Here is a 71,923-nt window from a genome sequence, read left to right as displayed (position 1 = left end):
TGCACAGACTCTGCAGGCCTTTCCTTGGAGGCTCGGTTGCTCTCCTGCTCATGAGAGATTAGACCTCTCTGGAAGTTACCCTGGTAAACAAGTTTAAGTTAGAAGGGATAAGAGAGGTTCTAAGACTCAAATACATTGCAGAACAGAAGGGAAGTTGTGGCCCCAGTACACACACATAGTGGCCAACAACCGAAATGTCACTGTGTTACTTGGGGATAAGGGAATGGCCTTGTAGGCAGAGCTACTCCAGACAGAATCAAGAGATCTTCTTGTTTCGTTCTCTCCTAGAAGGGCAACTGGCACGAAGCAAGTGCTCATTAAGTGTTGGTTGGGTGAACAAGGACAGCCCATCTCCACTCCTGGGCCTGTCTTGGCACCATATTGGCTCCAGCTGGAGTGGGAGGCAGGGAGCTGAGGGAGCCCCCCATTTGTGCTCAAGTCAAGAGGTGTGGGCTGACCTGCATAGGAGCTCCTTTGAGAGCAAAGTGCTGTGACGCATTCTTGGGGATTTCTATCACTTTGGCAGGAAGGCCACCTTCTCTGGGGGTCTCTGAGCACCCCCTGGAGAGCATCAGGCCAAGTGGGGAATGCCCTGGCTCCTCACCCAAGCTGGTGCCAAGCTGGGGATCACTGGAAGCTGGTGGAACCAAAGCCTCTTCATTCCCTTTGTGATACGAAACTGAACACATAGACTTACTGGAAGCTTGCAGATTGCTGGCGAGAGCCCCTGCCTGCCTGTAACTGGGCTACTTCTCTTCTGGTCGAGGTGACATCTGTCAAGCAGAGCACCAGCGTGTGCTCAGTACGCCAGGCCAGACTGACAAAGCCCTTGATCTTGGCACCCGTTCATCTGACCATTGTCACTGTGCTCCTCTCTGTCTCCTCATATCAAGTGGCACAGCCCTGGATTTCAAGGGAGCAGCTGAAGGCAACAAGGAGCAGGAAAGAGAGAATTTCACATGCAGAGGCTGGCAGTAAGCCTGGAAAGGAGGATCTCTACAGGAAGGCAGCAAGAGGGGTGAGCTGGGGGTATGTATGAGGGAGGGGTGTCTGCTCATTTGTGTGTGTGTGCATTCCCGCAGATGGGCGTATCTGTGTGCGTGTGTGTGTGCGCACGCATGTGCCTGGTGTCTGTACATAGAAACCTGGCAGAGGCCTGGTGTTAAAAGATAAACTAAGGCATATTAAAAATTTTAAGAGTTTACGTGAACAAAATCAATTCAAACCAGGCAGTGCCGAACCAGAGGTGCTAAGGAACACCCCAGTGACAGAGCTAGGGGCAAGACTTTTATAGGGAAGAACTGGAAGCAATGCAAGGAAATTATCTGATTGGCCATAGCCCAAGTGGTTGCCTTCTTTGGGAAAGTCTAGTTATTGGTGATTGGGTTTCCTTAGGTTTCAATTCTTTAACCTTGAGGCATTCATAGGCTGGTTTTGGTTTGCAGATGTAAGCTATGAAGGCATTGGAACCACCTCAGGCTGATGACTTCTGTGTTTAATTAATTTAACATCGGCACTTCTGTGTTCCCCAGTTAGGGCCAGGTGTGAAGGTAAAGAATGTGACCATATGCCTGTGTGTATGCATAGGTCGCTGTCACCAAGGGGTGACACCCAGCCTGACGTGGGCACTGACCAATCAGAATGCACACTGTCAGTAACATGCAGCACTGGAGTCCAGGGGAGGCCCGCAGGTCCCCTGGAAGGAGCTACAATGACTGGGGTGGGGTTGGGGGGCATGTGGGGAGCTTGGGCAGTGGCTGTATACCAACTGGTTCAGATGTATTTCAATATTATAATAACTGGTATAGCTTTCCTTGTGCTAATGGGAAGACCATCAGTTCTGCTGTTGCCAAAAATCAAGTTGGGTGAGGAAGTAGGGAAATATGTTCTGGGGACCATGAGCTCGATTTTTATTTAAGGGAGTGACAAGATCAGATTTCCATATTAGAAAGGACACTTTGTTGGCTCTAGATAAGTTACTTCATGCCCTTGGAAAATTGGGATGACCATGGCCATACCTACCTTTGGTAAGGTTGGTGTAAAGATGAAATGAGATCCCATTCCTACAGTGTACCCAGCACAGAGGACTGGTGTCATCAGTGTTATTATAAAAATGACATAGTATATGTTACCAGGTATGGTTTTGGAGATCACAGAGATCTGGATTGAAACCCACTTTGCTGTTGATAACTTGTGTAAGTGAAGCTACTCAGCCTCTCTGAATCTCAGTTTCCCCCATCTGTGGTCCCCACAATGACCACAGTATGTTACAATGGGCTTGTTCTAATTATTGACAACGCCCTGCACAGTCAGTAACTATAGATGAGTCCTGTTATTATTATTCCGAGGAGGATGATGACGGTCAGTGAAGGGACCCCTCCGCAGTCCATCAGAACCCGAAGGCCTTTAGGAATCACCTGGTTCAACCGTTTCGTTATACAGATGGGCCTGTTGTGGCCTGGAGAAGAGTGACATGTGACTGACCTCAGGCCTCCCTGGGGGCAGCAGCCTGAGGAGCCAACCGAGGCATCAGGCCAGTGGGCCTCCGGCTGGAACAGCCTTCTTCACTTTGCTGAGCTCCAAAGTCGCCCTTCGGACTTTGTGAGACATTGAACAGCATATACACCGTTCATCACTTTCGATATATGTGCATTGTTGCTCTCATTCTCCACATACCCCCCTGGAGCCCAGCTCCTGGTGACTTTGAGGAGAGCGGAGAAGAGGGGATGGTACTGCTGGGCTCCTTCCGTGCTGGGAGCAGCGGTGGCCTGGCTGGTGTGTGCCGGTCTGTCGGCTGCACTGGCCCCATCACCTGCAAAACCTCCTCTCCCCATTATGACACCTGTGTAGATGCTGCTTTTAAGTTAGTGGCAGAGGAAGAAACTCAGGCAACACAAGGCCTCCCGTACCCTGGGTACTGAATATTCCAGAAATTTATTGCTACTTTCAGGGGTTAGTGATGGAGGTAGAGATGGTGGCCCATGAGGTGTTGAGCTGATTCTCAAGAAAGCAATTTTCTGAAATCAGATCATCAGATAATAAAAGTAGCAAGTCCGTATATGGATTTCATTGTGTCAGACACTACTCTGAGCCATTGACACGGATGAATGTCTATCATTTTCACTAGGACTCTCCGAGGAAGGTACTATTATCATCCCCATTTTACATATGAGGAATGGAGATACAGTGTCCTCAAAAAGGCCAGGAAGGAGCTGGAATGAGATCCAGGTGGCTAGGCCCGGGAGTCTGCTTTCTCCGTGTCCTTTGTTGGAAGATGGGACTGAAGGACAAAGCCTCTTCTTTCCCCTGGGGGAGATCTGGGCTGAATGCTGGGAAACTGTAAACCTGGACATTTCTCCCAGGAAAGAGGGAAGGCCTGAGCTGTACGGCGTGGCTGGGCCACTCTGAAAGGCACTTGCTCTGCATTCCACGGTGGCCCTGTACAGTTGCTGGGAGAGCCTCTGGGGAGCATCATTAATCATGGTGTGGCCTCTTATGGGGATCGGCTACACCTCATCCAGCCTCTCCCTTCTCACTTGCTAAGTTCTCACTGAGAAACCGACCACGGCTTTCCTTTGGTGGGTAGGCTCCTGGCCTTCTTTAAGGTGTGTAGTTGGGACCAATTCTGCCCCAAAGTTGATCTACAAGGTCTTGGTCTTGCCACCACCCCCCCCCCACTTCCACCAAGAACCTGGGGCCCAGCAGTGGGCTACAGAGGGAACCAGGTCTGTGAAACTCAGGCCAGGTCACACAGTCAGGAGAAGAGAGGGCTAATGGCTCCGAGGACAGGTAGGGCCCTATAGATTGAAGGACTGGGGTCAGAGAAGACTTTCCAGAGGAAGGGGATAGATAAGGTGTGGCATGTCACTGGGAAAGGGGAAGGGAGGGGTGCTGCTGGCAAAGCTCTGGGGGCCACATTTGCTGAGCCCTTTCCCTCATGTGCCAGGAGGGCTGAACCCCACCCCCTGGCACAGGCTTATGTCTTCCTCTCTTGTCCTCAGTTCACCCTGGCTTCTCTGTGTCCCCCATGGAGCAGGGCCCCAAAGAACATGGTAGGGACTTGAAGGAACAAGAGCACTAGAGACAAGTCACCAGCCGGCTCCCTACCCTGGCCTTAGTGTCCCAGCAGCGCACCTGGAGCAGAAGGCCGGCCAGCCTGGAGAGCTTCAGGAGGCCTTCACTTGGCCTTAGGTGTGAACCTCCTCAGTCCGCACAGTCTCTGGATCGGTGTCTGGGGGAAGCGGGCCTGCCCTGGAGATGCTGCTTCACCCTCAGGAACCCTGCCCGCAGCCTAGGGGCCTGCTCTGAGGTCCCTTCCCTCCCACAGCTTACCAGCACCAGGCAGGAGGGCGGAGATGCAGGGAAGTGGCGTGGGCAGGTCTCAGCCCTGACCTGCACTGACCTCAGAGCAAACACACCGCATGTCCTGGGAGCCAGGCCATGGAAGTAAGAAGGCCTCTCCCTTTTCCCCAAGGAAAGACCACAGAACATTCAGTGTGCTGTCTGTCCCCTTCCTCTTCAGGGCCTGGGAGTCTCTGGGGGAGGGGCGCCATCAGGATTCGCATCTCCTGAGGGATTTTCGGTTTGATTTTCTATCTGAGGGCTGCTGGGAAAGATGGTGAGGAGTTCCCGTCCCAGTGGACGAGGGGCTCCTTCCTTCCTGGCCCTGGAGGGAGAAGGCCTGAGTCCAACCTCACTGTCCTGCCCGAGCCAGGCTGGTGGGAGGGAGCTGCTAGGTTCTCAGGGGTCCTCGGGCTTGAATTGTAACCTCTCCTGGGGCTGTTTTATATTCTCACCTCCAGGTTTTATTTTGCATAGAACCGCTCACATTGTACTTTAGCCCTTAATTCAACAGCTATAGAAAATATGCTCTTTTTACTTTTTTCATCTTTTGGACCTGGGATCATGTCGGTGCCAATTTCCTTTAAAATAATTCATTACCTGCAGGCCATTGGCGTGAAATCCCAGCGGTAGCCCCCGCCGACCCTCTCTCTGTAATTCCAAGGCCTCCCCTCGCTCACCCTCCCCTCGGGGAGCCTTGGCCTCTGTGTTTATACACTAATGTTTTTTCTCACACATTCATTGTGTGGCTTTCCTTAATTTGGTGTCCCAGCGGGCGCCAGCGGGAGGCCACTCAAACATTATGTCAGTGATCTCAGAATTGAACCCCAGGGCTTTCTTCTGCCAGCGGCCTGAGCAGATGTGTGGCACACTTTATTAACTCAAGTACCCACGAGTTGAAAATTTCATTAGTTTGAGGGGAGGGCTAAGTCCCATCCAGAGACCTGGTCTGGACAGATTCTTTGTGTCAACCTGACCCCTAGCAAAACGGATTATTGTTCTAAGTGAGACAAGTGACCTAATGTTCTGCCTGTTACGCACACATGGTCTGTAACCTTTTAAAATATGAGTGTGGGAAAACAGCGCATTCTGCCACATCCCTGACCGCGAATTCCTGACAGGTGGCAGCTAGGCTCTTAGCAACGCACAAGGAGCCTGGAATTATCCAGGGGCCACAGTGGTTCCCTTAGGCCAGGTATGGGCCAGGTCAGGAGACTGCCGGCTGGGGGAAAGAGCCCTGGGAGGCAGAGCCTCGGCCTCCGGTGCTACCCGGCGACAAGCCAGGGCACAGCCTTCGCCTGCTGGTGAGCTGGGAAGGGTGTAGAAGCAGCCCACCTCCCAGGCCCCCACAGCACTTGTCCTAGGCTGTCCAGCAGCACTGGGGCTGTGGGAAGTGGGGGGACGCTTTGCCATGGAATCCTGGAGACTAATGTGGAAACACTGGTTTGTTTGTTACAAAAAGAGAGTTACCAAGGCTCCATGATGAATGTTGGGTGCAGCCCCATCCCTGCTGAGAACACTCTGTACAAACCCACCTGGTCACCTGGTCCCCCTCCTCTCCTGCTGTTCTAAGTGGCTTCACGTTCTGCCGTGGTCTATAACCTTTCAAAACATGGGTGAAGGAGAACAGCACCTTCTGCCACATCCCTAACCACAAGTTTTGTCCTGTGGCAGCTGGGCTCTGTGGGGAGAAGAAAGGACATGCTCAGCTGGGTTCAGTGACCTCCTGTGGCCTCCCCTGCAAGGCCCCAAGCTGGGGCCTGGGGAGGAGAGACAGGTGCTCTGATCGTGGCCTTGGTGCATAGGGGACGAGAGGGTGCATGGATCACCGGGTTGGCCTGGGAGGTACCGTCTCCAGGCAGCGTGTGACTGGACGAGAAAAGCGGTTATAACCAAGGGACTTGGGTAGGACCAGCAGGGGAGAAGGACCTGAGTAACGCTTTAACAGACCAGAGGAATGGGCTAAGGAGGGTTCTGAGTAGGAAGGGGACAAGGCATGGGTCTTGACTGGAATTTTGGGGGAACGAAGGGGTGGCTATGATGGTCCACAGAGTATTTGTTCCGGACCATGCTTGGGGCTCAGACACAGCACAGTTCATTCTTGGGCTGAGAGAGATTTCCACTTAGGTCTCCAGTGGGGCCTGTCATGGAGATGCGGATTGGAGGATCCAGCTCCTAGGAATGGCCCAAGAACCAAGGACTCAGCCCCCAGGCCTCGCCGCAGCTCTCCCCAGAGTCTCTGTGACCTGGCCTCCCAGAGAGCTGAGGAGAGGGCTGCCCTGGCCCCTACCTTCTGACAGACACAAAGCAGAGCTGGTTGTAAAAACTTAATTAAATGAAATATTTTAACAAGAAATTCCAAGAACAGAATGCCCTGCTCGTAAGCAAGCCCTCACAGAAATAAAAGTTGACAGGAAGTGTGTGTTCTGTCTGACAAGACAAAGTTTCTGCAAGAATCAAGATGGTGCAGAGAGCTGGCCTCAGCTGGACTGACAAGTGAGTCAGGCTGGTTCGTGCAGTCAGAGCCCAGGAGGGGAAAGGTCACTGCTCCAGGACAGTGTGGACTCCTCATCATCCTTCATCCAGTCAGCACACCTTCATTGAACATCTATCCTGTGACAGGCGGTGTGCAAGCCTGAGTGTGCAATGCTGTCATCAGTGCATTGGATGTTTCTGTGCTCCTGTGAGAGGGATATGACAAGATGAAGAACGGGAGTCTCAGGGAGGTGATGTGACTTCCTAGCCTTAGGTCAGAGCTGGGACTAGAACCTGGTCCTCTTGATTCCCACGTCCAGGCTTTTCTCAACCCAACTTGCCATTTCCACCACAATGGAGTTGCTGGCTGGCCAGAAGCAGGGCCACCTCTAGGGCTGGGGGATGCCAACCTTGGGGGAACACAACAAAATTCTGTCCTCAAAGTGGGCTGGGGGGTGCAAAGGGAACTTCATCCCCACTCTGAGGAGAGGACCTGCAGATCAGAGTGACCCAGGCGGGTGCCACTGAGGTGCCGTGGCATGACCAGGCTGGGTCAGGCACAGAGGGAACATCAGATCTGACAGGAACAGTGGGCTTCCACTGTGGGCAGACAGAGGATCAAGGCAAGGGCTATCTGGTCTTGGAAGCCTTCCTGGAGCAGGTGGGGCTTGAGAAGACCTTGACTATTTCCACAGAGGGTCAGGGAGGGTGTTCCAGTCACGGGGAAGGGAGTGAAAAATGCCTGGAGGTGGGGGGCGAAGCGTGATGTGTAGCCAAGGGGGCAAGGAGCCAAGGAGCCTTCATTGGAGGTGAGAGCGGACCAGCTGACTGACTCTGCAAGGAAACCTTGCTCTCATGGGCCTGTCAGTGATGATGAGGCGACGGGAAGCATCTCCTGTTCCTCCGTCAGTCTAGGGCCTCTGTGCGGACAATCAATGCACAAGTAACTTGCTTATTTTTCTTGATTAATTATTTCCTGGACTAGAAGTATTTCTAACAACAGAACCAAAATCCTTCTTGCTACGAAGGTGGGTTTACTGCATACAGTCTTCTAGTGGCCTCAGTAGGACCTGGCTTGATACCAAGCTGACTGAAGCACACTCCATAAAAAACCTGAAATCTGCAAGGAAGATTTCATTTTAGGTACAATGGTTCACAGGATAAGAAGAAACTGCTTTATAAGAATATTTCCCACCAGGTTCTTGTACATTATAAATTTCAAATTCTTCGATTTATCAAAGGGAATGCCCAAATTTTATTAAACCTAGTAAATGTGTATGTAAGCTGAGGCAGGGCTGTGATTGGCTCAGCAATCACTTACAACCTAAGTGACTCTTAGATTAGAAAATTGCCTGCGTAACTGAACATAATAATAAAAGAAAGAAAATTGCCTGCAAATTCTATCCCCTACCCTCTCCAACCTGTTTCCTTCCTTTAGGCCCAGAAAGGGAACAGGCAAAGAATGTGCTGTCAGGAACTCAAATCCATAGGACCCATCTCTTAGAACAAAACCAAAGACTTTATTAATTTCCCCCGAGCAAGTCTCTCATCTTGACCTCTTAGGAGAAGGCAAGTACATGTGGGCCTCTCTTTACCAATCTACCTTGTCCCAGGAAAAATGTGTGCAGAGTTTTAGATCAATAGATTCTTTTAAAAACATGATAGGATGAGTCATTGCCCTGTTTTATTTGTGAAAGATGAAAAAAAGTATTTTTAAGCTGGCTGCATGCAGTTGGAGCCTGTGGCCTAAAAGGAAGGCAAAATGTTTCCTAGTAAGAAGACTGCTTGCTTTTTCTTAAATGAAAATAGGTCAATGGACCTGTTGGTTATAAAACATGAGCCCCCCCACCCCCTCCCTAGACTATGGAAGAATCAAATTGTTCCTCACTCCACAATGACAAGAGTCTTCCTCTGTTGGGTGGGGCAGACAGGGTTTGGGGACCTGGGGAAAGTCAAACAGGGGACACACAGAGAGACAGACCTAGATAGACAGGAGCAGTTGGCTCACAGGACATTCATGGGTTAGGGAGCCTCAGGAAGGCATATGGGATGGAGCTCAACTGGTTTATTCAGATATCAAAGAGGAGGAAGATCTTGAAGGCTGGATAATGTGGACACATCCAGGCAACCAACACTTGGTTACAGAGTGAGCTTTAGGCTTGCATTCTGTGTAGGGAGGACTTGCTTAGAATAGGCAGGCGCTCTGTGGTCATATTCAGCACACAGGCTGTCAGTATTGGGATGAGCATAAGGATAGAGACTCCGAGAGGAACATAAGGACAGGTCTCTAATTTGCAGAGGCAGTCAGGTCAGCAAAAGAGATGAGCAGGAGCCAGGCCTCCTGACAGCCTTGAAGGATCTTCTGAGTAGAGACGTCTGCAGGAACTGCCAACTGCTCCCCTGGATGATGGAGGCCTGGGAGGCTTGATGTCCACTGGGTTTCTGAGGACTTGGTGAGAGGTCAGGAAGGAGGAGGCCAGTTCTTGGGGGGACGGGGGCAGTTCCAGGACTGGGAGCAGTTGTAGAGGAAACAACAGGGGAGTTTTGCCTCCCCACTACCCCGAGCAGCCACTGGCAGCTCAACCTTCTTGGAAGACCTGGATGGTCTCCCTTCGAAGCAGCAAAGTCAACCTCATGGATCCTCAGCTTCTTCCTCCTACCATCCAAATGCTTTTGGGAGAGGAAAGCCTTGAAGTACCACTTCGGTGAAATGGTTAGTCAGTCAACAAACAGCACATGCCAGTGTTCAGTGAGTGGTTTGACAGGACTTCATAGAAGGGAATGATTGTTTCAGTGAACTCAGTGAACCCCCAAGAAGGGCTGGAGCCATCATCTCCCCAGCCATAGGATAAAACTTAGAAGAAAACTGACAAGGCCCTAGCTGAAGCCCATTGCACATGGCCTGGTTGACTTCAGGATTTGGTCTGGGGCAGCAACATAGATCCACAAGAAATAAGAGACCAGTGCAAGCACATGGCCTGGGTGTGCTCCGGAGTTGATTGGAGAAGGCTTTGAGGACTAAGAGATATTGTTTGCTGGACTTTGAAGGATTTCCCTAATGAGGATAAAAGAGAGCCAATCTTGGAGATAAGAAAATACAGATAGTGTGGGGAGTCCCAGACGAATTCAGTGCATCTGGAATGTATTACTGTGGAGTTCCCATTTTGGAGATGAAGAAACTGGGGGTCAGAAAGGTAAAGTGACTCTCCCAGGACCCTCTAGCTAGTCTCCTTTTCTTTCTCCCTGTCCCCATGGTCCCCGGGGGCCCCAGGTCCCTGTTAGTGATCTTCATTTGGGTCCTTTCCTGACTGAGGGCCACCCCTGGCCTCCCCCAGCTGTGCCCTGAATGCCTAGGAGAGTGCCTGGCCCAGAGAAGGGGCTTAATAAATAGCTACTGAAGATATGAGATGATTTTCTCTTGAAAAGTGGGTCTGTCCATCCAAAAATCCCAGGTTGATGCCATGAAGGGGAAAGGGAAACACAAAATAAATTAAGTGCTTAATAAGGACCGGGCACTTAAAGGTTTGTCTTTTCCAACTTTTGTTTTACGTAAATAATTAACAACATAGTTAAATTAATTCCTAACATAATAAACACCCCAAAACTCAACAGCCAGCACAAGAATAAGAACATGGCATAATTGACATCTACCACAATGTCCTCACACATTGGGATGGATAATTGTAGGTGTCAGCTTGACCGGGCCAAGGCATGCCCAGATATCTGGATAAGCATTGTTTCTGGGTGTGGCGAGGGTTTTCCAAAAGAGATTAGCACTGGAATCAGCAGGCTGAGTAAAGTAGATGACTCTCCCCAGTAAGAATTGGCACCATCCAATCTGTTGAGGTCTGAATAAAACAAGGAAGGCTGAATTTGCTCCCTTTGCTTGAGCTGGGACATCTGTCTTCTCCCTCCCATCCCTTGGATGTCAGTGCTCCTGGTTCTTAGGCCTTTGGACTCTGACTAGGACTAATATCATCAGCCCCTGGATTCTCAGGCCTTCCAACTTGGACATCACCAGCTGGATAAAACCAGCTTTCCTGGTTTTCCAACTTGCAGAGGGCAGATTCTGGGTCTTCTTCTTCTTTTTTTAATAAAAAAATTTTTTTTTAAAGATTTTATTTATTTGACAGAGATAGAGACAGCCAGCGAGAGAGGGAACATAAGCAGGGAGAGTGGGAGAGGAAGAAGCAGGCTCATAGCGGAGGAGCCTGATGTGGGGCTCAATCCCATAACACCGGGATCATGCCCTGAGCCGAAGGCAGACGCTTAACGACTGCGCCACCCAGGCGCCCCTTAATAAAAATTTTTTATTATGTTAATGTTAGTCACCATACAGTACATCCCAAGTTTTTGATGTAAAGTTCCATGATTCATTACTTGCGTGTAACACCCAGTGCACCATGCAATACATGCCCTCCTTAATACCCATCACTGGCCTATCCCTATCCCCCCTCCCCCTCCCCTCTAAAGCCTTCAGTTTGTTTCCCAGAGTCCACAGTCTCTCATGGTTCATTCCCCCTTCTTTTTACCCCCTTCCTTCTTTCCTTTCTTCTCCTACCAATCTTTCTACTTCTTATGTTCCATAAATGAGTGAAACCATATGATAATTGTCTTTCTCTGCTTGACTTATTTCGCTTAGCATTATCTCCTCCAGTCCCGTCCATGTTGCTGCAAATGTTGTGAAATCATTCTTTTTGATGGCTGAGTAATATTCCATTGTATATATGGACCGCATCTTCTTAATCCAGTCATCTGTTGAAGGGCATCTTGGCTCCTTCCACAATTTGGCTATTGTGGACAATGCTGCTATGAACATTGGGGTGCATATGGTCCTTCTCTTCACTACGTCTGTATCTTTGGGGTAAATACCCAGTAGTGCAATTGCTGGATCATAGGGTAGCTCAATTTTTAACTTTTTAAGGGACCGCCACACTGTTTTCCAAAGTGGCTGTACCAGCTTGCATTCCCACCAACAGTGTAAGAGGGATCCCCTTTCTCCATATCCTCTCCAACATTTGTTGTTTTCTGCCTTGTCAATTTTTGCCATTTTAACTGGCGTAAGGTGGTATCTCAATGTGGTTTTGATTTGAATTTCCCTGATGGCTAATGATTTTGAGCTCATTCTATGAGGCCAGTATTACATTGATCCCCAAACCACGGAAAGACCCCATCAAAAAGGAGAATTACAGACTGATATCCCTGATGAATATGGATGCCAAAATTCTCAACAAGATCCTAGCTAATAGGATCCAACAGTAATTAAAAGGATTATCCATCATGACCAAGTGGGATTCATCCCTGGGATGCAAGGGTGGTTCAACATTGGCAAATCGATCAGTGTGATAGATCATATCAACAAGAAGAGTCAAGAACCATATGATCCTCTCAACTGATGCAGAAAAAGCATTTGACAAAATACAGCATCCTTTCCTGATTAAAACACTTCAGAGTGTAGGGATAGAGGGTACATTCCTCAATTTCATAAAAACCATCTATGAAAAGCCTACAGCGAATATCATTCTCAATGGGGAAAAGCTGGAAGCCTTTCCCTTAAGATCAGGAACATGACGAGGATGCCCACTCTCACCATTATTATTCAACATAGTACTAGAAGTCCTTGCAACAGCAATTGGACAACAAAAAGGGATCAAAGGTATCCAAATCGGCAAAGAAGAAGTTAAACTGTCTCTATTCGCAGATGACATGATACTCTATATGGAAAACCCAAAAGACTGCACCACCAAACTTCTAGAAGTTATAGAGCAATTCAGTAATGTGGCGGGATACAAAATCAATGCTCAGAAATCAGTTGCATTTCTATACACGAAAAATGAGGCTAAAGGAAGAGAAATTAGGGAATCCATTCCATTTACAATAGCACCAAAAATCATACATTATCTCGGAATTAACTTAACCAGAGACGTAAAGGACCTATATTCTAGAAACTACAAATCACTCTTGAAAGACATTGAAGAAGACACAAAAAGACGGAAAAATATTCCATGCTCATGGATCAGAAGCATTAACATAGTTAAAATGTCTATGCTACCTAGAGCAATCTACACTTTCAATGCCATCCTGATCAAAATACCAACGTCATTTTTCAAAGAACTGGAACAAACAGTCCTTAAATTTGTGTGGAACTGGAAAAGTCCCCGAATCGCCAAGGAAGTGTTGAAAAGGAAAAACAAAGCTGGAGGCATCACATTGCTGGATTTTAAGCTATACTACAAAGCTGTGATCACAAAGACAGCATGGTACTGGCACAAAAACAGACACATAGACCAATGGAACAGAATAGAGAACCCAGAAATGGACCCTCGGCTCTTTGGGCAACTAATCTTTGATAAAGCAGGAAAAAACATCCGGTGGAAAAAAGACAGTCTCTTCAATAAATGGTGCTGGGAAAATTGGACAGCTACCTGCAAAAGAATGAAACTTGACCACTCTCTCACACCATACACAAAGATAAACTCCAAATGGATGAAAGACCTCGATGTGAGACAGGAATCCATCAAAATCCTAGAGGAGGACATAGGCTGTAACATCTTTGACATCGGCCACAGCAACTTTTTTCATGACACAGCTCCAAAAGCAAGAGAAACAAAAGAAAAAATGAACTTGTGGTACTTCATCAAGATAAAAGCTTCTGCACAGCCAAGGAAACTGTCAAAAAAACACTAAGAGGCAACCCACAGAATGGGAGAAGATATTTGCAAATGACACTACAGATAAGAGACTGGTATCCAAGATCTACAAAGAACTTCTCAAACTCAATACACATGAAACAAATAATCAAATCAAAAAATGGGCAGAAGATATGAACAGACACTTTTCCAATGAAGACATACAAATGGCTAACAGACACATGAAAAAAGATTCTAGGTCTTCTTATCCTCCATTTCTTAGCCAATTCCTATAAAAAAAAATCTCTCATATCTTACTGGTTCTATTTTCCTGCAGTACTCTGACTAATATGCCCATCCTTTCCCCTGCCTGTCTCCACCAGGTAGAACCTATCCTGACTCTTGAATTTATCATTCCTTGTCTTGAAAACTATAATTCTAGAAAACAAATTGTTTGGCTTTAGTTGATTTTAACTTTGTCAAAAGTGTATTGTGCTGTGTTTAATCTTACCTTTTCACTCCATATTATATCCGTGAAATCCCTTTACATAGTTGTGTATAATTATAACTACATATCATTCATTTTTACTTCTGTCAATATGACACTATTAATTTATCCAGTCTTCATGTGCCAAGCACTTGATATACATTCCCTCATTTAATTTATTTGAGAGAGAACGAACATGAGGTGGGGGAGGGGCAGAGGCAGAGGGAGAAGCAGACTCCCCACTGAGCAGGGAGCCTGATGTGGAACTCGATCCCAGGACCCTGAGATCATGACCTGAATATCATCATAACCGAATAAGCCACCCAGGTGCCCCTACATTCTCTCATTTAATCTTCATTACAACCCTATGAATAAGAGGAAATCACTTTCTACTACTCTCAGAGTGGCTCAAACTGTCCTTTCATGATTCCCATTTTAAAGGCGAAACTAGAAAAAACGAGTAACTTTCCTGAGGTTACAGAACCCACCCACAGTGAAGCCTGAATTTGGCCCCAATGCTTAGGCATTCTTATGAAAAGAGACGAGCACAGGCTGCCCCAGGGTTCTCTGCTTCAGTGAAGTAGGGCAACAGGCAGAACCCTGTCCTATTCTTACTGTGAGTTGTTTTCTTACTGTGAGTTTCTATGATCTTCTAGTACATTCTGCAATTCCAGAAGTGCTCTAATGACCACAGGTCCCGTCAAGCTAGCCCAGCCCCGCTATAAGGCACCTGGAGCTGTCCTGGTGCCCCCTGCTCTATAGGGACCCACATGCCAGCCTGAGGCTAACCTTTCATGTCTGCAGAGAAGGGGTGGTGTGCTCTTGAGGAACTAGGGGGAGTTGGTGGAGCTGGGTTGTTTACCGATTACCCTTCCCTCAGGCTACTCTCTCGAGTCTCAACTCTGACGCTGCTCTGTGTAGCTTAGAGCTCATGCTGTGCAGCCACGGCTCTACCCATAGCTTAAAAACAAGGGTGGGGACCCAAATCTACAGCTCAGGGACCAGACCACCTCCCAGGCCTGCGTTATCCCTCTCACCTGAACCTGGGCTTCAGTGGTGCCAGCCGAAGGCGTAAAATTGACACAGAGGTCAGAGCTTAGTACCTGGTATCCCGGGCATCACTGACCTGCAGCACTGCTCAGACCTGAAGAGGGCATGACCTAGTTTGTGTAAGAGGAGAAGGCAGGGTCCTTTCCTCACAGAACCATGTGCACCTACCCCACTAACTTTTATGAGGAATTGGAATGTTATTTGTTGGTGACCACCCAACCATCGCACCAACAAATGGAGTGCTCCGAAGGGATTTGTGGCTGACCTCTTAATGTGAAACAGCAAGACAAGGAGATGAGCTAAGAGGTAGGGTCTGTTTCTGCACATTTATCTCTGGTTATTAGACACTTTTAGAGGGAACATCTGTTTGGCCACTCCGGCTCCCATATTGCAGCCCCTATTCGAGGGCCAGCTTGGCCCTTCTCTGACTGAATAGGGACTAAGTCATAAATTAGAGCCAGAAGGGGGGACCTAGAATAAGAAGTCAGAGCAGGCTTTGCTCATCTCGCCAGTAAAGGGCCATTGGGCTCCTCAACTAACCAGCCTTCAAGTGAAAAGCAAAGAAAATGGAGTTTGCTCTAAATGCACCTGGTGGTGCCCACTCCCAGTGAACTCATTTATTACAAGGTTTATTCTGGGAACAGCACCTCTACTCCAAGCAGGAACCGGAAGTACAACTAAAGCACAAAGCCTGATCATGCTTCCAAAGTCCAGGGACCTGGGCTGGGCCCCATTGTTTCATTTCTTCTTTGATTTGAAACGCTGGCCAATACTTTACAGAAAGAATATCTGTGTTTATAGATTTTCCATGTCACCTCATGGTATGTTTTTAAAAGCTGTATATGTTGGCTCACTCTCAAGATAATACCTAATTAATTGTACAAAAAAAAACCACCTCTTTGTTTTCTTGTTAAGTTTCTACAGATACTTACAAGGTCATAAAATTAATGCAATATTAGTTAAAATTCTCTTTTGTCTCTATTCCTTTGAATACTATCTTTCTAGCCCACATCTCCACCCTAATAGCCTGCTAGTAATTTCTGCTTAGACACACCACTTCAACTTGAAAGTCACCATAGTCCTTTTCCAGCTGTGATAGCCTATGAATCCATGCCTTACATTCATAGTCTGCCCCCCAACACATTCCTCCTGTTTCTATGGATCCCCATAGCTCTCGAGGTTATACAGGTTCAGAATTTTATAACTGTCAAGACTGCTTCACTCATTCTTCTTCCTTGCTTGTCTGGTGTCTCCTGTACCCTCTCCAATTCTTGGTTCCAGTGATTTACCAAGGCAGCTCCCTTTCTAATAGCTTTTGCACCTATCCCTTCTGTTCTAAGCAATCAGTCCCTTGGTTCTGTCAATATGCCCTCATGACGCTTCTTCTATCCTATCCCTCCTCACCATTCCTAGCAACTATGACATGGCTAAGGCACTTAGCGTCTTTTATTTGGATGCTGACACAGCTCCATATCCATATTCATCCCATTGCAATTTATCCTCCATGAGTTGCCATAGCAGTTTTCTTAAATTGCAGCTTCTATCACCCCTCCTGCTCCAAAACTTTCATTGGATGCCCTTCTCCAGCAAAGAAGGTACCACCTTTCACTCTGGTTTTTGAGATCTCTGCAATCCTGCCAAACCTGCCTTTCCAATCCTGTCTACCTTTACTTTTCCTGTGCTCTGGCCACTAGATGATCCAGTGTCTCTCATACACACACCCCCATCCTCCTTTCCACATGTTTTTCTTCATCTAGAATGCCCTTTCTCCCTTATCACTTGTCAGTGCATCTTCAAGATTCATTTCAATTTCTCCATGAAAACTTGATTCTCATTCTTTCCTGTTATAAGCCCTCATAGTACTTTGTTTACGCCAATCACAAGACTACACATTCCACCTTTGATAGACAAATGGACAGGTACATATAAACTGCATCTCACTGACCTTGGTTTCCTCTATAGAGCCTTTGTGCTTAGCATATAGAAGCATTTAATGAATGTTCATTGAATTGGGTAGGTCTCCCTGCTTCCATTTCCTCTTCTTGCCATAAACTCATTTAAATGATCATCTAAGAATCATAGCACTTTTTTTAATACAACATTAAGGGTTGCAAAGTTCTTTCGCATGTATTATTTCAACTGATTTTTTTTAAATGAACAACCCTTCAAAGGCAGCAGGATAGATATTAGCCTCACTTTATAGTTAAGAAAACAGGCTCACAGATGAAATAAGTAGTCCAAAGCTACAAACAAGTAAGGAATGTAGCCAGTAATTGAACCCAGGGAAGTATCCTGATTTATGGTAGAAGAATGAAGAAGAAATCAAGCAAAGTCGAAGCCCTCCCAAGTATCCCTTATTCCAGCTTTATCGAGCATACTGAAGGTATTCTAAGCCATCCAGGAGCACCTTGTAAAGGGATACCAGTGAGGGAACTGGACAGGTGGGCACTGTGTGATTGCGTGATCATTTCAAATCTGTGTCTATTTATTCTTCCTCTTATGCCCTAGATACAGATATTAAATGAACACCAGAAACCTGGGACTCCTCCTTCCCCTCCAAATTAAGCCACAATTCCAGGCCTCCTTTCAGTTTTAGCACCTTAGTACATTCTTGCTACTCAGAGCTCATCAGGGAAACTCTTCTAGGGCTATGCCTAGAACCACTCATGTGATGCCCTCAGACCTGGACCTAATTTACTCCTTCTATCACATTTGGAATTGACCCCTCATTTACCCACTCATTCATTCACTCAACTATCTGTCCATTTATCCATCCGTCTCTCCATCCATCTGTCTGTCCATCCATCTATTGATTCATTATCCAACAGAATTTCCTTCAGTACCAGATCCATACACTACCATGCATTCCACTTCCCTAGGACTACTTCTGGCTCCTCAGTTCCAAAGAATCCTGCTAAGATACCAATAAGCTAATGTGTTTTTCTTTTCCCGGTGATGCTTGTGTATTTTGACAGTGGGCTTCACCAAGGGAATGTGAAGGCTTTAGTAAATAATAGTGAAGGTTGAAGGTATTTTTGGATAAAATAGTCATTTCCATACAGACCTCATATAGGATTCTGAGGAGGAGGTAATCTCTAATTTCCTATCCCCAGAGGTCACACCCTTTTTTTGTTGTCCAATGCCATTGAAAGGAAAGGTAGAGCTCACCTTCCCCAAGATATTAGTGATGGTTGTGCTGCACAGGTTCTCTGCAGCCTTCCCTTACTAGAGCTCGGCTTGGATGCTGTGACCAGATGTTGCCAAGGTTTAAAAACAGAGTTTGAGGTGAGAGGATGTGGCAGAAGACATCCTTAGGTTTTGATTATACTTGGGCTTGTTAGATATTAAATTTGGAGGACTAAGGAAACTCAAGAACATAAATGTATGCTTGGTCTCAGAAAGGTTAGGCATATATGTCCCCATGCTCCTTCTTCCACTGTTACTTTCTGTGCCTTGAATGTATCCTAGCTAAGCTTCAGGGAGACATCTGAGGTCCCTATTATCATGAAGCCCTCAGGGCCAGGACTTCCCAGTCATCCTTTCTCCATTCCTGGCAGGCTTGGGTGAAATAAAGAGCCTGTTGGTTTATCTCAGAGCCCAACAGAGCGCCTTGCCTGACGAGGGTAGACTTGTGGGTGAGGAAGACTCTGTGGCATATGAAGACAAGTAAGTTGCTCCTTGGGATCAAATCATGTGAAAGCCTTTGCAAATAGTTCTTCCTTTTCACTTGGCAAATACAATCCCTGATATCAGTTACCTCTTTTGTCTTTTACGTGGCAAAATATTTCCCTCCTCAAATTCTCCCTTTCCTCTTTTATTCTATTACTCTAAACTCAGTGTGTATTCTTCTAGAAGTTTTGAAATGCCAGACATTTGAATCAATACCCTCATTTTGCTATTTTTCAATATGAATGAATCAAATTGAGTGCTACGATATGCAATAAAGAATTAATTTATTTGTTTTCCCTCCTCCAAGTTTAGTAAAATAACTCAGATCCTGATTTTCTTTAATTTGCAAGAAAATGTTATTTCCCAGAGTTGAGAGACCTTCAGAGATCTGATGCCAGCTTCAGTGCAGATCCAGTCCGTATGTGCTTCTGCCTATAGCCAGCTGTTTGCCATAAGGCTTGCTCAGTGTGTGGTTACATCAATACGTACAGTTTGAACTTCTCCCTACTATATGAAAGTTTAATTGGAACAGAAGAATGATGAGAATTTCTATAAACAATTACAAGGTGATAGTAAATTCTCCCGGAGAAACCTTGATGTAGGGAATCATGTTGTTGACTGCGGCCGATTGTAGCTCTTTCAGTAATTCAATGATATATCTCAGAAACATGTGGTATTTTTGAGTGGACAGGTCAATCAATCTTTTGGACTCAGTAATGAATTTTTCATAGTAATCAGAGAGTTGGTCTGAAAAATCCTGTAGTTTATATGTGAACTGCTGGCGGTAATCAGAAATGATTTCCTTCATTGCAATGGCCCAGCTTTTAATTATTTCCTGAGCACTGGTAGAAAGCTCTGCAATCTTTTCTTTCCCTTTTCCATCTGCATCAGTAAGGATGCTAAGGTATTCCTGGATATCTTTCTGCACAAACTGCTGAACTTGATCTGAGATGTGGGAAACCAAGTAAATACTACCGACAGTGTAACTGGCGTGCACGTCGTTAAGGACATCCATTAGGTTCTTGAGTGTGCTGATAATCTTTTCTTCAAGTTCATAAAACCTCCCTGTCCAGCTGACCACACTTGGATCAACATATTCTTTGTGAAGATCCTTTATGATCTGATGGCGCTTCTGTAACTGTTGAGAAGCTTCATGAAGTTGTTTTTCAACAAATCTATTAAACTTGCCAAACATAAGTTCCACGGGTGCAAGAACATATGGAATAGATTCATTGAAGATTCCGTTGGCATTGTATTGAATATGATCAATGAGAGAACGAAATTTTATCCTCTTGAGGACTTGAATATCATTTTCTATCTCTTGGGAAGTTCTTTGTAAATAGCTCTGAAGATCCCTTAGCATCTCTGTAGTATTGCGAGACCGAAGGTTATTAAATATATCCTGTAGCTTTTCCGAAAAATGTTCCAACATTGTCCCAGACTCTGAGATTACATCTATTAGTTTAAATCTCTTTGAATCAAAAGGAATTTTAATTTCTAGGTCCTTGGTTAATTCAGATTTCTCCATCAGGTCTTGGAAATAGGAAAACAGTATTTCTAACCCGCTATGGATTTTTGAATATACCTGGAACAGCACCTGCCCTACTTCCCTCATGACCACACTGCAGACTTCATCTTTAGTGTATGTCCCAGCTTTTCCTGGGAGTTGGAATCTGGTGAACTTCAGGAAATCAATCAATGAGTCAATTTGACGACTGACTATGATATTGTATTCCTGAGTAACTCCTATTACTCTATTAAACATCTCATTCCAGAGTCCCTGGAAATCAGCTTGGTCTCCCTGAGCCAGTAACAGTTCCTGGTACAGATCCTGGGCCTTGTCCTTCCACTGCTGGTAGGTTCTAGTGGTGACTCTGGCTACCCTCTGGAACCCTATGTCCACCTCATCAATCTGCCTCATGGCACCCTGATAGGCCCACTCAGCGCTGTTCTGCAGACTTCCTCTCAGTTTTAAAGAAGCATCTCTCAGATTGAGTCCTGTGTGCTCCTGGTGGTACTTGTTAGCATAGTCATAAAGAACCCTTGTGGCCTTGGGCACATTGTCTTTGAGAGTGCTTAGTAGTTCAGTTGCTGCCTCCTCTTCCCAGCTGACTTTGATCTGATGTTTCTCACCAGGTTCCTCATACTTCCACTCAGTTTTGAATAGGTTAAGTTTTTTATCTAGAGAGGACTAAAATAAAACAAAACAAAAGGATGAAAAGAACATGTTTTCAATTATCCTGATTACATAATATACTACACTAAAACTTCATTAGCAGTTAAAAGTAAAGATCAGAGGATCTTTCATATTCTGAAGGGAATCTATCTTTCATATGTCAGTTCATGTGTTTGTCTTATGGTTAAACAAGTTCACTGTTGTTAATTCCTCATTATCATATGCCCCAGGAAGGATAAAATTATGCATGGCATTTACACAGTAACACTTACCATTAAGGCCTTCCTAGGACTGAAGATTAGAAGAAGGGGAGGAAGATGGGCAGGGGGAGGAGAAAGTGGAGGAAGAGACAGGAGAAGATACTTCAGAGAAAGGAGAAGTAGCAAAAAGGAAAAAATCCAGAGCCCATCTAGCAGAGATCTGCTAGAATCAGGAATACCAGTATCAGGAGCCATTATATTCTTCAATCGTGTGACAAACTTTCATAGTAGAACTTGATTGCTTCTTCTTCTCTACTAATGGCATCTTTGATTTGGCCCTGGCAGAGCTTGTAAAGTACATGAAAGAAATTTGGCATATCTCAGCTAATGCTTCTATTGTGGGGAAGAATTTTGAAGCCTCAGAAACTCCGGAAACCACTATCTGAAAAATCTACTCAGCAGAGTTTGCTCATGATTTAGGTGATGAGGCATAACCCTCATCATTCTAAATTTGCCATAAAGTAATAAAATAATAGTGGAAATAGGATGTCATGTGTGCCTGCAATAATTAAAATCAATGAAATTATTGTAGTACATTCTGGAGAGTAGTTTCTCAGAGAAAAAGTTCAACCTGCTCATTGCTTGGTTTCCTCTACTTTGGGAAAGACTTGAGAGAATACTTTGCATTGAATTGAATTGAATTGATCTTCCCAAATTCTCTACCCGTTTTTGGGGTATGTAACCCATTAGATAGGACTCACCTGAGGGCGATAGTACAGGTTCCATTTTAAGGTACTATTATTGTCCTCCAAGTCCAAGGCTACAGTGCCTATGGCTGGGGAGGCCACAGAGGAGGAGAGGCTATTCTCACTTAGTTGGTGGTACAGATGGACATCAGTGAATGTTGGGCTGGTGATGTCAAGGCGAATCTCTTTTTTCCAGTCCCTGGAAGCAGAAAAGCAAATAAGCCGTCAGGAAAGGTGTATGAAGATGGAAAAAAAATCACAATGATTTGAAAAGAGATGAGATTTCCATAAAAGTTCCATACTGAAGTCCTCGATATTTGCTATCTTCTTTATATTCTGCACTGATGTCACGGTGTGCAAATGTTCCCTTCGTCCTACAGACTAACATGCCATCTTCGATTTTGTGTGTTCCCACAACTGTAGAGGAGAAATGTTATATTTCGTTAGATTAATAACTGAAGGACATAAGTAGTTTCATTCTGAAAGCCAGGAGAAGTCTATCTTAATTACAGGCTTTACATGTTTGAAACATGCAGTCCATGTTTAACCAAAAAAAAAAAAAAGTTAGAAGGAGACATTAGTCCTAAGATCATCACAGAGAAAAAAATATACTTTCTTTGAATCTATTCCTCTTGAATGTCAGTAGGTTTTCTACAGGGTGGTTTTTACATGTGGGGAATATAACTTTCTCTTTCTCTCTTTTTAAAATTTTGCTATGGAGAGTAATTTTGCTTCCAGTATCACAAAAATATGCAGTTATTTATCCACAACTCTCATTGCAAATGTAGAGCATATAGAAGAGGAGTCAGGACATTTTCTTACCATTTAGATCATATTCCAGGAACTGAATGGTTGAGCTGCACGTGGAATTCAGGAATGTTCCGAAGTACTCTACTTTGTTTTTCAAGCCAGCGCTCCAAGTAGCATTGTATAGGGGAGAGGCCACTCCAAAATGTGCAGTCAGTGCTCCAAAGGATGGAATGAAAATTCCAGCAGGTACAGAGAACTTAATGGAAGGAATCTCAATAGTCTGCTCAGGTATGGTAATGGCTGGCAACTCAAAGTCTGCAATCTTGCTGGCCACCTCATTTAGATACCCAACAGCACTGTCAGCTGAAATACTTTTTGGAACGGTTAATTGAGACACAGTTAGCTGAGACGCAGGCACAGTTATCTCAAAAAAGGGAACCGAGGAGTCTTCTGGTTCAGAATATTTTGTTAACACATCAACTTTGGGGAATTTCACTTGGGGTAGTGTTGGTATATTGAGGACAAATGGCAAAGTGTTTAGCTTCTTGTAGATTTTTATTTCACTAAAATCAAATGTATAGGATGGAACCTGAAGATCTGTAAATGGGACTTGGAATGTAGGTATGACAAAACTTGAATTTAGATCATTTAGTTTCAGTCTAGGAATAATGAATTTATCAGCCAGTTCTTGCACAGGGACAGAGAAATGATAGCCATTGGGGTTTTTGGTGTACACAAAGGCAGTTGAAGCATTAAGATACTGTTTCCTATCAATGCTGGTGGTGACATCCAGCTTTAAGAGGTCCCATAAGCTCTTGTCATAAACTGGAAGGACAGTATCTTTGAGGAACCCTAGGGACACTTTTAAGGAACTTGCAATGTCAAGGCGTGCCTCTTCTTGGTCATTGGAAAGCTGTATGTTGTTCTGGAAGAACTCAGAATGAACCTGGACCTCACTTTTCCAGCTGACCTTCTGGTTCTCAGCGTTAGCTTTCAGGGACACCTCCTGGCCAAGGTAATTGATTTCAAGGAGGGAACTGGGCTGACTTGCATGGACCTGAATGAGGGCTGACATTTTCCATGGGGAGAGTTCCAGGGTGGCTTTGCTTGTATGCTCTCCAGATGATGAAAAGAAGCCCTCTAGCTGTAAATTGTTTTTCGTGTTGTGTTCCCAGATGCCATAGATGCGTTGCAGAGTGGCTTCTCCAGCAAAATTTTCTTTTACTTCAAGGTTCCAAATATCATCAACTTTGGAAGCCCCTTGCAGCTTCACTGAAGACCGAGTACTCTTGGAATTCAAGTAAGTGCTGGCCTCACTGGCAATAGTTCCTGAATATTCCCGTGAAAAGACTGAACCCTTGATATCTCCTTTGGTAGATGATTCAATGGAAAAGTAAGAGGTGAGGCTCTCCAAGTTGAATTTGTGGCTGACTGTCCCTGTAGCAGTAGAGTACCGTTCAGGGGAATTGAGATCATACGTTAATTCAATGGATGCAGAGACAGTAGGCTTCGACTTGGTATTTCCATTAAGTTTTTGCTTGAAATTCATTCTCAAAATGGGAATTTGGACTTTTGCAGATGTTGTCACTGATGCCTCCATGTTTTTCTTGGTCAAACTAATAGTACTGTCATGATTGCCTTCCACGAATTTATTACTCAGAGACAAAGCTGTGGCTAGCTTCAAGTCTCTTTTCCTTGTCAAACTTGAGGTGCCCTCTAATTTGTACTGCAGTGCATCGGTGGCAGAAGAAGAGGAAGTTAGGAAATGAGCAACAATATCTGACTGGTTATATAGTCCAACAATGGTATTCAGTGTGATGATGCCTGACTTAAAGGAAAAGTCATAGGTAATATTGCCCATGGCTGGAATGAAAATATCATTTGGGGTACTCAATACCTGGAAATCTTTTGTATAAAAAGGAATTGGGATGATATGCTTGTCTTTGTTTTTCTTATACTGAGCCTTTACACTTAAATCAAATGATTGCTTTGTTGTCTTCAAGAAATCCTTCAAGCCTGTTTTTTCCCACAAGGAGAAATCTTTCACCTGGGGAGTTGTGAATGTTGTGTAAGGTAGAGTCATTTCAGGAATTGTCAAAGGAATATTGAGGAAATCCAGGTTGGCTTCTCCATTTATTCCTATGTGGGCCTCAGTGCTGTTCTCATTGTTTCCAGCAGAGAAATTCTGATGGTACTTATACTGGTTGAACCTGGCACTTGCTTGCCAACTTGCTTGCTGGGCACTAGGACTCAAAAACAATGCGTAATTATTCAGGAAATCTACCTTCCCTATCAATTTTAGTGGAAAACTAACTTTCAAATTCCCTTCGTTGTTCGTGGATGCAGTAATCTCAAATGGCTGTGCTGTAAAGAAAAGAGAATTTTTCAAAGTTCCAATAACTTTTCCATTTAAATGAGCATCATGGTTGCCAGTTATCTCTGCCTTCCTTTCTCCAAGCTTTGCTGTGCCTTTAACAGCTAGAACACTGCGCCCCACATGTTGGGATTCAACCTGTGACTGGATTTCAAATTTAGAAAAGTCGAGGAAGCCAGATTCATAAACCAAGTTTTGGATTAATCTTAGGTGTTTGCTATTGATCTTATTAGACCATCCAAAGGAAGTGATGGGTCGCTCCATAGTAAAGCTAGCTTGTGATTCATGTGCTCCTTCATCTGAGAATGTGTGGCAGGCCCATTTCCACGACCCTATTCCAGAAGAATTCCATGCTATGTGTCCAGCTTCCAAGAGGGTCTTGATTTCATTACGCAGCTCAGCCTGGCTGGAAAAGTCCAGTTTGGGAATGTTCAATTTGTGGAAGTACTTTGCATTGCTGTCCAAAGTAAGCTGATTGTTTATCCTGACGAGCGCACCATGACTAAGCTCCACCGTATTTTTTTCTGTGTGTAAACCTGCCACTGTGTTTGATTTTCCTTCAATAGTATTTCCAACAAACAGCACTTCGCTCTTGTGCTCTGTTTTTAGGTACTTGCTGGACAACATCATGGATTGCTTCATAACCAGTGGATTAATCTCAGGGTCTGAAAGCTGTGCATTGGCTTGAAAATCAAAATTGAGAACTTCTAATTTGGACTCTCCTTTGGCGGTGAGGGAGGCTGTGATCTCTGCCCTGTTCCCTGAAGTTGTTACATTCTGAATGTCAGCATTTGCATCTAATGTGAAAAGGGGAGACTGGATTTTCAAAATGCTATGAAGCTTGCCAAAAGTAGGGACATCGAGTGTGTGTGACATGTGGGGAAGCTGGAATTCTGGTATGTGAAGGTCAGGAACTTGGTAATCTTTAAAATCGAGATTTGGGATTATGAATTCTGGAATTGTGATTTCTGGCAAATGGAAGTCTGGCAGAGTGATGCTAGCAAGAATGGTGTCCACCCCCATCAGGTCCCTCAGGTCCACTTCCGGAACTGGCCACTGCAGCTCACTGTGCAGCATTTGGTCAATGGTTCTGATGATCTTCGCTTTTATTTCTACCAGGTCAATTGTAAAGGAAGGCACATGGAAGGTATTAAGGACAGTAAATTCTGGTGTGGCAAACTTGGACGGCATCTCTATATCTTTCAACCTTTTGAAGTTGATCTGAATGGATGGAACCTTCAGATTTGTCAGGGGGACTATGAAGTCTGGAGTCTGAAATGTAGCTTCCTGAAGAGCACGGAGACTGACTTCAAAGGCAGGCATGGTTCCGAAGGTGGTCTGGATTTCAGGAACAGTGAACCCTTGTTCTACCAAGGCTTTCAGGTTCTCAGCCCAGTCTTCGATAGAATACTGTTCTGCAAAGTCAGTGAGGTTCTTAGCAGCAAGACTCCACCAGTCAGAAATGTAAGTGACAAGCGTGCTGTAAACCTGGCCGACCAGGGACAGGTACCATTGAACTTCCTGCTGAATGTCCATTTGATACACCCGGTCTCGTATATCTTCTAGGATCTCTCGGAATTTTTCTTTCATGTAGGTTAAAGATGTTGAACTTAAAGCTTCCTGCAACCAATCGAAGAATAGGTTTATTTGGGTGCCCTTTAGGTGTTCCAGATGGACTAAGACCGTGGCCTTGATGTCCTCTACAAATAGTGCCAGTGCTTTAGCTTTCTGTGAAAGTTCCAGGGCCTGGATTTCACCGTTGAGTCTCTGGGTCACCTCACGGATTTTGTTATTGGTTTCATCTACAAACTGGTGATAATCAAATGACCTTAATCTATTTGTCAACATATCAAGGAATCTGTTTACTTGTTCAATGATTTTTTTAAAAGACAATGCTTTAAGTTGCTGGATAGCATTATCAATAAATGTAACCAATTTCTCAAAGTGATCTTTTATCTTAACTTGTTGTAGGACACTGCTTAGCTTCTGAACAGTCTCCTTCAACTTATATTGGTGGGCCAACTGTACTGACTTATCCATTAAAACCTGGATGTATTGGTCTATTTCATACATCTTAATTAACTGATGGGAACTGGCTCCAAGCGCATTGATTTTCTCAGCTACTTTAAAACCGTCCATAAGATTTATAACATAGTATTTGACATGCTCAATAATTTCCTTTATTCTTTGAAATGGAATTGTAATTCTCAACCAATGTAAAAGATCTCTGACATCAGCAGCCTCGACCTGTTGTTTTAACTGTTCAGCAAGGTGCTGGATGTCTATATTCTGAATCTGTGTCTTGAGCTGTTGCAATTTCTCTTGTATCTGGATTTTGATTTTATACTTAGCGTCCACATTTTGAATCCAAAGTGCAGTACTATTTCCAATTCTGTTAAAGTCAGTCTTTTCAATAAACAAACACACATCATGGATTGTTTTTACTAGATTTACATTGATATGATAATGTTCATCAAGGATTTTCAGTTTTTCAATGATTTGATCAATAATCTTAGCAATAGCTGTTTTAAAATCATGTAAATCATAATTATCATTAATATACTGATCAAATTGTATCACATATGTTTTTAGCTGAGACAGTGTGTCATTAAGGCTGATTTTGGTATTGTCCAACGCGATTTGTAGATCATTTTCTGTAATTCTATAGTTCTCTGCGAGAGCAGTTAGTTTCTCCTTGGCATTCAAAACTTGTCTCTCCCAATTGAGTGCATTCAGATAACCATCGACTTGCTGTGGGAGCTTGTCCAAGGCTGTTCTGTATTTACTCACAAACTGATCAACATCGATGAGTTTCAATTCTCTCTGTATGGTTTCCAGTGCTGTTATAATTACCATTCGTTTCTCCTCAAAATATTCTGGCAGGATTTCAAAGAATGGGAGGTTGATGGTGTGGACATCTTGATTCTTATCATATTTTACAGAAGCAACAACACTGAATTCTTGGGGCTGGCCAACAGCATCCCTCATCCCTAAAGCATCAATTATGTTGGTATGTTCATTGAGTAAAAATGGCACTTGAATCGAGAAGTCTAGCATGGTGAGGTCAGCCAGGGCTTGTCCTCTAAGCTCCACACCAACTCTGTCTTTATCATTGTAAGCATCGAAGTCCTGGATGTACTCATTTTGGTTCAGCTGGGTCTTGAGTTTCCAGGTGCCTGTCTGCTCAGCTGGAGTAAGCAGGGCACTGACTTTGTGATCAAGACCGGTACTGATGGTGCTCTTCAACGGGAGATGGTGGCTTGTGGATCCTTTGTAATCATGAGAGAAAGTAAGGGCCAAAGGTTCTGCTTTCAACAGGAATTTGCTATATAGCTGCCCAGTATGTTCTCCCCAGAGACTCAGTTTCCCATTGCCATTTGTATGTCCATCGATGGTCATTGTAAATGGGGCCATGGCAGAGTGAACAACGTTGCTGAAATGGAGTGAGTCCGAGTTGTAGTTTGTACTGATGTCGATGGCCGAAGCTAGCCCAGCGATGTTTGTGTTGAGCCGATGGCTGAACTCTGTACCCTGCACTTTAGCTACGGTGTCTGTTTTATAACTTGCTGATAAGTCAGCATAAGAAATGGTGTAGATGTGTTTTATTTCATTGTTCTGGTAGACTCCTTTTATGTTTCCACCCACATTCACCTTCAGGGGTTCTAGCTGTAATTTCCCACTGTTGGTCAGATCCAGAGCGTTGAATTTCAGGTCATTTTTTAAAGTAGTTACAAGAGAATAGGGCTGTAGCTGTACATTAACATTTTGCTTATAAAACTTGTCAGAACTGTAAATGTTGTCAAGTTTTGAAGAGAAGTCCAGCGATAACCCTGCAATATTCAGGTTGTTCTCGTAGTCGAGTTTCATCTCAGCATAAGATCCCATCATGTCATGTGAAAGCTTCAGGCCCTCCTGACTGATTTTGAAGTTGAAGACATTTTTGCTGTCGACACCCAAAATCATGGCCTGATAAGCACTTCCCAATGATACTTCTGTGAGGGCAGCTTTTCCATCCAGACTGAATTTTGCATTGTGTTCCCTGAAGCGGCCACTCGCTGTTAATCTCATAGATGCTCCCGAGAGGCCAAGCACTGTGTTCAGCTCATTCTCCAGCACCAGAGGGCTATACTTCAAGTTGGTAGTTGCACTGGTAGACATTCCATCCTGGGCAATCCTTAGTGTTGCTTTGTGAGCACCACTGTTAATTTTGTCAGTGCCCAAAATATCAGCATTTAATTCAAGGCCATGGGAATTTAGTGATCCAGAAAGCAGGGTGAAGAATCTCAATGACTTGTAATCAGCCTGATACTCAGAACGTAGCAATGCATTTTGCTTAGAAAAGCTCATATCCACTTTGTTAGAAGCGGCAAAGTCCTCATGCTTCCCATTGGTGTCCGATTTCAGGATCAGCTCATAGTTCTCATATCTCAGGAAAGCAGTATTTTTAATGATGCCATCTTGCAGATCCGAGGTGGAGGTTAAGGAGAGAGCTCCATCCTCATATCTTCCTGTTATCTGGTTGGTACCCTGGAGGCAGGAGGAGTTAAACCTCAGGTTGGACTCTCCACTTAATTGGTCAGTGGTAGAATCCCTCTGGTAAGACAGGTCATATGTGCCTTCAGCGTAGAATGAAGAGACTCTAAACTGCCCATCAATCTTGGCTTCCTTGACATACAAATGATGTTTCTTTTTTGCGTCCAAATGTACTGAAGCAGACATCTGAGGTCCCCAGGCACTAGAAGCATTAAATGTCAGCAAACTTTTTGAGGCTGGATTATTTCTAATTTTTTCCACATGACTGAATTTCATATTTGAATCCAGTAATTTGTGGTGTAGATACCCATCACATGATAATGTGAACGTATTCTTGTGGTCATAGGTTGTTTCTCCAGATCCTGACATAAAAATTGGAACACATTAGTTAAATTAAATAATAAATTCCCATAGCAATTTCTATGTTGAAAGCCTTTCAGTAATAAAGCACCTCCTCCCCAAAATAAATAAAGTCCCCCTGATCTGGGTTAGTCGTGCAACATTCTCCTCCATCCATAACACAAGCATGAAGTCTGACAGCAAAAGCCTTCCCTGACCACCACAGATCTTATTGGGTTCCCTTATCAAGTGCTTCTCTGCGCCTTATACTTTTCCATTACATCCTATCATAGCACCTCCTATGCTGAATTTTCATTACCAGTTTAGTTGTCTGCTTTCTCTGTTGCTGCCCCAGTAGAATGCTTGGTACATATTATACGTTTAATGAATATATCTATTAGTTGAATGGATGAATGAATAGGCTTCTAAATATCAGTAAGAAAACCCAAGTCTTTTTCTTCCCAGAGGAGGCTATCCCATCAGAGCCTGCAGTGAATTCTCCCTGTGTACCCGCTACCTGACCACGGCTCACCTTGCACACTGTAGGACAGCAAGTCAACCACAGAGTCAGCCTTCATGTGGTACCAAGCCCGAAGGCTCAAGTGGTTGGTGCTGGTGTTGCCACCAGTGTAGGAGGCGGACCAGTTGTACAAATTGCTGTAAATATTTGTAGAGAGGTCTAGAACACCCAACAGAGGCACTCGCAGTTGGTACAACTCGGGAATGGTAAAAGTGGGGACTTGGAATTCCTGGGACGGCAGGTGGAATCCTACGGACTTGAAGTTGAGGTCTGGTGTCCGAATAGTCTCTAACATCTTTAGATCTTTGGAGGATTTTCCACCAAAAGGCAAAGGAATCTCAATTTTCACACTGTTCTTGTTCAATGTGTATTTGATCCGGCCATCACTAAAATGAAGAGCAAAGACAACGCCCCCACAGTCAGACATCAAGAACTCAAAGTTCCCTGCTCTCCGACCTTCCAAGCAGTGGTGCAGGTGCCCCATTCCCAAACCCACACCGTCTTTTCCCCATGCTGCTCCCTGTATCTGGAATTGTGCTTTTTACCTCTACCCATCAAACACTCAAATCCATTCAAAACCCTTCCAGGAGCCAGTCCCTTATGTCCATCTCAAAGAACACACCGCAATTCTGCTTATATAATTAGTTTGTTCAGTGGGCAGTGCCTACATGCTCTTCCTGGGAGGAAGGATGACACCTTATCTGGTTTTTATCTTCTCATTGCACCTAGTGTAGCCTCTTACACATATGTGACTCACTTGATACTTCTTATTTGCTAAACTGAAATGAGACAATTGGGTATGTGAAAAGAGTGTGGTGTGGGGGGCAGTAATCTTGGGCTATAGTTTTAGCTTCCACTGAGTGGTGATGTTGTGTGTCTATGCCTCTCTAAGCCTCAGTGATGTTATCTGTATAGTGAGGATAATGGTACCCTTTCTGCTGATCTCACAGAGCTGGCCTTGGATCCCTAAAAGCCCTTTGTAATCTTTTCAGTACTATGCACATATAGTGGACTATTACAATAGTTCACTTATGATGGAGGAAAGCTAGATGGCTTTCAAATTCAGGTTGTCGTGCATAAAACCTCTTTGTGTGAATATACTAGAATCCCCCAGTTACTTTCTTAGGTTCTTTCTGACTGGATTGGTGTTCATATTCAGACCCCATGTCCAATAATGCAAAAATGCCATTGTGCTTATGTGAGAGTTATCAATCTCCTTAAGATGCTTCAATTATTTCCCTTAAAAAGGTAAATTTAAAAAGAGTCTAAATTAAGCTAAGTAAAAACCTTCCATTTACTTTTCATGGTTCAAGAAATTATTATTATTATTATTATTTTACCTTTTCAAGAAGAGGTTTTCTGGGATGTGGAAGTCTGGTAATCCCATTTTCTGGAGGTACAATTCTTTTAGGCCACTGAGGTGATCTTGCAAATTCTGGGCATAAGGAAGACTACTAGATGCCTTCTGAAGCCATGTGTTTGTTGCCTATAAAATAAAAGAAGCTTTTAGAGCCATGGGTCTGGAGGGGTCTCAAAGTACAATTAAATCAGGCGATCATCTATACTTGACAGGTCAATCATTAAGCAGAATGATGCACTGCAAATTGAAAAGAAATCACAGAAAATCATGAATTTGGGATGCTAGTCATTGATCTCTTCCTGTATTTCATAAAAAGAATATATAACATAGTCAAACTCCTAGCCAGGGTCTTGAAGCTTCCTTTGAAATTCCAGGCACAGTAAACTTTCTTGCTTAGTAGTATTTATTCGGTATTTATCACATACAGCCTTGCATAGCTGGGTAACTAACCATGCATGAATGTTTGTTTGCTCCCCAGGAATTCCCTGGGGTGGGAAGCATACCTTATCCATCTTGGATACTCTCTTTCACCTAACTCAGGGTTGAGTATGTAATTAGTCCTTATGGCCATGTATTTATCGACTGACTGATTTGTACTTACAACTATTAATTTGGAACCCATGTGCCGGAAAGTCATGTCTGTTTGAGGAACTGGGTGATCCAAGAGACTATTGGCATACATGTGCAAGCTTTTAGGATAATCAGAGAAATCCATGGGGAAATTAGAAGCTGCTTTTTTGGTATCCACGTTGGTGCCTGTGTTCCATTCAAATTCAATCTTCTCTTCATCTGAAAGTACACATGTGAAATAGTCATCCATAGTACCAGGTCAGCCCCTAACCCGTGGCTCTCAACACTGCACTCACGTCCACATTGCTCTTGGAAGCATGCACGGGGAGAGGACGTACATACCATAACGCCATACCAGCTTCTTGGAGATTGTCGAGCCATAAGCTGTAGCGGATGAGTCCATTAGGAGGAGGAGTTTTGTGGGAGACCACTGGGTGAGGATTTCACTTCTGGCTTCTGCTTGCAGACGGGGTATGGAAATAACACCTTTGATTTTGCCTTCTTCCCTTCTGTCATAGCTATTGAAAAGAAAATCATTTGACATTGATGACTATCCATTCCAAGGAGATACGTAGGATCAAACAGAAGTGTCATTTGTTTCACTCAGCATAATCTCCTCCAGTCCCGTCCATGTTGCTGCAAATGTTGGGTAATCGTTCTTTCTGATGGCTGAGTAATATTCCATTGTAGCAGGGAGATCAGTAGGAGAAGGAAGGGAAGAATGAAGGGGGGGTAAACAGAAGAGGGAATGAACCACGAGAGACTAGGGACTCTGGGAAACAAACTGAGGGCTTCAGAGGGGAGGGGGGTGGGGGAATGGGATAGGCCGGTGATGGGTATTAAGGAGGGCACGTATTGCATGGAGCACTGGGTGTTATACGCAAACAATGAATCATGGAACATTACATCAAAAACTAAGGATGTACTGTATGATGAATAACATAATAAAAAATTCTTATTAAAAAATAAATGTCATCTTTTAAAAATGTTAAAAAAAAGAAGTGTCATTTGTGGTGACAAAAATTAGATATGTGAATGGCTCCGAAAATGAGCTCATTAACTTCTGAAGCCAACTGTGGCACCAATTCAGGACTTTCCAGGGAGGTATGGGAGGAAGAAATGATTTCCAAAAACTGTTAAAATTCTGTAATAAACTGTAAAATTCTGTAAAAAACTGTACCATTTACTAGCTCTACTGCTTTGGCCAAATTATTTAACCCCTCCGAGCTACCATTTTCTTTCTATAAAACAGGGAAACTCGTATCTATGTTGCAGTTTATTATGAGAACTGAGATAATTCCTTTAGAGCACCTAGTACAGTGCCTGATGAAAACAGTAAGTGAATGGTGGGAAGAGCCAACTGTGCAGAGGGTCTGAATATTGGGGGCTCTATCTGCCCTTTGGACCACAGACTGGAGATACCCCTAGTTTGGTCAGCCTTTCTTTCTTTCTTTTTTTTTTTTTCCAATTTTTTAAAAAAGACTTATTTATTTGTTTTTTTGAGAGAGAGAGAGCACAAGTAAGGAGAGCAGCAGGCGGAGGTAGAGGGAGAAGCAGATTTCTCGTTGAGCAGGGGACCCCATGTGGGGCTTGATCCCAGGACCCTGGGATCATGAACTGAGCCAAAGGTGGATGCTTAACTGACTAAGCCACCCGGGCACCCTGGTTTGGTCAGCCTTAAAGCTAAAGAGGAAGAAAGGACATCAGGTCAGATCATCCCAAGCCTTCCATACCTTATGTGGCCAGTGAGAGTGACCTCAGTGATTCTCTTGTTCTGAAGGTCCAAAGTGAGCTTGTAAGACTTTTTTTCCATAGCAGATTCATCACTAACTCTGAGGATTGTCCCAAGGTCAACATCAAAATCTGGAATTTGGATTTCACTGGACAAAGTCATACTCTGCCGGTTATATTTGAACATCATAGTAGCCTCGGTCTGCTTTGCACCTGAAAAGGGTGTACAAGAGAATCTAGACATGTGTATTCAGAAGCTATGTTTAGGAAGGAAGGAGAGGAAAATGCAGAGAAATCCTAAGCATTCAATGTGCTCAAATGAGGACACGGTTTAGCATTTTACCTTAAATTTCTAACTTACACATTTGTTCAGTCTGCAAATATTTGTTGATTGCCTGTCATGTATTTGGCACTGCTCTTGGCACTGGGGCATCCTTGCCCTCATGGAACTTATATTCTAGTGGGGGGTGTACAGTCAGTAAACAAGCACATTACTTATGTCAGATGATACTAGATTTCATGAAGAAAAGTAAAACTGAAGAAGACAATAAAGAGAGGGATAGAGAGATGCTGCTTCCTGTGTGGTGGTTAGAGTTCTCTCTGATAAGGCAATGTGTGGGCAGAGACCTGAATGAAGAGAGGTCTGAGCCATGCCATGTTTTGGGGGAGAGCATTCCAGGTACTGGGACCTGAAATGCAAAGGCCTGACATGCAAAACACTTGGCATGGTCAGGAAACAACAAAGGCTTGAGGGCCTTCGGTGCCAGGCGGATATGACATCTCTATGTGACTCCTACCTGTGACACCCTTCCTGGTTCCTAGCCACCCCAGCCCCGGCTTCCCCTTCTCCAAAAACTGCCTTCATTTGTCACAAGATTCCTAGGTTTTCTTCAATTCACAGGTGTGCCCATTTTACACCTTTGGAAAGTTGTATGTGACCTTTTTTTTCCAGCATGCACCCCCTTTTCTCTTTTCCTTTCCCCCCTTTTCTCATTTAATTTTGTGACATACTATTCCTACATTAAAAAATCATCTGAAGTGAACATCTATGTTTTCCCTGTCCCCTAAAACCTGCTTTTCCGCCAGCCTTTTTTATCTGGGTAAAGGGAAAGTCCACTCTTCCGTCGTTCAGGCCAAAAAGCTTAGGGTCATCCTGATTCTATTTTTTCTCTTACGCTTGACACCCTCCTTATCAGCAAATCCTGAGAAGTTTAATCTTCAAAATATGTCCAGAATCCAACTACTTCTTAGATCTCTTCTGCCACAGCTCTAATCCAAAGAGCCCATACCTCTGGTCCGGATCATTGCAATATCCCATATACAAGTTTCTCTGACCCTGTTCCCCTAAAGTCTTTCCCCAATATAAACGTAGATCAGATCATGAAAACTCTCCAGTGACTTCTTATTTCACTCACAGTAAAAGCCAAAGTCCTTGCCACGGCCTACAAACCCATCCTTCCCCTACCTCCCTCTATCTCTGTGACCTCACCTTCTACCATTCTCCTCTCTGATCTCTCCTCTTCAGTCATACCAGCTTTTTTCCTTTTCCTCAAACATGGCAGCCATATAGCTGCCTCAGGGCCTTTGCACCAATGAGCCCCTCAGCCTGTAACACTCTTTCCATATGGCTTATGCCCTTATCTCCTTCAAATCTCTTTTTTTGTGCTCTTTTACCAGTGACACTTTCCCTCATCATGTCAAATGACACTGTCTTCCTCCTCCCTGCCACTCTAGACATTCCCCAGATCCCTTTATGCTCTATTTTTCTCCCCAGCACCAACCTGGCATTCTGAATATTTACTTGTTTGGCTGTTGGTTGTAAATGTGGACAGAGACTTTATCACCACTGTTTATTGTTCTAGCCTCAGCTCTTAGAAGTGGCCTGACACTTTTCAGGCATTCAGTAAATATTTATTAAATACATTAAATTAATCAGTCTTCCTTGTGAGTCCTGAACCTGAGACTGAGGCAGAGATGGAGGAGCCCTTTCTGGATACTTGCCTTCTGTCTGAGTTACAAACGTCAGTGTGTCCACCAAGGCTCCAGCCTCTTTCTGCAGTTCGTAGGTTACACTTGCAGAATACAGCTCTACTTCTCCGGTGGGCTTCAGTTCCAGTTCAAGTCTAAAGGTGTCACAGTGTATATGGTGCACAATCTTAGAGCTTTCAGTGATGATGTTAACCACCCCCAAAACAACTCTGCCTCCATGGCAACCAAAATAGCGTCCTGATTTTAATATCGTCTCTTGTCCCTAAGGAGGACCTTTCTGATCCGTTTCAGTCCCTCCAAGAGCCCAAGGACAGGGGAGACCCCGGGGTGTTTGGACAAGCACAGCAGGAGTTGGCTGGTTGTGTCAGCAAGGCTGAGAAGAAGGAGTGGACGTGGAGAGAGTTGAGGACAGGGAGCCCTCCATCATGGCTGGTGCTTCGAACACAGCAGCGGGCTCCAGGAAAAGTCCAGCTCATGTGTCCGGAGGCTCAGAAACCTGGACACTGAATTAGGAGCAAATTGGAATCTGTGCTGTGCTTCCACCATCTAATGCATAGGGGAGAAAAGGGGAACACCATCTCTAAAGAGATGTTTTCAAAGGAATATTTCTCACGGACAATGGCTTTAGTTCCCTGGAGGGAGAGTGCTAGTATCACCTTGGTGGTTTATTTTTTGAGCTGAGGCTTCCTTTAGGGGTCATGATTTACCTTCCAGAAATGTCCTCCCCCCCCCACCTCACCTATGGAGAAACTCAGTCCTACTCAAAGTTTAGGTAGGAATATAAGTACCCTTCAGGTGTGTTGGACAGAGGCGCGTGATTTTAAGTGATTAAAGGATGGTGCAAACGTGTAAGGCAGGTGGCAAGGGCCTCTTACAACACACAACAGATGTTCCTTCACTCTGCCAAGCGGCCATAATGTAGAGGGTGAGCAGAAGCAGGGTGGGACACTGAGCAACTCTGACCTGGTGTCCTGGGACAGCGGATAGAAGGAGGCAGGTTCTGGGGAGGTGGTGGTGGTGTAGTGAGAACTCGAGGTACAGAAGTCCAGGCCCGTAAAGAGAGGCTTGCAATCCGACCAGCCCTCCGTGTTCTCTTTCAGAGATGGAGCCTCTTCTGTGTTGGTGGTGGAGATGAAATGGACTGTGTTACTGGTGAAGAAAGAAAAAACTGGAGTTACCTTCAAGGTACCAGTTGAAGTGGTGGTCGCAGGTCGCAGTGCCAACATTTGCCCCCCTTAACCTGCTCTCTATGTCCCCTCTGCCCACACCACACCTCAGATTATCTGATTTACTCAGAAACAACGGAGAGTACAAACGTCAACAAAGCGAACAAACACCGTGACTCTTCTGTTTCAGACATTGCGTTGAGTTGTTTACTTTTGTTTGCTGTGATCCCCAGAACAGCAGGCAGTAGGGGGCTCCTTGTTTTATAGGGGAAACAGGCTCAGATGTTAACTAAGGATCACTGGGCCCTGAACTCAGGTGTGCCGCTTCCTTCCTGTGAAACTCTTACTTTACTGGCTTCTTTCCACTTCTTTCCCGCATTGAACAAGTCCAAGTCACCTCTCCCATTGCAAGCCTCTCCCTTTGCACACCTCTCGCATTGCATGCCTCTTCCATCGCACACTTCCCCATCGTACACCTCCCTTGTCGCACACTCATTGCACGCTCTTCTCATCGCACACCTCCCCATCGCACGCCTCCTCCATCACATGCCTCCTCCACCGCACACTCCTCTCATCGCATGCCTCTCCCATCATGCACACCTCTCCCATTTCATGTGCGCACACATGCGTGTGTGCACACACACACACACGCACCCTTTTCTTTCACAAGATTGTGTCTCCCTCACAATCAACAAACTTGTCGGCCTCGTGGTCTCCACTCTTACAACACGCTTCTCATGAACTGTGTTCTGAACCCATCTGCACACCATCGTGCTTCTAGGACTGCCTCCATCATTATCTCCAATCACCTTCTCGCTCCAAACTCCAAAGGACCTTCTTAGGTGTTACCTTCCTTGATCTCCCAGAGGCATTAGGTAGAGCTGGTCACTTATGGCCAGATTAAGACTTTAGAGTCCCTAACCTCTGAAAGGACTATAGAATCCTCCTCCCAAGTATGTACTTAAAAAAATTAGTAAGTCCAAGAAAGTTCAACAATGTCCTGATTTCATCCAAGGATGCTTTTGTTTTGAAATATCACGTTCTTTTCTCAGTATTATTTCCTTGGTTTAGGGGTACCCTAAAAGCTAGCCTTGGGGGTGGGCTGGAACCCTAAGTGCCAGCTTTAGCTGCCTATGGGGCAATCCACCTTGGTGGCCTCTCTTGGGCGTCTGTGACCCTTTACAGCCCTGGCTCTTCTTCCGCCTCTCTGACCACTCCTTCTCACTCTTTGCTGCTTCTCCTCTTCTGCTTCACACATTCACATTTTCCACATTTCTGTCCTAGTCCGTCACGTCTTCCCCTGCACCAATTGCTGTTTGACTTCAACAACCTCTATCTGCAGATGACGCCCAAACTGGTATTTGTAGCTCCAGCCTGTTTCCTGAGCTCAGACCCACTGGTCCCACTACCAGCTGGATATTTGAACCGGCGGTCTCACAGGACTTCAACTGTGGCACATCCCAAACCAAGTTTGTCAGCTTCCTCCAAACCAGCTGCGCTCTCTGTTCCAGCAAGAGGCACCCCCACCGCTCTTCGTCTTCTCCCTCACCTTGCTTCTGGTCAATCACCCATCCTCATGTTTCCACTCAAGAATTTCTGGAGTAGGCTCGCTCCTTCCTGCACCCTCCCTGGCCTTCGTCTGGTTCAGACCATGAGTATCTCTCACCCGCATGTGAGTGTGACAGACTCCAGCGAGTCTCCTTGTCTCCAGTCATGCTCCCTGGCCATCCGTGCCCCACTCTGGAGTCAGAGCATATCCTCTACAGCACCAGCCGTGCTTTATTTATGCTCCCACTTTAAACTCCTCTGCCTTCAGAAGAGTCCAACATCCTTCCGATGGCTCAGAAGGCGGACCTTTGCCAGCCTCTGTCACCTCCCTCCATGACCCGTGTGCGCTTTGCCATACTGAGTTTTTGACTTTCTTGCAGCTCCTGAACTATTCTTTTTCCTTCAAGTCATTCTCTTCTCTTGGCCTGGAAACACTCATTCCTTTCTCCTTGGTCTGCATAACTCTGACAGCCTTCAGGTATCAGCTCAAGCATTGACTTCTTCAGAAAGCTTTCCGCGGGTGCCACAGGCTACATCTTACAGAACTTCGTGTCCTCCGGTGTTTCCTCTCAGCCTGCACTTGACACTTAGGGCTTGCTTCATGTATGTCCTTCCTGCGAACGAAGCGCTAGGAGGTCAGGCGTATCTCATTCCACGTACTTCGTATATTAGGCACTTAAATACTATTTTTACTCTTTTTGAATCAATAAATTAATGTGCCTGAAATATAGAAACTAAGGTAAATCGATGTTTAAGAATATCATTGAAAATGGAGCTCTCCATAGATGCTGCATCCCATAATCCTGAGGTTAGGATTTTCATGCTCTATCCACTGAGCTAGCTACCACGGATTAGTATGTCCTCTGGTTTTTTTCCTGTGAAAACAATGTTCATTTCCCAAGGACGATTTCTCTAGAGTTTGTGTTTCCTCATTCTCAAAACAAACAAACAACAAAAAACCATAACCTAATAACAAATGATTAAACATTAAGTCCTAAATGTCAATTTGGTAAAACCTGGACAGTAAATGGAATTGTAATTATTTGGTGAGTCTAAGCTAGGTTAAGTGTAGCTAATTCAGCACCTTCTCTCCCCCCCACACCCCTGAGTTCATGGGGCCCTGAATTATCTCGTGCAGTCAAGTCCTACAGATCCAGTTTCAACTCTCCCTCTCACACTGGCTAGTCAGATCTGGCAGATGGAATTACCGGCCACTGAACAGCTTGACTGGCATCGTTGGAGAAGGAATGATGAACTTCAGCTGCCCAGCTTTAAAGACAACGTGCATCTCCAGGCCTGTCTCATGGAAGAGGTTGGTGTTCATCTGGAACATAGTCCTTGAAAAGTCCGGGATGATGATGCCCATGTTTGTCACAAACTCCACGGACACAGAGGGCTTGGTCACCAGCTCCATCTGCGACTGTAAGTCAGAGAATGACTGTTCAGCTTCATTAAATACCTCAGTCCCTGTGCAGTCAGATCAACCGCCCTTCCCCATCCTTGGACAAACATCTCTGGCTCACTCACACCTCGGGAAACATTATTGTGATTTCTTTGGAGGAAGAAAAGGCATGTTCTTAGTTCCTCAGAGCCAGACTGCACTGATACCCCGCACGAGGAAGTGCCCGAGTTAATGGCTTAAAGTTAACATAACAGGATGAAAAGAGGATAGGAATCCTCATTTATTGAGAACAGCTGTCTCCTTACTGCTAGGAGCTAGCAAGGTGGAGCCTCCTAGTGGAATCCTGAAGTGTTTTTTTTTAAGTTTTTTTTTTTTTTTTTTTTAATTTATTTGACAGAGATAGACAGCCAGCGAGAGAGGGAACACAAGCAGGGGGAGTGGGAGAGGAAGAAGCAGGCTCCCAGCGGAGGAGCCCGATGTGGGGCTGGATCCCGGAACGCCGGGATCACGCCCTGAGCTGAAGGCAGACGCCTAACGACTGCGCTACCCAGGTGCCCCCCTAAAGTTTTTCGTAAAAATGAATAAGGCGAGGACGACGATGTACTTCATCTTGAACTACACACATTTTAAAATTGTACAAGAAACCAATCGTGGAGGAAACGAACAACCTAAGGAATGAAGAAGTGAACAGGGTCTTACATTGGCTGTGTGCAGCTTCATTCCGGCCCTGATTCCAGGAGCGATGACTCCAGAGGAGGAGACTTGCAGTTGTAACCCAATTCCAGTGGGCAGTTCAAAGGTGTTGTCCATGAAGATGTAGTGAAGAAACAAGTCACTCATTGAGCCTTTCTTGATGGCCTCTCCAATCTATAGATCCAACAGAGGGCAGTAACTACAAGTAGGAGTCACCAAAGTGGGATTTGTGAAATGCAACCTCCCACATATTAGACGATAATTGTTCTTCTTTATCCAGAAAGGAACAGACTATCGAATTTTGATTAGCTGAGTATTTGATAAAATGCATGATTACTGGTTTCAACAGATCGGGGTATAAGAAATTGCCCCAGACAGATACCATGTCATTTTGATCTAGGGGTCGAGAGTCACTTAAGAATATTGCTGTGCCTCAGAGCTTTATGAGCTTTAAGCAGCCTTGGATGGCATGGATTCATTCCAGTTATTTGGAGTCTAAATGGAAATGAAGGTTTACTTAAATATAATCTATTATGATAAAACCACGTTTTTAAAAGATTGATTTATTTATTTTGGGGGGGAGGGGCAGAGGGAGAGGGACAAGCCGACTCATTGCTGAACGCAGAGCCTGACTGAGGGCTTTATCCCAGGACCATGAGATCATGACCTGAGCTGAAACCAAGAGTCAGCCACTTAACCAACTGAGCCACACAGGCACCCCAAAACCATTTTAAAAAAAACAAGCTATTGAGATGGACATATTAGTATGCATTGGGTTTTTTTAATAACATTTTTAGAAAATAACTTGAAATCTAGTTTCTTAAAGCCAATATTATTATTTATCAAATACCAGGGAATATATTTGGATATTTTCTCCTTTATTAATAAATTAATAATGATGGAAACTATAGCTCCTATTTAGGTAGTGGATTACAGTTTGTCAAATACATCCTTTCATAATCATTGTAGCATAGATATAAGGAACTTGTAGCATAGATACAGGGAGATACACTTAATACTGTTTTCCAGATGAACAAATGGATGCCCTTAAAAGATACACGTAATATTACCAAAGACCTAATTTCTAAATGTTACCATTTTTTTGCAATCCACGAATCATCCTCTCTGAAATTCAAGGCAAACCTGCTTCTATGAAGGAAGTACAAGTACTTTCTCTGGTTTGTGAGACAGGATCTTAAGAAGTCTGGGAGATCTAAAAAGGGCATGGTCTAATCTCATTGCCAAGATGGCGCTTGGCCCACTTACCATCTGGGGGATACCGGGAAGAGTGCGAACACCATTCAGCAGCAGCTTTCCCAGGAGCTGGAGGTCATGGAGCCTGACAAAGCCAAGCTCCTCTCCCAGGATGTGGAGGTAGGCTCTGGCTTCTGGGAATTCTCTGGATTTCAAATCTTTGATCAGCCTCTCAACATTGAGCATAATTCCATTGACCATGTCCTGGGATTTTAATGACAAAGTGTCTAATGAGATATCAGCATTGTCAAACACCATTAGAGTCCTGATGTAGGGCCCATCTGCTGCAGCCATGATGGGCTAAACACAAGTACACAGGTGGGCATATAGAGAAGCCACTGAAATCACTCCCAACTTTTACTGAAAGATAGATAGCTCCCCCAAATTGAGATGAAAAGAGGAAACTGAGTTCTTATCAGGGATAGTGGGTGCTTGATGCTGTTCTTAACTTGAATGTAGGCATAGTAAGAGGGACCTCTGTTCTCCAGGATGCCAGGAGTCCTAGGGCTCTCCAAGAGCAGACGATTGTCTGTCCTTCACCTCTCCCCTGATTACCCCTTTCTCATTTGATGAGGGATGAATACTAGAGGTTTCTTGAGAAAATGAAGCTGCTATATAAATTGGCCAAAAGCTTGAAAAACACCCTATCCTAGACAAGTTCTTAGAGATGAGAAGAACTCCATAGGCTGATGCTTAAACATGTGAAAGAAATGAGTGATTGGCAGACCCAAACAGAGCAAAGACCCTCAGCCTCATGTGGAGGTGTGTAAATTAGAAGGTGGAGGTGGGGCCATCTGTGAGCATCTAGGAGTAAATTATTGCCCTGCTTTTCAAACTGAAATGTACATACAGGTCACCTAGGGAATATCATTAAGATGCAGGTTCTGACGCAGTAGATCCCAGTGGGACCTCAGAACCTGCATTTCTAACAAACTCTGATGTGAGCCAATGACTGAATCACACTTGGAGTAGCAAAAAATTAAAGAATAAGAAGCTCCAGATTATACAGTCTATTTTTTACTCCTTAACTGGGGTTACCCACTATATGAGTAAGAGCCAAAGAAAGCAGTTAATAATGAAAATATGAATTCAAAATTACAATAATATCTGCTTATTGAACAATGTACCAGTGAGGCACTCTGCTTAGCATTTTACATACTTTATTTCATGTAGTCTTTAAACAACCCAGTGAGGTATGGATTATTAGCACCTGGGGGATGTAGAAACAGAGTATCAGGCAGCTTTCCCAGGTGTGCGGTTTGAAGATCATAAGGTCAGAATTCAAACCCATGCCCCAGAGTTTACACTGTTAATCATTATGGAAGAGTGCCTCTAATGAATCTGGTTCCTGGGCACATTCAATCTCCAGGAGGCTTATAACTGCAGAGGACACTAGTCTTTACCCTTACAGGACTGGTTAATAATAGCCATAATTGTCACTTCAGCTAGATAGCTCCTTGATGACTTCTACGCTTGGAGAAAAATGTTTTTGCACTGAAATCCAAAGCTTTTCTTAATAAAAACATACCTGCTCACGTTTATCATCTTTGGTGTAGCCGAAGTGGTCAACCAAGACCTTGGAGACATGATCAGGAACTTGGTCATCAACCCAGTACAAAGCCTTATTGACACTGTCTGGGAAAAATCCTTGCTTTCCAAAAAGAGCTTCCAATGTTGGCTCAAAACCTTTCCCTTCCAAACCAATCTGAGAAAGAAAATCAGGCAAGAAAATGCCATCAGGTTTCTTTGTTGTATGTCAGCCTTCAATTGCTCTATTTCTGTCCATTTAATTAAGTATTTAATGAATACTATGGGGTAGGACTTGAGCTTAGCCACCACAAGAGTGGTCTTATTTAAATCTTACTAGAATCTTGAAAGGCAGAACTTATTTTTTGTCCTTTTCCAGAAGAGGCTAAGGTCAGAGAGGATAAACAATTAAGCGAGAGATTCAGATTGGGAATGAATTTGGGGTTTGAACCAGATCAGTCTGATTCCACAACCCATGCGTTTTGTAGGATTTTGGTTCTAAGGGCTTTTCTGAGACATCTACATTTCCATTAATACCACAGAGTCATGCTTCAGGTGACCTTTAGCTAGAAGGCAGGAGGGCGAGGGAGGAGGGAATGAAGAAGCCCTCAAACTGATGGTAGGAATGAGCTACCCGATTGTAGCTCCTCTCCAGGCTGGCTCACGGCTCCCTTGACTCTCTATTTATGGTCTTGTACAGAACGGGAGAGAGGACCTGAGCCTCTTCTTACTCTTACACATACCTCAAAGAGGTCCGCTGGAGCAAATCCAAAGACATTGAGGGTTGTTTTCAGCATGCTTTCTTTAGGAAGGTAATTATTTGGATCAAATATAAGATTTCCCTCGATTTTGGCTGAGATGGGGTCAAGCGATGGAAGGGAAACAGATTTGGAAAGGTGATAGTTCCGGGAAAATTTTGAGAAGTCCAGGATGGTTGGGAGTTGAGATCCTTTCAGAGCTTCTTCCACTAACTTTTTCAAGCTAGATGGAAAGAAGGAGTATATTTTAAGCTTACATGTCATGTCATGAATCCACTGTCTCTCTCACCCCAAGGAAATATGGATTGCCAATTGCTATCAAATGATCTGGATTTCATTTGCTCAAGAGCTTGGCTCAGGTCTGCTGCATTTTTGCGTGCATGTTACCCAGAAGGAAGAATACTCCATAAAGGGCAGGCAGTGGCCTTTAGGAATGTGGGGGGAGTGTTACTCTTTGCCCTTTGTGGCAGATGGGGGCTTACTTACTTTTTGATATGCAATTCTTCTGAGTTTAAGATGTTGGCGATGTGGGAAGCCACAAAGTTCTTCACTTGCTCATTCTGTTCCCGTGGGAGAAGCTGGATGATTTGTTTCATATCTGACTGGGAAGGGTCCCTCATCAGCATGAGATAGGCAGCCAGTCGCTTATCCCCTGGAGAGGCATCACTGAGGAAAACCTGAAGAAGGACTTCCCGGACCTGTAGCCAAAAAAGGAGACTGTTACCACTGTCCTTTGGTCAGAATACAGAGCATGCCTGGCAAACGCTGGTGTGGTCTGCTGGTGGTTTACTACAGGCAAGTCAAATTTCTTTCTGAAAGCTTTTCAAATGCTGGTACAGTATCTTCTCACCATTGCCCCTCAGAACAACCAGCTCAAGAAAGCGTCTCAGAAGACTCTTATCAGATGCATGTTACATTCAACTGCATTAACATACTCAAGTTGTGACTTGAGGAAGATCTGCTACTCTAAGTGAAAATAAACTTGTTTTAACATAAATTATTTCAATGTGGGGATGAAGGGGGGAAGGGATAGTGAGAGTTTGGGGTGAATAAATAAGGCATTTTCCAAAGCTCTGGAGTCATTTGCACCCAAGATAGGGCCAGGTTGACTATCCCAGTTTGGGAAGACTGGGGAAATCAGGCATGTTTTCCTAAGATGAGAGTGATGGTTGGTCTGGTAGGGTGACAGCATATAGCTAAAAGCTCATATTCTGAGGCTGGAGTAGCAGCATGGCCCAGTATTTCTCTCTTGACCACATACTGCTAGATAGTCAATAGGCTTGTTGAAAATGGCAATTAGAAAGTAGTAGAATGATGAGATTTAGAATCTCACTCCAAGTCCTTGTTAATCTGAATAAACTTTTTACATTCAGACTTCCTCTGTGGACTTCACCTCATCTTTAAGTTCCATTTTCCGCAGGGCCTGGATGGCAGCCTTCTGAATCAGTAGGGATGGCTCTGTACTTTTGATACATTTCAGGATTGAAGATGTGAGTCTTGGGGTTACTGTCTCCATGGTTCTGCCAATATTCCCAATGACCTGCATGGAAAAGAAACAAGGGCAAATCAGGTGCAGAAGGAGAAGTGGGGGTGTCCAGGAAAATGCTTCTGAAACAATGCATATCTTACAAAAGACTGAAAGTACCCTCAGAATCAAGTAGGTGTGATCTTTGTTCCCAGTGCAGTCATCACGAATCTGTTCCAACAGGTAATCAGCAATATCCAACAGGTCCTGGGTCACCACAGGGTTTGCCTTATGATAGCTACAGAATAAGAGTTAGGACTCAGCAAGTAAAGCTAAGTTTACTTTAAAACACAAACTTGTGTGTGAAGATTTCTTATTTCAAAGTCTTTGCTCTCAAAATGGCTAGTGGAAAAAATGAGTATGCAGGAGGGTCTGAAAGTGGTGGGTGTGGTATAATCTTAGTACAGAGATGTGGGTTCTTCCTCAGCTCCTACAAGGAGAACCAAAGTGAAACTCACTTGTTGACCACGTGACTCAGAGCATATAAAGTGGCCCGGCTCTGCTGCTCCTTTGCTGTGCTGAAGATCTCTCGCAGCCTCTCGGCTGAGGGCTCTGGCATCAGGGCCGCCAGGTACGTCACAACATCTATCAGGAGGGGACTGGCCTTCTCACTTCTCAGCCACTGCAGGATGTGAGTGTAACACTGGGGCTGTCCACACTGAATCAAGGCTTGCAAGGTGATGGGGCTGGGAAGGAAAGAGCAGAAAATGTTACACAGATCACCTTCAAGCAGCTCCCATATCCTTGGCCCATGGTGCTCCCTCTGATAGGAGTGCCCTGATTTCTTGTGTTCCTTCTGCAAATCTGACCATCTTTCAAAATCCAACTCAGATCCCTGGAACAGGGAAGCCTTCCCTACAAGCACTGTCCACTGGAGAAGCACCACAGAGGAAAGTCCAAAAGGACTCTAGATTTATCACCAAAAGAGGACTGTTACCACTGTCCTTTGTTCAGAACATAGACCATGCCAGGCAAACACTGGTCCTTAGTCCCTCCTCTAACCTTCCCAGCAGTTAGAGCCAGTGCCTTGAAGTATAGAGAAATCACAGCATCACTTTGTTTGCCTGAGTTCTCTCTCCACTAGCCTAGGCTTCTAGAGGACACAGACTTCTTTTTCTCTCAAACTTTTCAAGGTACTCACAATAGGAAGAAGAATTAGAAGATACCCAGCAAAATGTGGGAAATATTTCCTCCTTCCCATTTTGACACACAAATGCATATCTGTCTTGAACACAGTGTGTGTGTGTGTGTGTGTGTGTGTGTGTGTGTGTGTGTGTGGCCCATGGAACTCTAAGCATATTAGTTGATATTTCTCTATCCGGCAAACATTAACTGATATACTAGTGGAATAACTAGATTGATACTTCAGTGGCCTCTGAAATTTTCTGCTTGGGCAAGGTTTGAAAGTTCAGCCACCTACCATAGGTCAGACAAAAGATATAGTTGCAACCATTCAAGAAATACCTGGACACCTCGACCAGCTTTGGCAAGAGGGATGTGAATGCCTCATTGTTGAGACTCCTCAGCTCAGTGACCAGCTTATTGAAGAGGTTAGCTCTCTGGGCATTCTTCTCAGAGACACGTAATGTTTGAAGCTCCTGGATAGTCTTCACGATGGCCTCGGCCTGCTTTGGAGCTGATGCGGATTTGGTGCTCTCAAAGGCGAGACCCACCTCCTCGGTACCTGGAGGGGAAAAGTGTCAAAGGGATTCTTGCTTACCTCTACCTTTCAACCACCCCCGGGTCTACTGAAAACTGGAAATTAGGGAGGTGTCAGCAAAGAAGGAAAGAAAGCTATCCTATACTCAACGCCTGTTATGTACCTGACTTCAGTGTTTTTACTGAGTCATCACACTATCCTTACGGGTTTGCTGTTATTCCTCAATTTAAAGATAAGGGAACTGAGACCCAGAGATGAGCAACTCACCTTGCCTAAGATCTCTCTGAACAGGCTGTTTGAATCTGATATCAGATTACTTCTTTGCTGGAAGGAACTAGAAGAAGGGTTGCCACTGACACGGCCATGGCTGAGGCTAGACCCATTAATGCTCGCCTGCCGTTTTTTCCAATGGGATCTATAACAGCTTATGGGGGGAAGACCCTTCTGTGTCTCTTCCATCACTCTGCTCTGACCTATGCAGGACAGGGGTTAATGTGGGAAATGTGGGGGAGTAATGGGGGAAATGTGGTACAATGGAAAGAGTCCTGGCTTAGAATAGACCCGAGGGTTGATTTTGCACTACTTCCAATATTCAGACCTTGGATATATCACAAGCCTCTCTGTGTGTCATTTTCCCCTCTGTAGAATGGGTATAAAAGCACACATGGCTACCACCTGACATCACAGGTTGCTGAGAAAAATGAGGGAATGCATAAGACAGATTTAAATATAAGACAAACGCAGGGTTAGGTCTGGAACAGAGATCATTAAGATTTCTTCCTGCTCTAAAGACTGATTCCTGACCCCAAAGGGCCTCTCCCACTTCCCCCACCTCGTCCAGGTCCCAGGCCTATTATAGGGTGTATAAGGTTGTCAGATGTACCAAAGGTAGACTTAGGAGGCCAATTTCCTATTTACAAAAACCTAGGTAGCTTTGGGACACTTCTCCTTTTCCTTTATCCCACTGGCACTTGACATTTTGAAAGGGACGTGCTTTCTCACTAGAGCAGCCCATAGACAGAGCGTCAAAGCCCACTTGACTCGTCGGACAGCAGACATTTCCTAGCCATGATACATGGTGTGTCTTGGGCAAATTTCCCAGCCCTGGCAACTATGTGCATATAAAATCTTACCTTCATCAAAGAAGCGGCTGTTGATCTTAGGTGTGTCTTCAAGTTTCAAAGTCTGTGTAACTTGTGCCATCATCGCATGCTTATGCCTGGTGACAAGGGAAGCACATTATGTCATGGATGGCCATCTCCCTAGAGTGTACTATTCTTTTCACGTTGAATGCTTCCTTCTCCACTTCTACCCAAATCCTGCCTACCTTTCAAACCATTAAATCCAGCCTCCTTAACCTCCTTCCCTGCCAGTGAACACCCTTTCCACCTCCTCCTGGTCATGCTAGCTGTCTTTCCATCAGAGGGACATCTATCTGTACCTTACACCTTTCACCAGTCTGGAGTGCCCAGAGGGTAGGGCCTAACACTGTGCCTTGAAATTCCCATGTATCTCCCTCAGCACAATGCCAAGGATAGAACAATTAATCAGTAAACACTAGTTGATGGATCAGGTTTCAAAATGGATTGGGATATACAAGTCTCTGGTCCCAACCCCAAATCTTCCATAAAGCCTTTTTAACCAGGGCAGCCTGCGATGATCCCTGGCTTTTCCTCATCCATAACCCTTAAAGTCAGGGTCTCAGATATCTTTTGCTGATCTCAAATTGTTTTGTATGCCTAAGATTTTCCTGCTGAATTGTCTGTTAGCTTGAAAATGGAGAAAGGGATGGGCTCTGCTTTGTACCTCCTCATGGCCTCCTCCAGGCACAGCCTTGCCTAGAACAGGGCATTGAGAAGCATTCATCTCACATCAACCCCATAAATGATGAATCAGGGTACCAAAGGTGACCTACTTGGTGGAGAAAGGCAGGAGCACGTGTTGTTCCTTGCAGATGGCTTCTGACACATGCTTATTCTTGGGGTCCAGAGTGTACTGGCAGGACTGGTTACTGCTAATCAGAGTTGAAAAGGGGTGGAGCTGTAAATGAGATTGGAAAAAGCACTTTGATCAGTTCCTGGGGCTTGAACCTGATCCTTCGGCCATGGGCATTTTCCTTCAAGGAAGATGGGAGATGGCAGTTCTGCATCACTAGATAAGCTCAGTTAAAGAAGGGAACTTGGCACTTGACATTTAGACAAAGGGATGCAATAACTCAGCATACCCAAAGCTGAGTCAAGCTGTAGACTCTTCTTATTCCACCCCGATGGACCTCTCATCCTGCACAAAGTGTGTATAACCTGGTATTGTACATATACCCACCCCCCACACATTGACACTTTATATTGCTTCTTAAGTTTTCTTTGCCTAGAAGTCTGTCCTTATGTCTCTCTTCCACTCTCACATCCTTTGTATCTTTCAGGTTCATGTTCCACAATCTCCATAAATCTTTGAGGCTAGACTGATGGATGCTCACCCACCATTCCTTCTAAGCGGATCTACTACCAGCTTTGTCCAATGAAATATGTGAATAGTGCTTTCTCCTTCCTGGTCAGGCTAGGATTGCTTGTTTGCACTGCTCAGTGTATAACTTTATCAAGTATGCCATTTATTGTCCTTTATTGGCATGTGTAGGAACCTTGCTCCTCGATTAGACTGTAAGTACAAGGGGAAGGTCCATGGTTTATCTGCCACTGTCTCTGACCCCCAGTGGTGCCCAGAGTGGGGCTGAGCACACAGCAAGTGCTCAGAAAAGACACATAAGCTGTGCCTTGGCCTCTTCTGATTATGACCCTTGTGGTCGTCAGATACCATATTTTCGGCCTCAAGGACAATGAACAGGAACATTGCCAAACATGGCAGTGATTACTCAAGTCCTTCCTGTTTATTGAGATAAGCTGTGATTCATGCCCCAGAAGATTACAAGGCATTGGGCGAGCTCTGGTAATATGGTGTTACATGATCCCTGTTGAGGTGACAGGAGAGAAGGCTAATACTAAAGGGCTGGCCTAGGCAGGAGGCAGAGAGGCCAGGCATTGATCAGGGTCATGCATGGGATGAAAGGACAGGACACTGAAATGCTCTTGGTACTGTCACTTCATGGGATTGAGGGAGAGGAGAGCAGAACACAGGTCTTGGGACTTCTTCAGAGGTCGGATACCTGGAACTGGCAACATCCAGCCCTCTTACAGGAAAGAGCAGTAGATGGCTTTGCTGTCCTCCATTGAGCCCCAGAACCGTTTCAGGGATGGACAGTCTTTACTTTCCAGTGATGGTGGAAGGTTTGGTGCCAGCAACAGAATGATAGCAAGAAGGACAGAGCTCTGGACCAGGGAGTCAGGAACATGATTCTAGTCTTGGCTCAATTAATAACAGGCCATGTGGCCTTGGGCAGTCCTTTCCTGGTCCAGTCCTCAGTTTCCTGTTATAGTCTAGATGAAGATGAGGCTAGGTTGGTTCTTCCCTAAAATCCCTACCAGCTCTAACATTCCAGAATTTTAATAACCAAGAGAACAGTGCTCAGTACAAGGAGCAATGTGGATGTGAAACTTACCATGCCTTTGATCAAAGCAAGTGGGCTAACTCCTGTGCTAATGGGCTTGAAGTGATCACAGTTCTCCAGGTCCCTTTCAATGGATATTCCTGTTGCCACATTTGCCTCCTTTGTTTCAACAGTTAAGTCACTGGAACAATTTCCATACACAGTATCCTATGGAAGGAGAAGATACAACAGGTGTATTCAATGTGGGAAAACAGCCTTGGGTGCTTTAGAGGGGCTGGGAAAGGAGCCTGGGAGAAAAGGCAGGAGCAACATGGCTGGGAAGGGACTTTCTTCCTCCTAGGCAGAGGATGGGCATTGCTGCTGCCTGGCTGGCCAGAGGTGGAGTGAGAAGGCCCATTAACGGTGGTTCTGGTTCTGAGGCACACCAGCCTGGCCTCCTAGGACCCAGGCGACTCTGACTCTGTATTCTGTGCTCTCAGAGGATTTTCTCTATTGCTCATTTACAGTATGGATTCCAGTCTGCCTTGTGTTCAGTGTGTCTTGGTTCTCTCCCCAGATCCCGAGACCTCTGAGGAAAGGTTTCTTCAGGACGCATTTCTGTATTCTCCAAGTGTAGTAGAGTATAGAACTTAGAACACAGTAAGGGCTCAGAAATGTTCATGGGACTCCAGTAAATTGAATTCTCTCTTAGATCAAAACTTGAAATTCTTGAGAGAGGCTGGCAACAGATTCAATTATTTTCCGTGTTTACAATACACACTAGCTTTACCATGTTATACCTCGTGGGATACAAAAAAAATCAAACAAAAGAGTAGGGTGGTCAGGACTCCTCAAATACTGCTTTAAAATTAGGCTAACCTGCTCCAGAAGCTCCATCAGTGAGCTCAGGGGACAGGGAGAGCCTTGGGTACCGGCACTTCACACCAGTTCAGAGCCTCCTGTAACTAGCCATGTAGCTAAGTCAATAATCCACTTTATATACACAGTGGGACCCAGCTCAAATATGCGAAGGTGAGTTCAAAGGGCCAGTGTTATCAACTTTCTGAATTCTCACCAGAAACAACACTTGTTTAGCCTCTTCTGTCTCCGGGGGAACCAGGAGGGCAGAAATGATACCTCTCTTGATGTTCAGGATATGTTTAGGCTCTTCCTTCTCTGGGTAAAGTGAAACTTGCTTCCCTTCAGGAATGGCCAGCCTGAGCTCGTACCTGTTGCAGAGAGAGTGAGGTCACAGGCGTGTCCTTTCTCCGCTGTGAGCTTGTTGCATGTAAGCTGGGTAGCTCTGCAGCCTCCCTTTTACCTACTGTTTTCCCCCCCCCATCTTTTCTTTATAAACGTACATATATGTGTCTATATAAATGTACATATATGTGTATACATATGTATATGTATACAAATATGTGTATGATTTTGGCATTCTTTTACTTCTCTACCTGTTTTGCTTGCCTCATGCATCCCCACTCTGTTTTCTACCCACACCAGGCTCTGCTGTCATGTTCCTCACAGAACAACCCACTGGGTTTTCCATTTCTATCTCCACACTCAGGCAATCCCGTCTAGACATGCGGAGGTGGGAACATTTGCACATAAAGACTTTTTCATTGCTTGTTTTATACAGACGACATTGTGTTTTCCACATCTTTTTTTTTTGTTTTCTATCTTGCTTTTCTCAATTACACTCCACAGAAATCCTTTGGCTTATTTGGTATAGCTCCAGCAGACTTTTTAAAAAGCTATAGAACTTTCTCATTTTATGGTTATATGCAATTGCTTCAGACATTCCCCTATTTGATGGGATTCACTTTCTTTCTGGATTTTTTTTTCCCCACAGGAACAACACTGAAATAAACACCGTTATGTATATATCTTCACACATTACTGCTTTTCTTTTCATGGGCTAGAGTCCCAGCATTTTGAAATTGCTGTGTCAAAGGTAGTAAGTATTTTTAATTATAATAGATACTATCGGCTCTCATTTCTACCAGCAATGCTACAGGTACATTTTTCCTCAGAGGCCTGCCAGCAACAGGCGCTTGGCTGTTTTAAATTTTTGTCATCGTATGGGCATAATGTGATAAATATATTGTTGTTACATTAATTACGCTTCCAGACTTTTGGAATTTAAATTCCAGACCAGTGAATTTAAAATTCTTTTCATATGTTTGTTGGGTAATCACTCTTTAATATGGTTTGAGACCATGTCTGAAGCCTGTTTCAACTATGATCTTAGGGACTTCCCTTTGGGGACTTCCTTTTGGAAATTCAGGGCCGCACCTGCGCTAGTTAAGTCAGAGGAGGAGAAGGAGACCAGGCATGTCTCCTACAGCTCTACACCCCTGCAGGAAGTTCCAGACACTGCAATGCAGGCTTGGAAAGCCTGTGGTGGTCAGGAGCAGGAGGACTTTTTGTTTGGAGAAAGGTAAAGCCCCAAAAGTAACTCCTGTCCCTCCTGTCACTGCATCTTGGTTGCTCATCCACATTTAGGTCTCAGATAAAATACTGGCGAGAGACAGAAACATCAAAAGACTTACTGTGCAGAGAAAGGACTGGCTTTCATGTTTAATGTTTAACAAATTGAAAGATGGGAGGAGAGTTTCTGATGCTCCCAGATGAACAAACCTATCACTGCCTGTGTTTGCACACACTTAGGACACTACCAACCATGATTTGGATTTGAGGCAGGGGTGATGTTCAAAATATTTACAACAGGTGCAATACAGACACTGATCGGGCAGAAGACAGGCCAGCTGCAAATACCAGGATGGCCTGGTCACTGTGCACAGGCAGAACACTGGCTCTGGGTGGGGACTTGGCATTTCCTGGACTCCCTGAGGCTGGGACTTGCTGCCCTCCTCTGAACAGACCCTGCACTACACCAAGTCCTGCTGGACCCTCCCTGAAGACCACGGGCTACTAGTCTCATTTAATTCTTTAAACAAGAATTCACTTGTTTAAATAAACCATCTCACCTTTATTGTCTCAAGGAGTTTTAAAGCCTGGGAGTTTTTAGAAACACATTTAAATGATAATTAGGGGCCCTTCACTAGGGGAGGGTAAATAATGCTTTCCTCTTTTTCATTTTTGTGACAATTTAGCAATTCCCCAATCCACGGTGAATACAGAATAAAATACTTATCCTCACACACAGGCCTCATATAAATGCATGCATTCATCCCTCCCTGGACACACACACACAGACACCCACATATGCATGCACACACATATACACACACGTGCATGCACACACATGCGCCTTTGCACACACATGCACGCGCACACATGCATATACACACGTGCACGCACATGCACACACACATGTATGCACACTACAGCCAGTGAATCCCAGAGCTCAGAAGTTCAGACAGGCCCACGCCTTACTTGGACATGGCAGCAGCAAACTCCTCAGAGTTCTTGCTCTTGTGCAGTGAGGGCCTGCTGTTGGGGTTGAAGCTATACCCCTCCTTCAGCGTGCACTGGCTTGTCCTGAGGATGAAGCTACAGAGTTGGGGGACCTCCAGCTCAACCTGAGAAGAGGGTAGCAAGCAGCACATGAAGACTCTCCATCAAGAACATGAGACCCTTCCCAGCCCAGAGCTTACTCTCCAATCAGGACACCAAGGGAAATACTGTTGGGGACCACTGGTTAGAGGGAATGCAGTCTAAGGGCTAGAGGAAGAACCACAGGAGGCAGGAGGAAGGCCGTCATTGGTTTCAATGCAAACATGTCCTTAATGTCACCAAAGAAACCAAGCAACCCAACTATTTGTATCTCTTGGGGTCTATTCGGAGCTTCATGTATTGCTGGAGTTTACGGAGATCCCTAACACTGTTCAAGAACTAACTAACTTTCTTTCTTTCTTTCTTTCTTTCTTTCTTTCTTTCTTTCTTTCTGAACTTTCTGCAATGATTGAAATGCTCTACATTTACCCTGTCTGATAGGAGAGCTTCTGGCCACTTGAAATGTGGCTGGTATGACTAAGAAAGTGAATTTTAAGTTTTATTCCATGGAAACAGCCACATGTGGCCAATGGCTACCCTATTTGACAACACAGACTATGGGGCCCTAGAAAGAAGAGGTCAGTTTTCCATCTTGACTTCTCTTTCCCACATGGCCCCCAACAGTGGCACTTAGATTCATTCCATATAAACACGGATGTGAGTACAATCATCTCAGCAATAGATAAAGTTTTGAGAACAAACTACATGTTTAAATTTTTCTTTTTTCTGTTTGTCTTAAGCAAAGATTCTGTTTGGCTCAGAGTATAAAAACTGCACTCCAGAACGCTTTCCTGAGATGCCCACCTCCCTTGGCTTACTCACTGGGCTTCTTTCGTTAAATCCACCATCCCAATGCTGATATTCTAGATCATGTATTCCAGTTACATCTTAGAAGCTAACGGAAAAACAAATCTGGTTTGCAAAATTTTTTGTGGCAGAAAACTCAGCAGAGTGGCTGACTTTCAAACCTAGGGACAGTCCCTCACTTTGTGATTACGGCAGTCCTGGCATGAGCTGGGTCTGCAAGGACGGGAGCCCCGGGTTCCTCCAGTGGCTCTTCCTGTCCCCTCATACCTTGCAGTTGATCCTGGTGGCGCTTCTTGAGAAAGAATCCCCAGCGACACCAGTGGAACTCTCAGCCTCATAGTTGTATATGTATTTCCTGAGGTGTTTGAAGCGAGTTCCATCTTCTAAAATGAGGAGAAATAGGTCAGCTACATAGCAGAAAACTCCCCCAAGGATAGTCTATTCTGGGAAGAGAGGGGTAGTGGCAAAGATCATAAAAAATGGTAATTAAACTCAAATTATTTTTAATTGACTTTGCATTATACTTAATTTCCCTTTACGGATTTTTTTTTAAGATTTTTTATTTATTTATTTGATAGAGACAGCCAGCGAGAGAGGGAACACAAGCAGGGGGAGTGGGAGAGGAAGAAGCAGGCTCATAGCGGAGGCCAGAGCACCGGGATCACTCCCTGAGCTGAAGGCAGACGCTTAACGACTGCGCCACCCAGGCGCCCCTCCCTTTACAGATTTAACTTCCCCACCATGTTTTGTTGAGGATAATGTTTAAATTTGCCAGTATTTTTTGAATGTATTATCTGAGGTGCAAGGAGGGGAGTGTTAAACAATGGGGCTCAGAAAGTCTATAGGAGAGACTGGTGAATTAAGAGTCGGCAGCACAAAGCAAATATCTTTAATGCCTTTTCAGCTTGAAAATACCACAATTCTCTGGCTCTTTTTTTTGGTTCTACCAAATCCCTGAGGCAAAGTTCATTACGTTTTAGGGATATATGACTGTCTTAAGAAAACTCCAAGAAGGAATCTGGAGTTTCCTACTGTGCTTGAGAGGAATTTGCTGAACAATTTGAGAAAAAGAACATTTGGGGCAGGAACACAGGGGCAATGATGCCAGATGGCCACAAGATGGCAGTGCTGCCTCACCGGAAGCCAGCCTCCGGCTCCGAGGAGTACACTGGGTACCACCGCGAGGCCAGCTCCCTTGACCCCCGGAGGTCAGGTAAATATGAAGGAGTGGGGTCTGGATTTCTCCACAAAGGTTAAAGTCAGCATTTCCTCACCCTCATGTGCTTCGAATCAATGATTAGCCACTGATAAGCAGATGGTGATGGGCTGTCTCTTTAAAGTGTCCATGGGTCAACAGAGCAACAGTCCCTACCCCCAGGCCAAGCTCTTGAGACAGAATAGAAATGCAGGCGGAAGTGAGTTGAGACCCCTGAGTCTCAAGGCACTGGCTTCTTGGGGCTCAGAGTAGTGCACACCCAGCATAGCATCGCAGCATCTTAGTGAGCCGAGGTGCAGAAGGAGGGGCTGGGGGTTGGGGGCGCCCTTCCCGGCCCGCTGGGGAAACGCCTTACTTGGGCAGCTGGGGCTGACATTTTCCGGCACCTCCTCTTCTGTAAGGAAAGGACAAAGACAGCGGTGGGTTTCTCGCGTCTTCCGTCTTCCGATGGGGCCCCGGGTCTCCCGCGGAGGGGCACCGCAGGGGTCTTTGCGCTTTTAGAGGAGCGAACCCCCTCCCCAGCCTGAGCTGTCCCCGCCCTGCGTGCTGTGCGTGGACGAGCCACCGCCGGCCGGGCTCCCCGGGCCTCCTTCCCCGCCCCCCCCCCCCACCCCGGAACCCAGGCCCCCGCGGCCCGCAGGCCGGCCCTCGCCACTCACGCGCCCAGGCGCCCGCGACCGCCAGTAGCAGTAGCAGCAGCGCGGGCCTCGGAGGGCCCATGCCGACGGGGCGGGCGGCTCCCTCGCGGCGCCTCGTGTCGGCCGGCTGGCTGGCTGGCGGGCTAGCTGGCTCCTCAGGGACGGGCACCTGCAGGCAGCCGCCAGGCACCGAGGACAGAATGCGCGGCCGGCGTCCGCGCTCTATTTATACCAGGCCGCCCGCCCAGGCCGCAGCGCCCCGGCTTAGAGAGCGCGCCTGGCGAGTTGCAAAATGTCCAAAGGGCAGCGGGGCCTGTTTGCTTTTGCACACCTGGCTCCTGTAGCCTCTGAGCTCGAGGAGGGGCCGGCAAAGGGGCTGACCCCAGACCCAGCCAGGGCCTAGGCGGGCCTCTCTCCTCTGGCCTGCTTAGAATGGGGCCCTGGGGTCCGGGGGTGGGGTGGGGGGGCTTGGCGCCTGCCCCGACCCAGCGGTGCCTTCAGATGACCAGGCACCTGGACAAAACTCACCCCTACTCCCTGCTCTGACTTGGTAGCGATTTCCAGAACCAGTCCTTAACAGCCTCTTGGTTGAGACATTTTCCGTTCTGTTCCGCTTTCGTGGACTTGGGGGTGGCAGGGTGCCCCTAATCTTGATCTGCACCTGTGGCTGGAGGTCAACTGTCTGGGATTCAGCCCACCAGGAGGGAGCAGAGGGAAAGGCGAAGGAGACCTGGCGAATGACTGACCGGGTGTCCCGAGGGACCTAGTCCCAGCAAGAGTCCAAGTGTCCAAATCTTCAAGAAACCCCAGTGAGGTGCCCCCCCCCCCAATCTTCTTGGGAAACTGGAGAGAGGAGGCTTTTCCCTGAATGCACTAGCTCCTGGGTTTCCTCCAGGGATGGGTAGGCCAGTGAGGAGAAGCCGAGTGGTGGATGAATACGGCTTGTTCCTCCCAAACACCCCAGACCTTCCTCCACAAATCCTCCCCTCTTCCCACAGGAGACATTTGTCAAGGCGCAGTACTGTCCCAGCTGCAGGGAATCCCGTGCAGCATAGATATTTCAGCTGCACCGACTTTACTGACCCAGCGCTGTGCTCAAGGGTGGTAGATGCGATGGACCGGCATCCGAGACTGGCCTGTCCACAGGCACCTCCAGTTCGCTTGGCGACACAGATGCATAGATAGGGCATTGCTGGTGGGCGCTGAAGGTAGGATGTCAGGAGCGCTAAAGAGGGTGGGGTGTAAGGGCTGGAGGAGCCCAGAGCGATGACGGGGGTGGGGTGGGGTGAGGGGGTGGGGATGGGGCAGGTGACTACCAGAAACACAGTGGCCTGTTGCACTGGCCAGCGCTTTCTTGTCACAAGTTGTTGCTTCTGTATCCAGATGGAATAAACTACCTGTGAAGTGTTTCAGTCTCCTGGTGGTGAGAAGGAGGGTTCCAGAAGGGTTCCTTCTGTGCTCTCAGTGGAGACGCCCACTATAAGGTTTACCTTGTTCCTGGCACTCATTTCCACATTTCTCCTCATTCGTGAACGGTTGTCTTTAGCCAGGAGCTCCTTGGGCAGCTGCACTCCCTGCGGCGACCGGCTGCTTCACATCCACGTTGTCTTAATGCCGTTGCTAGGCTGGCGGTCCCTGCACCACTGAATTGTGGGAGGTCTGGAAAAAGTATCCGCCCCCAGGCCCCACTTCTCTGAGCATTTTATTAGAACGATTTTATGACCGACTTTCCACAGGAGGAGCTGCTGTTCACCGTATTTGGGGAAACGCATATTCACTTTAAAGGGAATGGGTGAAAAATTTAGGTGGGAAGAACCAAACAGAGATGAAGAATGATGTCTCTGTACCATCGTCTGTGTCAAAAGGGAACATAATTCTTGTGATTGGGGAATCAAAACTGAATCTGATAAGTCAGATGTACGGAAAACTTGCAGGGGGTTTGGATGCTTCTGAGCTGGCACCGTCTCTAAAGGAGAAAGCCCAAGACTTGGAAACATGGGGGTCAGCTTCCCTGTTTCCCTCATTTCCTCTGGAGAGTCACCGTGTGCTGGGCTCCGTCCTCTGACAGGGTCCTGGACACCAGCCCTATGGAGCAAATGTTGAATCGTTGAGTTGACCTGAGTACGATCACAGCAATACTATGAGGATTAATACCTAGACTTTTCTTAAATTACAAATCTTCTCACCTCACCTTTTGTCAAAAGCTATTTGAAAACACAGCATTATTTGTGACCACAGGTATCACCCTTCATCCCTTTCCTTTGAGTAAAAACATTTCTCAGTTCCCTCTTCAAAACAAGTTCTAAGTTTCAACGGATATTGGCTAGTTTCCATAGAGACATCAAATAGAATTAAGATTCAGGAAATCTTATGGTTAAGCTACTCATTGAACAGAAAACTGGTCCAGAGAGGTCAGCTGATGTAAAGGAAACCAGTGTGAGTATTAGACTCAGGAACACCAGAGATTGAGTCCTGGCTTTCTTGGGAAGTTTGTAACCTTGAGCAAGTGACTCTATCCTCCTAAGCCTCTGTGTAGTCATCCTTAAAATAAGATTAAAAATATCTAACTTCTTCCTAGCTATTTTCGTGACAATTAAATGAAACAATTATGTAAATAATTGCACTGATAGCATGATACCTGGCCAAAAAAAAAAAAAAAAGAAAGAAAGAAAGAAAGAAAGAAAGAAAGAAAGAAGAAAAGTAACTTATTATGTGTGTATCAGAGCGGAAATATCTTTTTTTTTTAAAAAAGATTTTATTTATTTATGTGACAGAGAGACAGCCAGCGAGAGAGGGAACACAGCAGGGGAGTGAGAGAGGAAGAAGCAGTCTCCCAGCGGAGGAGCCCGATGTCGGACTCCATCCCAGAACTCCAGGATCACACCCTGAGCCGAAGGCAGACACCTAACGACTGCGCTACCCAGGTGCCCCAGAGCGGAAATATCTTTGTAGCATACCTATTGAACTAGTTAACCCTGCTGTATACAGAAGCAGAGATTAATAGAACAAAAATAGGTAATCAGGGTTGAGGAAAAGCAGAAGCAGAACAGGGCATCCAGGGCTATGCATACCTGTCCGTTTGTCTCTCTCTCTCTTTTTTATTTTGTTCAGTTTGCCAACATAGAGTACTCTATTAGTTTTTGATGTAGTGTTCAGTGATTCATTAGTTGCGTATAACACCCAGTGCTCATCACAATACGTGCCCTCCTTAATACCCATCCCCCGGGTACCCCATCCCCTCACCCCCTTCTGTAACCCTCAGTTTGTTTCCCAGAGTCCAGAGTATCTGTTTGTCTCTTGATGATTCCTTACATGTCTGAGTATTTGAAATCACTGCCCTTTCTGAGGCACATGGGGGCCTTCCGACAGCAGGCGGACTAGTGACTCTAGCAGAGATGCATTCTGGTGTCATGAAGGGGAATCCCAGCCAGTGGCTGCGATTTAGCAGCTCCTGGATGCCAAGCGCCCATTAGGTGAACCACCAGTCCAAGTACATACAGAGCTCTGGGTCCCCATTAGAAAGCCACCTGACCAGTGGCATTTCAAGGAATTAGATAACGTTGAATATTCCAGTTACAGTCTCTAGAAGTGAAACTCTGCTTTGTGGTATCTGCAGGTGACCAGAAGGGTCCTGGCCAAGTTCAGGGAACTATGGACGTTATTAAAGACCCCTCAGAAGCCTCATACTTTGAGGTCAGTGCAGTTCACATCCTGATATAGATGTTCAGTACGTAATTTGCTGCATACTCATGGATGGGTCTGTGCCATTCATTTATACCCCATTGCTTCCAGGATATTTATGTACAGTGACCATGATGCCAGATAAATCTTCTCAGTGACATAAAACAAAGAATTACAATCTGATACAAATGATTCCCAGCTATGCTGTTCAAATATCTCACCTGGCAAATAGGGACCAGTACTGATGATGACTAATTAGCCTATCTCTTTTCTGCCTATGACTGGATTGTAATTGCAAAGGATGCCCAGAAGCTGGAAAGGAAACCTCAAGAATTGTAGATGGAAGCATGCAGGCCCAGTGTGGTCTGTACATGTATGTGCACACATACCATGCAGACACACACCACACACACACACACACCCCATGCACACACACACGCACAAATGAGAAATGTCAAGAAAAAAATGGGGCATGCATTTTGGTGGATGGTCTAGGTGGAAGATAATGGGGAGGGCCCTTGCCAATCAAATGAAGGCATTACTGATAGATGATTAACTTCCTGTGAGGAAGCAAAAAAGAGATTTTCTGCTCCCTTTGTCTGCTATCCAAGAGATAAGGTCAGAATGTGGAGCAGCGGTTCTTACAAGGGGAGGGACCTCAGAAGTCAGCACTGCTCCATGTGCCGTGAGGTTCCGTGCGTGTCAAGTACCACTTCCCTGATGATACACATCTTATCCATTTACCTTCCAGGGCAGGCTGCGGCCCCACCTACTTCAAGGAACCTTTCTCTGGGTCCAGCCCAGCTGGACCTCAGGGCTTCTGACCCTGGTATCTTCTCAGTTTCGTTTTAGAACAACCGGTCATGAAGAGACTTCATACAAACCTTCTACTATTGCCCTGAACTTATATTTTCTCTGGAAATATGATTTAATATTTCATGCATTTACGTGTTACCTTGCCAGCCAGAGAGATAAGTGAGGACAAGAATTGTGTGTGGTTATCACCTTTGTATCGCTGGTTCCTCTTGCTCACCAACACCTCTTATTAGGCTGGGCAGAGAGTAAGAAGCGAGGGTATACTCCCTGTGATTATAATGTGAGATGGTACTTCCAAGACAGGTATTTTTTATGCACTCACTTCATTTTTATTCCTAGGTGCTGTCTGCGTGCGTCTGTTTTTTTTTTTTATTTTATAATATTTAAATTCAGTTAATTAACAGACACTGTATCATTAGTTTCAGAGGTAGAGTTCAGTTATTCATCCTTTGCATATAACACCCAGTGCTCATTACATCATGTGCCCTCCTTAATGCCCATCACTCAGTCACCCCATTCACCTCCCCCCCCCCAGCAACCCTCAGTCTTAATTTAGAATGTGTGGTGCATTTGAATCTGTATGAGAGAGAATTGCTGCTATGAAACATCATCATAGGACGGTCTCCAAAACTCTGAGTGTCCGTCCCTCACCCGTGCAATGAGTGGACTGGACTAGGAGACCTCCTATGCCCACCACAGCTCTAATTTGATTCTATGAAGACTTTGCAACTCAAAAAAACAATTTATGAGTCACATTGGGCTCCAATCTCATAGTGGTTAGGGGCTGGGGCTGAGGATTTGGAATCATTGAGAAGGATGGGTTTTCTGGGAGGCCACCTACCTCCACGAAGACTCACATTCTTACATCTAAGAAATAGAATAATCCACTCATTTTAAACGGATTTCCAGATAAGGAGAGGGCGTGCCTTCCTGGGGATACTGGGGAACTCTCAGGGAGCTCTTCCTCATGGCTAACTTTAGTCTTTGTCTTTGCCTTGACTTCAGATAAGCTCTCTTAGATATACCTTAGCTTAGATACACCTGTGCTCATCACATTAAGTACCCTCCTTAATGCCCATCATAGACATTGGTTACCCCATAGACATGGTTACCCCATCCCCCCATCCCCTCCATTCTGTAACCCTCAGTTTGTTTCCCAGAGTCCAGACTCTCATGGTTTTGAACTTTTTAATTGAGTTGTTTCGACTTTGTGGTATTAAGTTGCATGGGTTCTTTATATATTCTGAATATGAGTCTCTTATCAGATATAGGATTTCCAGATATTTCCTCTTTCTGTGGATTCTTTTCACTTTTTTGATGGGTGTTTTTGAAGTACCAAAGTTTTCAATTCTGGTGAAGTCTAATATATTTTTTCTTTTGTTGCTTATCTTTTGGTGTCATACCTAAAAACTGTTGTTTAAAACTAGGTCAAGAAAATTAACTTCTATATTTTCTCCTAAAAGCTTTATAGTTTTAGATTTTGTATTTGTGTCTGTGATCCATTTAGAGCTATTATTGTGTGCAGAAGATTCTTTTTGAGCCTTATTTTAAGAAATGTCTGTTTTGTAAGCCTGTACATGGCCCTGAGTAACCTCTCCTCCCTCCCACTAATAAAGTGTGACCTGTTCCCCACGAAGATGACATCAGTCCTATTGCTCAAAGAGCAGGATCAGTCCCTTATCAGGATACTGCTCCTCCCTGGTGCTTTCCAAGCAGTGACCAGTCACCTGGGACTGAGAGTCACAATCCCTGAGGGGACAGGCCCTGAGCCCTTGTCTTTTCAGAAAGAAAAAAAAAATGTTTTTGGTCTCCCAAGCTGAATTCCAAAGCTCCTGGTAGAGTCCAAAGTGCCATATTCCTTTTTCTTTAGAAAGGATCCAGTGGTTAGAGAAATGAAGTTTGCGGTTTTTTGTTGTTTTTTTTTGTTGTTGTGTTTTGTTTTGTTTTGTTTTCACCCAAAACAGTTCAACATGTTTTACAAGGAACATACAACAGTAGTAATAAGTAAATAAAATAAATGAACTGACATCAAAAACCTTAGAATGGTACTTTGGGGGTGAGGAGGATAACAGGAGTTGAGAGTGGGCGTAGGAAATTAGAATGGGGAGTATACAAAGAAACCAACAGACCAATGGTAACAGTTTGCCAGATACTGAGAAGAGAACAGTATGCCATCTCTCTGCTCCCGAGTGGCAACAGAACAATAGTCATATCATTATAAATACTTTTAAAACCCTAATATTTATCAAGCACCAAAAATGTACCAATCTTTGTGATAGTTAACTCATAAATGATCTCATTTAAAATTCAAAAGAAAAAAATCTGCAAAGTGGATATTTTAACCACCAATCTTACAAATAAGGAAGCCAGAGCTAAACTCTATATAACTCACCAGATTCTACTGTCTGCATTATGCAAGCACAAATACCGACAAGGGCTGACTACAAGTGTGCCAGAGGATCAAGTAAGCAGCATGGGGTTGTATCTCAGTGACTCTGTTCATACACAAGTTGCTTTATATCTGGGGAAGCAAGCTAGTGTCTTACTAGGAAGAGCTGTGATTCCACGTTGTTCGAGGTTTGTTAAGGGCTTTGGTATTCTTTATTTCTTTTAATTCTTCTAATAACCTTGTGTGTTGTATGTTATATATCACAGGTGAGACATTTGAGGATCCCTGGAGTTAAATGACTTTCCAGGATTGCCTGGCATGTAACTATCTGAGCTAAAACTCGAACTCAGGTGTTCTGACTTCATATCCCAAGTAGTTTGTACTCTGTCATCTTGAATCTCGATGAGAAGATTAGGAAATCCTGAACTCTTTATGGCATTTGTCAGAGAGTTAAGGCACAGGGAATTTTAGATTCAGCTGGCTCCCAGAGAGGACACTCTGGGAAGCAACATGAAAATATCCTAGTATCACTGGCTGACCCATGAGCACAGCTAAAGGTCATCTTTGTAAATTACTTTGGACAAGCCCAATATAAAATGGTAAATTGAGGCAATTAATTCAAATCAATCTATTCCTCTTGACTCTTACATCTTTTTTTACCTGAACATTGTGGTTGAAATGGGGATGGATGTCTGAATTATCCAGATAATTACTTTGTTCTCACTTCATTAATAACAGTGCTGTGTCTCCTTGTTAGAGGGCAGATGAACTATTCACTCCCTTACTGCTCAGAGAAGCTAGAACCTTTCTGAAAGGAAGGGGGGTAGGCAGGTGGTGCTCCCTTGCCTTACCATTCTTCCGTGCGTGGAGAAGGGGCACTCTGTGTGTGACTCCTTCTCCATGTCCCGGCCTCACTTGGGTCCCTCTCAGTGCACTCACTCCCTTGCCCTGGTCACCAAGTCTCAGTCCTCCTCACCACTTTATTAAGGTTGTCTGTCCTATTCCTCCTCCTTCACATTTTCTTTATCATATCCACCATTTTGATAGTCCATTATCTCTGAATTAATTATTGTTTTGAGTGACTTTATGGACTGTGATGCTGGGACATGTGGAAAATAACAATGGCTCCCCCAATAGCCTGAGTATTAGTTTTCCTAGGACTTCAATAACAAAGTACCACAGACTGGATGGCTTAAGCCACAGAAATTTATTTTCTCATAACTCTGGAGGCTAGAAGTCCAAGATCAAGGTGTTGGCAGGGTTGATTTCTTTTGAGGCCTTTCTCTTTGGCTTGTACATGGCTGCCTTCTCTTCCCTGTGTCCTTACATGGTCTTCCCTCTATGTCTGTTTCCTAATCTCCTCTTCTTATGAATACACCACTCATATTGGATTAGGGCACGCCCTAATGACTTCGTTTACCTTAATTACCTCTTTAAAGGCTCTTTCTCCAATACAGTCATGCCCTGAGGTACTGGAGGTTGGGACTTCAACATAGGTTTTGGTCTGCTTGGACTCCCATAACAAAATACCGGGTGCTTAAACAACGGAAATTTGTTGCCTTACAGTCTGGGAGCTGGAAGTCTGAAATCAGGATGCCAGCATGGTTGAGTTCTGGTGAGACCCCTCTTCCTGGCTTGCAGGAAGCCTGTGTCCTCACATGGAGGGGGAGTAGGGGTGGGGTGGGGAGAGAAGAGGGAGAAAAAGAGACTGAGAGAGAGAAGTGCTGCAAATATTGTCACATTGGAGATCAGGGCTTCAACATATGAATTCTGAGGCAACACAATTCAGTCCACAGCAACATGTGAATTTTGGCGGGGTGGGGGTGTATATCCTTGAGCCCATAATAGTCTGAATGGGGACCACAAACAGAAGTACATGATCTCCTTATAGTGGGCTGTGATGTAGACCCACACTTCCTATGTTTCCTGAGAAGGGTGTTTCCGTTTTTGTTTTTATTTTGTTTTTTCCTGAGAAGGGTTTGCTTCAAGGAGATCCTGTTAGCTGACTACCTGACTGTGGAGTATGATCAAAATGGTCTTGTATCTGCCTCACAGAGCTAAGTATGGCTTCCTTAGTGTCCAAGTGCTTCCTGAGATGGGTTTTGGCCATTGTGCTTGATGCAGTGGAAGGACATCGTTGGAAGATGCATCTAGGCCATACTGCTGGGCAGCATTGCTACTGCACTCTGGGGGCCATACAGCCATGAAATCCTGGGACATTTATTCCAAGGGTAAGACAAATCCAGAAAAGAACTGCCCTGGGACATTAAGACAGCCTGTCAACAATAGCAAAATAACCCAGGAAGAAGAATGATAAAGCTTGTTGACTTTTGCTCTCCAGAGGCTAATTTTCTTCTAGCAGAGTAAACTCATCTCTAGGGGATTAAAGGCAGGCTCCCAGAGAGCAGTGGACTCCCTTCTACCTCCAGGCCAGCAATTCACTTAGCTCCAGAGACAATGCAGCCAGTGACCTTGGCCTAATCTGGAAGGGCAGATTAATGCTTGACACTGTGGATGCTTTGGGTAGGGAACAGAGAAATAGAGTGTCTCTGGCAAGAAAAGATTAAGTGCAAAAATTATAAATTAAAAAAGAATCATTTATGTGAGATATCAGGCTTCTTCAAGGAAGTGTTGGAAGAAATATTTTCGGCTATTTAGGAAATTTAAAAAGTGACACTTTTGATATCAATCAACCTATGAAGAAAAGTATGGTAATATTTTATTTCATAAAAAGGATATCAAAATAAGGCAAAAATAACATTACATTCCTTGGCTGAGTAGTTTGACTGAACCCAACCACAGTTTGATTCCATTATGGTCAGAGAATTTATGTTGTGTAATTTCAATTATTTTAAATTTGTTGGGGTTTATTTATGACCCAGAGTATGGTCTATATTGTTGAAATTTCACAATTACTTGAAAAAAAAAACTATTTTAGTGAGTTGGGTGTAGTTTTCTATAAATGTCAATTAGATCATGTTGGTTGATGGTGCTGTTGTGTTCTCTGATATCTTTGCTTATTTTGTGTGTTGGTTCTGTGAATTGCTGACAGTGGGATGTTGAAGTACCTGACTATAAATGAAGCTGGGGCTCAAAAAACAAAAAGACTAAGGCTTCCTCCTATCAATCAGTCAATCAATTAATCAATTAGTGAAAAAGCATTTTGAGATACAGATCCAGTTAAGAGAACTGGATGTTTACATTATGTATGAAATCAGTGTGTGTAGGCTGATGCTGATATGCTGAAGCATTTGTAACTTCCCTTTCTAAAGATTTTGTGTGTGTCCAATTAATTCCTCTGGTTAGCTAGACTTGGTTCAAGGTAAACTATGGACTAAGGAGGACAAGCTGATCACAGGCAGACCCAGAAACCCACCATTCTTTCAGAGCTGGGTACTGGTGCTTCCTTTGCTCATGAATCTTTTCTTTTTAGGATTGGACCAGCAGAGGGGTTAAGAGCACCCACTCCTGAAGCCAGAGGCCTGGGCTGACACTGCAGCTGTCACTTACTGGCTGTGTGATAGCGGGCATATTTAGTCTCTTGTCCCTTCTTTTTCCTATCTGTAAAAAGGGAATCATGATAGATATTCTTGCCTGATAAGGTTTTGTGATTATTAAATGGGTTAATGCAGAAAAAGTACTTGGCTCAGCTCTGGCACATGGCAAATAGTCTGTAAGCATTAGTTATTATCACTGGTCTGTCAATACATCCTTTTAATTTAGCTTCCTTTCTTCTTCCAAATGTCTATGATCTTCTGGCGTGCACACATATGTCTACCTCAGACATTTCCCCAAGGTGAATAAAAAGGGCTTCTTTTCTGCTAGTTTACACTCTTAGGAAGTAAGAGCTGTAAGAATAGCCAAGCTACAAGACCTACTATAATTGCCTTCGGAGGGGCACAGCAACTGCTGGGGTCACAGGAGGCGGGGGAGGGAGGTTAACTGCTATGATGAAAGTCCCGATTCTATGAGGAATTTTGCAAATAGTTCCTTTGGATGCCAGCTGAATGGCCAATTGACATTTTTTTGGTGATATTGTGTTTTATTAAATATGTCCATGATATTTTCTTTACTAGGTAGATTTTTTTTTAAGTAGAAACACTAACTTCTCAGTTTTATAAAAATCTATTTGAGCTTCTTATCTGGTGTCTTTATGTTTTCAATGGAGTTTCTGCAAATATCTGGAAACTCTATTTTTCAGGGAAGCTGTCCTTTCTTTTAATACTTATGAAAAACAATTCTTTTCCTTTGCAATTTATAAAATTATCATATATATCATTATAGAGTTTTCAATGCAATTAAAGTCTTCATGGTTGGGCTGAAAGTTGGGTTGCTTTAGAACCTCCTGGACACCGTGGGTGGGAGTGGATGGGGCTGCCTACAGCTCTAGTCTCCAGTCAGGGGTGGAAAGTGAACCTTCACAGTTAAGTCCTTTGGAGAATATTCTTATGTTAAAGACTTTAGAATTGTAATTTTGTGATTTTTTTTTGTAAAATAATCAGTGTAGAATTACAGAGGGTAAGAAGAGAGAAAATAAGGAATCATAGAATTTTGGATTATTTAGTTACTCCCTAGACTTTGGAGTGAGATAAGAAGATCATTAGAAACTAAGAGACTTAACCAAAGTCTAAAAGTTTTCTTTCTTTCTTTCTTTCTTTCTTTCTTTCTTTCTTTCTTTCTTTCTTTCTTTCTTTCTTTCTTCCTTCCTTCCTTCCTTCCTTCCTTCCTTCCTTCCTTCCTTCCTTCCTTCAAGTGGCTGTATCTGGGAGAATCATAGCTTTAAGGAGCTTTGGAACAACTGACAAGATTAGAAGAAACCTAGATGCCTTTGTCATCAACAATTATTTATACTTTCATGAAATTGGAATTTGGGAAAGTATTCCCCTACATAACAATTCACAAAACCATGAATTCTAATTATGAATTATCTACATTAGAATACTTTTTAATAGATTTAATTGTGAGAGTTCTAAGGAGGACAGAAATTACTCCAACTTGGAATGGTTTGGCTAATATTTTACCCTCATGTTATAGTTACAACATATGACATAGATCACCACCTGATAGTCCTTGCACTCCATATGTCTCATCAGGGTCCCTAACTTTGAAATTCTAATGATAATTTGTCCAAGTGACAGTTGTCAACTTCCAGTTTAACATTAAAACATTTATGTATCTTGGGACTACTTCTTAGGCACACGGTAATGACTATTACAAAAAGCTGTTCCTTCCACACCAACAGAAATATGGCAAAACATATAAACAGTTTACAGAAAAGGATATCATTCTTAAACATGTAAGAAGATGCTCTTTCTTTTTTTATAAGAAAAATATAATCATAATTACACAAGATTTATGTTTTCACCTGTCAGGCTAGCAAAGATAAAACAATTTTGAAAACACACTATGCTGTTGTTGATGGGGGAACTGGTAAATCAGTTCCAAGTTCTGTGGAGGACAATATGGCAAGACCAAACAAAATGTAAGGTGTGCATACCTTGAGGCCCAGAAATTCTACCTGTAAGCACTTGTTTTAGACACAATATGTATCTGTAGGTGTATGTAATATACCTACATCTATAAAATGACATGTGTACAAAGACATTCCCACAACATTGTTTGTAATAGCAAAGTTTAGACACATATTGAATGTCCATCCATAGGAGACTAATTCAATAAATTATTAAACAGGGGCACCTGCTGGCTCAGTCGGTTAAGTATCCGACTCTTGATTTTGGCTCAGGTCATGCTCTCAGTGCCGCGAGATCAAGCCCTGTGTTGGGCACTGTGATCAGCGCGGAGTCTGCTTCTCCCTCTCCCTCTGCTCGTTTCCTTCACATTCTCTCTCTCACATACACAAATGAGTAAATAAATAAAATCTTAAAAAGAAATTACTAAACAAATACACGATGGGAAACTACACAGTTCTACATGAGCACCAATGTAGAATAGTCTCCAAGATAGACTGTTATGTGAAAAGCAGATGAAAAGAATGGTAGTAGTGTGTTACCTGTGTAAAACTATGTACACAGGTGCAAGGTAGCTACAACATACAAATTTATGCTTGCATATGCAGATGCCCTTTTTATTAGTCAGAGTTCTTCAGAGAAACTGAACCAATAGGAACCTATATATGTATAGGTATATATACCTATATATGTATAAGTTATACATATATAGGTATATATACACACACACACATATATAGTATATATATATATACATACATATATATAGCATTATATATATTAAATGTATTTTACATCAGGTTTAAGTATGAACCATTAATAAATAAAATATAGTTTTTAAAGAGTGGTGTTGAGTAAGATGGTGATGGTGTGGCTTGGAAAGTGGAGAGGAGAGTGCAAAACTTGCTCAGAATTTACTCTTATGTTTAGGGAGACAAAGAGTAGACACCAGTTACTTCAAGTGAGCCTCATTGTAATCAAACACCCAGAAGCATATATGTTATAGTGTGTATCTTATATATATTTTTTGATGCAAGAGGGCATGAATGATAGAAATAGTTTGTAGACCTATGAGTCACACAAAGTACCTAGAACATAGCAAATGTTCAACAAGTTTTTATTGACTGAGAGAACACAGAGGTGGATCCCTCTGCCCAGTTATAGCTGATAAAGCTCTTTGGAGCTTTGGTGAGACTGTAAGGTGAAATAAATAAACATACCCGGAGACCGTCAGCGCTCTGGGAAATCCCCTTGGCATCTGTGCATTCTGCAGCCATCTCAAGCGTGATGTGTTTTTTCAATGAATGGATGAATGTATGAATTTGTTGAACAAATCTCTTCCATCTTCTGTATCTTGAGAATGGGAAGGAGCTGTCTTTATGTTTGGTAGCCAATATTCAGTCATATGTCTTGATTGATGGAGATTCATAACTTATTATTTCTCATCTATCATTCACAGTTTTTCTCCTTTCCAAGTCTCAGTTGCCTATGAGGTGTGACAAGATGGCTTTTCCTCCAAGGTAGTTTTCATTGTTTCATGGAAAGATCATCTTTTGAGTTAAGCAAAGTGTTAATAGGAATGCTTCTGGGGGTGCAGTTGGATTTGAAAAGGACATTGGACATTTAAAGAAAGTAGGCATGCATTTTAAAAGATCAATAAGGAAGGGTGCCTTCTTGCCTCAGTTGGTTAAGCATCTGACTCTTGATTTTGGTTCAGGTCATGATCTCAGGATGGTGAGATCGAGCCCCTTGTTAGACTCCACACTCAGTGTGGAGTCTGCTTGAGATTCTTTCCCTCCCTCTCCCTATGCCCTTCCCCCTCACTTGGACTTTCTCTCTCTCTTTCTCAAATAAATATGTAAATCTTTTTAAAAAATAAAAGATCAACAAAGATAATTTCTATTGCAGAATTGTTTGCAGTTTACTTTTTATTTTTTAATTTTTTTTCAGTCTTTTTTTTTAATTGGGGTATAAGTGATATACAATATTATGTCAGTTTCAGGTATACAACATAGTGATTCAACACTTGTATACACTGAGAGATGATCACTACAATAAGTCTAGATACTATCTATTACACCAAATTAATATAATATTATTTACTGTATTCCCCATACCATACACTATATCCTGTGTCTTATTTATTTTATAACTGAAACTTTACTTTCTAGAAGTTCTGTTTACACACACACACACACTTCATTCACAACTCTCAAAAAAATTACTGAATAAAGAAGGAAAAAAATCCATATTACCTTAGGTGCTGTAGATGGTTTTTAGTAATTTTCTACTATCTGTCTGGTCAGACTTAACATGGAGAACATTCTTCCTTTGTGCTATGTGGAATTCCTTCTGGCTGTACACTTAATAAAGTATCATTCTACCTTGAGCAAAAGCACAGTGTCCACCTTTTAATTCATTCTTATGATTTCAGTA

At 44.3% G+C, this 71,923-nt stretch overlaps 1 protein-coding gene across 1 annotated transcript; it reads right to left on the bottom strand.

Moving 5' to 3' along the window:
- Positions 1–18,918: 18,918 nt before the first annotated feature.
- APOB (apolipoprotein B) lies at positions 18,919–57,296 on the bottom strand. Its single transcript, XM_045813461.2, has 29 exons — positions 57,155–57,296; positions 56,851–56,889; positions 55,547–55,662; positions 54,353–54,498; positions 52,029–52,182; positions 51,026–51,181; positions 49,388–49,512; positions 48,606–48,691; positions 47,277–47,496; positions 46,271–46,498; positions 45,933–46,050; positions 45,681–45,827; positions 44,774–44,985; positions 44,273–44,510; positions 43,531–43,707; positions 42,015–42,206; positions 40,755–40,922; positions 39,862–40,073; positions 36,903–37,088; positions 35,952–36,073; positions 33,953–34,163; positions 32,562–32,737; positions 32,251–32,438; positions 31,630–31,775; positions 30,302–30,675; positions 22,596–29,792; positions 22,076–22,190; positions 21,789–21,972; positions 18,919–20,842 (listed from the first exon to the last, which is right to left on the bottom strand). The coding sequence occupies exons 1-29, from the start codon at positions 57,213–57,215 to the stop codon at positions 19,211–19,213; spliced, it is 13,326 nt and encodes a 4,441-aa protein (XP_045669417.2). The 5' UTR covers positions 57,216–57,296; the 3' UTR covers positions 18,919–19,210.
- Positions 57,297–71,923: the final 14,627 nt, after the last annotated feature.

Source organism: Ursus americanus, chromosome 7 (genome assembly GCF_024610735.1).
Source record: "Ursus americanus isolate L20-20 chromosome 7, mUrsAme1.1.p, whole genome shotgun sequence".
Lineage (NCBI taxonomy): Eukaryota > Metazoa > Chordata > Mammalia > Carnivora > Ursidae > Ursus > Ursus americanus.
This window is presented reverse-complemented; position numbering and strand designations above follow the sequence as displayed.

Coding starts and splice junctions, on each gene's coding strand:
- APOB (XM_045813461.2), bottom strand. CDS start 57,215: ATGGGCCCTCCGAGGCCCGCGCTGCTGCTACTGCTACTGGCGGTCGCG. Junction 48,692..49,387: donor CTCCTGCCTTTCTCCACCAA/GTAGGTCACCTT, acceptor CCTTGTCACCAG/GCATAAGCATGCGATGATGG. Junction 42,207..43,530: donor AAGATGATAAACGTGAGCAG/GTATGTTTTTAT, acceptor TTAAAATCCCAG/GACATGGTCAATGGAATTAT.